This window comes from Epinephelus lanceolatus, chromosome 4, assembly GCF_041903045.1.
Source record: "Epinephelus lanceolatus isolate andai-2023 chromosome 4, ASM4190304v1, whole genome shotgun sequence".
NCBI classification, from domain to species: domain Eukaryota; kingdom Metazoa; phylum Chordata; class Actinopteri; order Perciformes; family Serranidae; genus Epinephelus; species Epinephelus lanceolatus.
Genome location: NC_135737.1, coordinates 19,237,036 through 19,308,100, shown reverse-complemented (window position 1 = coordinate 19,308,100; position 71,065 = coordinate 19,237,036). Strand labels below are relative to the sequence as shown.

The 71,065-nt window shown below is 41.8% G+C and overlaps 2 protein-coding genes, 1 long non-coding RNA gene and 5 pseudogenes across 4 annotated transcripts; 1 reads left to right on the top strand and 7 right to left on the bottom strand.

The window, feature by feature from the left end:
* Nucleotides 1-3,070: 3,070 nt before the first annotated feature.
* Nucleotides 3,071-6,954, bottom strand: LOC144462734 (uncharacterized). The gene is made up of 3 exons (XR_013490954.1): nucleotides 6,735-6,954; nucleotides 6,533-6,604; nucleotides 3,071-3,216 (listed from the first exon to the last, which is right to left on the bottom strand). It is a non-coding gene; the product is annotated as an uncharacterized LOC144462734 (long non-coding RNA).
* A 4,319-nt stretch (nucleotides 6,955-11,273) lies between these two features.
* Nucleotides 11,274-12,203, bottom strand: LOC117259175 (odorant receptor 131-2-like). Its single transcript, XM_033630428.2, has one exon. It carries the CDS (start codon nucleotides 12,201-12,203, stop codon nucleotides 11,274-11,276), a length of 930 nt encoding a protein of 309 aa, XP_033486319.2.
* A 3,604-nt stretch (nucleotides 12,204-15,807) lies between these two features.
* On the bottom strand, nucleotides 15,808-16,737 carry LOC117259174 (odorant receptor 131-2 pseudogene; annotated as a pseudogene).
* Nucleotides 16,738-24,691: 7,954 nt separating this feature from the next.
* Nucleotides 24,692-27,074, top strand: LOC117259362 (diablo IAP-binding mitochondrial protein-like). 2 transcript variants are annotated; one of them, XM_033630646.2, is made up of 6 exons: nucleotides 24,692-25,023; nucleotides 25,207-25,339; nucleotides 25,429-25,554; nucleotides 25,811-25,921; nucleotides 26,033-26,129; nucleotides 26,411-27,074. In XM_033630646.2, exons 1-6 carry the CDS (start codon nucleotides 24,887-24,889, stop codon nucleotides 26,614-26,616), a joined length of 810 nt encoding a protein of 269 aa, XP_033486537.2. In that variant the 5' UTR covers nucleotides 24,692-24,886; the 3' UTR covers nucleotides 26,617-27,074. The 2 variants fall into 2 exon arrangements, with proteins under 2 accessions (XP_033486537.2, XP_033486538.2); XM_033630647.2 differs by having other exon boundaries at nucleotides 24,696-25,023; nucleotides 25,210-25,339.
* Nucleotides 27,075-30,264: 3,190 nt separating this feature from the next.
* On the bottom strand, nucleotides 30,265-31,251 carry LOC117259173 (odorant receptor 131-2 pseudogene; annotated as a pseudogene).
* A 9,220-nt stretch (nucleotides 31,252-40,471) lies between these two features.
* Nucleotides 40,472-41,404, bottom strand: LOC144462670 (odorant receptor 131-2 pseudogene; annotated as a pseudogene).
* An 11,637-nt stretch (nucleotides 41,405-53,041) lies between these two features.
* Nucleotides 53,042-53,974, bottom strand: LOC144462669 (odorant receptor 131-2 pseudogene; annotated as a pseudogene).
* A 14,750-nt stretch (nucleotides 53,975-68,724) lies between these two features.
* LOC144462668 (odorant receptor 131-2 pseudogene) lies at nucleotides 68,725-69,657 on the bottom strand (annotated as a pseudogene).
* Between the last annotated feature and the right edge of the window lie 1,408 nt (nucleotides 69,658-71,065).

Genomic DNA, 71,065 nt, shown 5'->3' with positions numbered 1-71,065 from the left:
AATGAAACTTTGCTCACCATTGTCATCACAGTCCGTTCTCATTAGATTGTCAAAGTAGACACTTTTACACATCAGGCTCTTTAAAGTTGAGGTGCCAGGCGAGGAATGCATGATCAGTCCGCAGCAAAAACCTCTGCCCGTAGAGGTCCGTTCGAAAGTGGTGGAGACCCAGGACGACAGCCTGCAGCTCTCGATGGCTGATGCAGTAGTTCCTCTCTGATCAACTGAGGGAGTGGCTGAAGCAGGCAATAACCTACTCACCATGTTCTCCATCCTAGGACAGCACTGTGCTGAGGCCCACATTGCTCACCTCAGTGTCCACAATGAAAGGTCGCTGGAGGTCTGGGTAGGCCAGCCCATGGGCCTCAATGAGCGCTGACCAGACCTGCGTGAAAGAGTGGGCACAGTCTTCCCCCCAGCGGAATGCCTTTGTGTCAGCCAGTGTAGTGGGCTGGCGATGATGTTGAGGTCCTTGACGAACCTCTGATAATAGGAGAATAGGCCCAAGAACCTCTGCAGTTCTCCAACATCAAGAGGCACAAGCCAGTCCCTCACTGCAGCCACCTTTACTGGGTTGGTGGACACTCCTGCTGCACTGACAACATGACCCAAGAAGGATGACTCTCGTTGGAACAGGTGACACTTTTTGAGATGAAGGCGCAGGCCAGCCTGACGGATGGCCTCAAACATGGCCAGCGCGTTGCAAAGGCCAAAGGGTATGACCTTGAACTGCCACAGCCCTATGGCAGTCTTTGAGCGTGCCTCTGGTGCCAACTCCACCTGCCAGTAGGCACAGTGGAGGTCAAGGGAGCTGAACCAGTGAGACCAAACAATGTAGTCAATGGCATCATCAACACCAGGCAGTGGGTAGGAGTCTTTGCATGTGACTTTATAAAGGAAACTATAGTCAACACAGAAGCGTCGTGCCGTTCTTCTGCTTGACCAAAACCAGCGGAGGTACGCAGGGACTAGTGGAGGGTTCAGTGTTGTCTGCCTTCACCATCTCCTTGATCTGTTGTTCTGCCACGGCCCACTTAATGAAAGGTAGGCGGCAAGGGTGCAGGTGAATGGTGTGTGCACTACCAATGTCAGTGTCATACTGTGACAAGTTGGTGTGTGTACAGTCCTTGTCCCTGGCTGCAAAGATGTTAGCAAATAGGTCCAGTAGCTTATGCAGATGGCATCTCTGCTCCACCTCCAGGCCGTCACAGCTCCTGCAGTACAGGTCCTTGATAGCTTGCTTGGTCTCGATGGATGGAAGCTGGGGTTGCTGTGATGGTGTGGAGGCCCTTTTGGCTGCTGGTGGTGGTGTGGGCGACCCCACAGTTGGTTACCATGCAGTAGCAACCACAATGATCTGGTGGATCTGCTGTGTTTGGATGGTGGTGACAAGGTGGAGGGCCCCATGTTTGGTGATGGTTGTGCTACTGTGGACCAACTAGTTGTCAGTGATGGCAGCGAGGCGAGCCTCAGTCCTTCTTCACCTGTGGCATGGAGTGCTATGGCTTCAGAACCCACGTAGAGTGTAGTTCTGGGTACATCCACCACAGCCTTTGGCTTGACCAGCAGGTGAGGCCCAACAATGCAGGGGTCTTGTATGTTGGCTAATCGAAACTTGTGGCCAACAATGTGGTTGGCACCAGTCACTCAAAGAAATCTTTTTCCTAACATTCTGGTGTGTTCGTCAGTGACTGTAGTGATACGGAGCTTGGTGGGCCTCCAATCCTGTGGTCTTGAGCCGTTCATACCAGCAGGGGTTCCAAGGCGGACCAGGGAGATGGCAGGGCATAGGGTGCCATTAAGGTTGAGGTCCACATACAGCCCCTGGGCCCAGCCTAAAAGTCCCAGCTGTGACTTGAAAAGGGGGGAAGAGTTTGTGGTGGGTGGCAGATCCCCCGTTGTGCCACCTCGCGCTAGTATGATGTTGGCATAGGCAGTGGGCTTCTTGGGGCTGGTGCTAGGCAGTGATGTGCAATGTGGCCTGGCTCTCCACACCAAAAACACCCCTCTGCCAGATGTCTCTCCTGGCTCCCAGTCGTGGTCGTCGTGGAGGTGCACTGGTGAATTGGTGGGCCACTTCTTTGTTGTTGCTCCCCTCATAGTCTGGCGTACCCAGTGTCTCATGCTGGGAGGGCAGTCACTGTTGACTAGCTTATGCTTGACCCGCTCTGCTTCAGCAAGGGTCCCAACCAAAGTTTTTGGTCCATGAGGATCTGCAGGACTCACTTTCCAGGGCAAGGGCAACTTACATTGCTGTCTCGACCGCTTACCAGGAGTTAAACTGAGTGGCCAACTGCACTTGAATGAGGTATGTCTTGAGCGGCTCCTCTTCATTTTATGTGGCAGCTTCATCACAGCAGGAGGTCACTAATTGGATGCACAACTTAACCCATGGTGCAATATGTTGTAACATTAACAGTTACCCATGAAAACTTTTGTTAGACGCATGAACATTAATCACAGCAGAATAGATAACGTGAGTAATTTAACGCACATTTAAACACATATTTTAACCCAAAATAGGATGTTTTGTCTAAGTTATGACCTTAAATAATGGCTAAAGTGTTTTTGTAGAACATTGTGATGTCACAGTGAAGCTGACCTTTGACCTTTTGGACATAAACTGTGATCACTTCTGTTACGACTGGCTCTCAAGCCGCAACAAAAAGAGGGAGATGTGCACGCACTGATCAAAATTTAACAAAAGTATTTATTAAATAAAGGCTGAAGAAGGAATGGGGTGTGAGTATCAGTATCAGTAGTGTGTGTAAGGGTGTGAGTGCTGTGAACAATGTATGGTGTGTGTTGTATGTATGACAACATAAGCTAACAAAAGCAAAAAGGGGAACAAAGGTCTGCTGTGGTGGAAAGTCAGAGAGATAGGTGGGTCCATTTATCCTGGTTGCCATTTATCCTGGTTGGCAATCAGGCACCAATTAGTCCTGCAACAGAGAGCACAACCAGTACACAGGAAACAGGGCCACAAGGCCACAAGGCCACAAGGCCGTAACACCCCCCCCCCCCCCCCCCCCCATAAAGTCTAGGTCCCAAAGAGAACCCTGGCGCCCAGTCAGCCACCCCTTAAAACAATTAAATATAAAACATACCAATATTGTAATCACATAATATAATGCTAAAGAAAAAAAAAACCACCTCACCGCTTACGTGGCCACATCAGCCCACCGCCTCTCCACTCCATCCTCAGCAACTGATATCCTGAAGCCAAATTTAAGAGTTAAGAGGGAGAGGAAGAAGAAGAAGGGACACAGCAAAGGTTAAATTAATATACATAACATAAAATTAATGGCAAGGAGCCCGAGACAACGCGTCCGCCACCACATTGTCCCGTCCCCTGATATGGCAAATGTCCAAACTATAGGACTGCAACATCAGTGCCCAACGAATCAGCCGCTGATTTGGACACTGCAAAGAGTTCAGAAAAGTCAGAGGACTGTGGTCTGTGAAGACCACCACAGGTCCAGAGCCAACATACACACTAAAGTGCTGCAAAGCCAAAATCAAAGCCAGCGTTTCTTTTTCTATTACAGAGTAGTTCAGCTGATGTCTATTGAACTTCCGTGAAAAATAGCAGACTGGCTTGTCCACTCCCAAATCATCACACTGCAACAACATTGCTCCAGCACCAACATAACTGGCATCAACCTCAATCTTAAACTCCCTATCCCACTGAGGAGCAGCCAAAACAGGAGCATTACAAATGAGTGCTTTCACATTCTCAAATGCAGTCTGACACTCTGCAGACCAAACATACTTGACCTTGCCCTTCAACAAATTTGTAAGGGGAGCAACCACAGTGGAAAAGTTCCTACAGAAACAGCGAACCCAACTAGTCCCAAAAAACGCATCAGTTCCTTTTTAGTTGCCGGAGGAGCATAACCATCAATTGCTTGGACCTTTGCACGCACAGGACACACCTTGCCTTGCCAAACGGACAAACAGCCTTTCAGTGCGGTCAAGATGAACATCCCACTCATCAGAATAGATAACCACATCGTCAAGGTACACCGAGCAACCTTCCAGGTCTCCAACAACCTTGTTCATCAGGCATTGGAAGGTCGCTGGTGCATTCCTCAAACCAAAAGGCATCACCTGATAAGAAAACAACCCTGTGGGTGTAACAAATGCAGCAATCTCTTGTGCCCTCTCCAACAATGGAACCTGCCAGTAGCCTTTCAGCAGATCGAACTTGCTGACAAATTTAGCTGACCCCACCTGGTCAATGCAGTCTTCCATCCTAGGAAGAGGAAAACAGTCTGGTTTTGTGACATTATTAACTTTACAAAAGTCAGTACAAAATCTGGGTGTGTTGTCTGACTTTGACATAAGCAAGCAAGGTGAAGCCCAACTAGAACCTGATGGCTCTGCAATATCATTCTCCAACATGTATTTAACCTCAGCATCAAGGAACCTACGTTTCTCTGGGTGGACACGATAAAACCCCTGCTTGATAGGCTTAGACACTCCAATGTCTATGTCATGCTCAATTAAATGTGTGCGAGTAGGTGTATCACCAAACAAACATGGAAAACCTTTAATCAAACCAGCTAGTTGGTTGCGTTTGGAAACATCCAAATGGCTGAGCAAACCATCCAAGTTCCTCAGAGACTCCGAATTTTTCAACCGACCATAAAGTATGGCCTCGTCAGGGCCCGACACAACAACAGGGGACGCAGACACTGACAAACAGGCAGGGTGGACATCTAATACCTGCTCCTGAGCAGGTAACTGGCCCGTACGGGCATGATACGGTTTCAACAAGTTAACATGACAGAGCTGAGTGGAGGACCTACGGTTAGGAATAGCAATCACATAGTTCTGATCTGAAACCTTCTTCACCACAGTATATGGACCAGAAAACTTTGCCTGAAATGAAGATGTCACAATAGGCAACAGAGCAAGCACCTAGTCTCCAGGGAGAAAGACACGATTTTCAACCTGCCGATCATAAAGTTTTTTCATCTTGTCCTGTGCAGAAGACAACTTGCCCTTAGTCGCCTCCTGGGCTTTATACAGCCTGTACTTAAAGCCATTAACATACTCCAGAAGGTTTCTAGGTGGTTCAACCTCCCAATTATCCTGCAAAAGTGCCAATGGACCCCGCACCTTATGCCCAAACACCAGGTCATTGGGGCTGAACCCTGTACTCACCTGGACAACCTCCCTAGCAGCCAGTAACAGCCATGGCAAGCCTTCCTCCCAGTCACCCTTCAGCTGAACACAATATGCACGCAACATAGATTTAAGTGTCTGGTGAAACGTTCCAGGACACCTTGGCTCTGAGCATGGTACGCAGATGCCTGATTATGCGCAACTGCTTCAAAATCTGGGAAAACAAATGGGATGAAAAGTTTGACCCTTGGTCTGACTGTATGACTCTGGGAACACCAAAGATGGACATAAACTGTGTTAAAGCACGCACCACAGACCTAGCTGTGATCGTGTGCAGAGGGTACGCAGCAGGGTACCTTGTACTTTGGCACATCACAGTTAACAAGTAACTAGCACCTGACTTAGAAGGAGGCAAGGGCCCCACACAGTCTATTACCAAATGCTCAAAAGGCTGGGTGAAGAGGTAAAAATTGGTGCCTAGAAGCGGGCCTGGAGGCTCCCGACCTTGTCCTCAGCGATGCTTCTCAGTTGTCCTCTGATGTCAGTCTAGTACCTTGGGTTCATCTAATTAATGCTCAAAGAAACACTGGAGACAGGCAGAGTCCGATGCAATCGAGTTTAATGTGTTCACAAGCTTCAACACATACAACTCATGAGTCAAGCCCCGGAGCCAGACTGAAATCTCGCTCTCAGTGTGCTCGCTTTTATGCTGGTGGAGACTGGGTAGAGTCTCCACCTCTTTTTGTTAATCCTTCCCACTCAGATCCAAATCTGTTGGTGGCAACCTTTTTCTCTTTGTCCAATCATGAACAGGCCCGTTTTTAATGGTGTAATCACTTTCACTTTGAGCCTGGAATTTCCCAAATTTCCCACCCTTAGCTTTGGATTTGCTTTCACTTTATTTTTTAAAAAAACATGTGAATCTTAGGGACTTTCTTTATGCAGCCCCTTGTGCTCTTATGCAATGTGAACCTTTAAATGTGCATCAGGTAATACAAACATTTGAATGTGTGTGTGTTATCATTATACAGAACATGATAGGTTATATGTGTGCTCTTCAGTGTGTGAATACAATGTGAGCTCATAACTTTGTATTGTGAACACTTTGACATGTATAACAATGCTTTAACCCATATAGATGCATCTCGATCAGTTTTATAAGAACTTATACATAAAACATGGTTATCTGATGGTTATGTGGCTTTTGTTTCTTAATCAACTTATGCAGTATAACACTTTTACTTGATTAAGGATTAACTCTTACACTACATGGGCTATAGCTGGTATTGGAAACAATAGCACAGGCTTCAAGCTCTGGTTCGGTTTGCTGGTAAGCTGGCACGTATGGCATGACTTTATGTATGCTGACACATCTCTTTTCAAACGTGGCCAAAAGAAATACCTCAAAATACGGTCGTACGTCTTCCTGACGCCCAAATGACCGGACTCATCATGGGAAACCTGCAACACCAAACTGCGAAACTTAGAAGGCACAACAACTTGGTAAAGAGGATCACCAACAAAGTCTTCCCGCTGAGGTACCCACTTTCTCATCAATACATCATTCTCAACGAAATAACACTGAGCGTGGTTTTTCATCTCACCAACAGGAAGAGCCATCTCCAGCAAAGCCCCCAGGGACTCATCAGCCTGCTGCTCCTTCACCAACTCACTGTGGGAAACAGACCAGGGAACATCAGGACATATCACATCATTGTGCTCTGGAGTATCAACTTTCACAGTGGACTTTGACTGTGCACGCGTCACAGCGCACATGGCAAACACATCAGGGAACTCTGCCTCACTTTTGTCAGGGCCACTGCTAACCAGGGGCTCTGGTGCCACGATAGCAGGAGGTGGACCATCAGCCCACACCCGACTCCTGCAAATATCATTACCCAAAATCATCGTGACCGCATCCAAGGGCAGAGCCGGATGCACACCAACTGTCACTTCCCCCTGAAACAGATCACAGGACAACATCATTTTATGCAGTGGTACATTAAGAACCCTTAACCCCATACCAAGTACAGGAATGAGGGGCCCAATGTACGTGTCATCTGAAAATGGTAAGGCTGATGCTAAAATGAACAAATCAAAAGCAGCAGTGTCGCGCAATATTTTTATTCGCACTTTCTCATCGCTACCTACCAAAGACACAGAAGCTTCACTCATGAAAGGCTCAAAAGACTTTAGCTCTGCACATGACACATGTAGCTGTGCCTCACAACCTGACCACTGTTCAGTAACAGGTGCAACAAACATAGCTGGCCTGGGGCTAGCACTAGGTCCAGTCTGCTTAGACCTGGGCTTCAAAGCAAAACAATTACGCCTCCAGTGCCCTCGTTTATGACAATAATCACAAATTTTGTCAGCCCCACCAAAACCACAGTCATTCTTCTGCTGCAGTTCCTCTTGTCTCCCTGAACTAGCAGACCAAGCACCTCCAGCCCAGGAGTTGTCCCTATGCCCGCTGCAACTGTGAGCAACAGAACCATCCCCACCATGCACAAGAACATAATTGTCAGCCAAAGAAGCGGCCTCAGCTGCCGTCTTGACCTTCTGCTCACTGATATAAGTTGCTATACGCGCCGGCACAGAGTTTTTAAACTGCTCCAGAATAATTAAATCACGGAGAGCCTCACAAGAATCAACCTCCGCTGCACTACACCAGCAATCAAAATGAGCGGACAAATCACGAGCAAACTCTAAATGACACTTGTCACCTTTCTTCCAACTCCTAAACCGCTGGTGGTATGCCTCGAGCACCAGCTCATATGCCTTGAGAACAGCAGCTTTCACTGAAACATGACTTGTACTTTCCCTGTTACTCAAAGAAGAATAAGCCTCCTGAGCTCTGCTGGTCAACACACACTGCAGCATCAGTGTGCGCGTGGAGTCAGACCACCCGCGAGCATCAGCCAAGCGCTCAAACATCACAAAAAAGATGTCTGGATCTCTTTCATTAAATTTAGGAACAAGCCTCAATTCACTCAAAACATTAGCTGAACTCCTCAAAGCCTCAAGTGACACAGAGGGATCACCAGACAATGAATCAGCTGTCATCTTTCCTTCATCAATCAACCGCAGTTTCTGTCTCTGCAGTTCAATCCTGGCAAACTCAGTCTCCTGCTTTATCTTCTCCAAAGACAACATCCTCTCTGTTTCCAACTTCATCAATTCCTTCTGCTGCTCGAAGGACAAACTAGCACCAGGACCCCGTATAGGCGGAGACGGGCCCCCATCAACCACAGAAGCAGCTGCAGCAGCCTCCTCTGAACCCAACACTTTCATTTTAAACAAGTGAACCTTCATTTTCGCCTTCACTGTCTCCTTAACGCATTTATCACCAACATCCAGCTCATAGTAGTCGGCTATCTTGACCAAGTGGTCCTTTGTACACCCGTCTAACCACTGCTCAGACGGCTCCTTTAGAAACGCATTTACAACTTCATCCATTTTTAACACTTGGGTAACAGCTGGAAAACAAAAAGGAATGCAATATGTTAAACCCACCTGTGCGCCCTGGAGGACTAATCAGCCTCCACACGGAGTTTCCCCGCTAACTAACTACCTAACCAAAAAGCTTGCTACCTAACTCCCCCCTAGTCTTCATGAGGCGTAGCGGCGGGTACTTATGCACTAGAGCCCGCTGGCCCAAGAGAAGCGACCAGAAAACTGGCAACGACCCAAAAGCCACGGACAGTGCTCCCGAGCAAATTTAGGGAAAAGGGAAAAGGAAGCTCTCAACCGCTGTACCCCAATGCTAACAACCCCCACCGACGAAACCCAAAGGGGAGATGCTGCTTAACCTACCAGGGAAAACTCCGACAGGTTATGCACACACAAACAGATTAACACTCACCTTTCTATGCTTCCAACAACCCATGGATTAAAGAGAACAGCTTACCAACCACTACGGGTTACACCCTACAAATGCTCGACCAGACTAAATTTAGCCAAAATAACACTAACAAACAAATTTCAAAAAACCCAAAAAATGCCTGGCCTTTACTTCAATTTAGGCGAGTCCCCATTTTGTTACGACCGGCTCTCAAGCCGCAACAAAAAGAGGGAGATGCGCACGCACTGATCAAAATTTAACAAAAGTATTTATTAAATAAAGGCTGAAGAAGGAATGGGGTGTGAGTATCAGTATCAGTAGTGTGTGTAAGGGTGTGAGTGCTGTGAACAATGTATGGTGTGTGTTGTATGTATGACAACATAAGCTAACAAAAGCAAAAAGGGGAACAAAGGTCTGCTGTGGTGGAAAGTCAGAGAGAGAGGCTGGCGCCCGGGTAGGTGGGTCCATTTATCCTGGTTGGCAATCAGGCACCAATTAGTCCTGCAACAGAGAGCACAACCAGTACACAGGAAACAGGGCCACAAGGCCACAAGGCTGTAACACTTCATAATTTTATTGAAATTGACATTTGTGTGAAATCTTGTCAAAATCAGCATATGAATTCTTGAGTTATGACCAAAAACATGTTTTGTGAGGTCACAGTGGCCTTGATCTTTGTGCTTTGACTATGAAAAGCAAATCCGTTAATCCTGAGTCCAGGGGGATGTTTGTGGCAAATTTAAGAAAAATCCCTCAAGTCATTTCATGAGATATCACATTCACGAGAATGGGATGGACGAGGTCACAGTGACTTGACCTTTGACACCAAAATCTTTGTAGTTCATCACTGAATCTAAGTGTATGTTTGTGCCAGATTTAAGGAAATTCCATGAAGGCCCTCTTGAGATAACGTTTTTAAGACAATGAGATGAATGCAAGGTCACTGTGACTTTGACCTTTGACCACCAAAATCTATTCAGTTCATTGTTGAGTCCAAGTGGACTCATTCCAAATATAAACATTCCCTCAAGGTGTTCATGATATAGTGTTCAAAAGAATGGGACAGACAGACGAATGGTTGGAAAACACAAAAAGATAACGCCTCTTGCTGTCGCTGCATTAGCATTCGGAAAGATAGTGCTCACTGCCCACCCTCTGGTGAGTTTACATTATCCTGGCTGCTCTGCACTGTGCTCCAGCTAGGTCGGACAGGAGCTAGCTAGCAATGCTGCTTATTCGCGGTTTCCACTGGTAATGCCAGTCTCCGCTGATGAAGCTCCACTGAGTATGCGACTTCAATTAAAGCCACACAAAACCCCTTCAGCATTGTAAACTATGTTTGCACCACTAGCCAAGTTAAAACTGCTAACAGAGCTAACATAGTTAACAATGCTTATGGGCAACATGGGGGAAACTGAAGGGAGGGCACTCTTTTATACTTTAGTAAAAACAAACAGAAACAAAATGAAACTCAGGAAAACCCTCTAAGTTAGTCTTGTTAGTCGTCTAGTTAATTAGTCCACCATTCCAGCAATCACTAAATCTGGTTTGGTGAAAATAAGACAATGAATGAAAATACATATGAATTTGAACTTTCTTTTGCAGATGTTCTGTAAAAACATATATAATTTGCACTCAATGTGAATGGAAACCTGCATAGCTTATGTGTTAAGATCACTCCACTGATGAAGCACTGCGCTGTATTTTTTGTCGGAAAATGCTGTGGTCTTATTAGAACATTGGAGAATATAATAGTAACAAACATGATTAAGAAGAAAAACAGGCCAAACATTATTGTTACAGAGCTGGTATCTTTAATAGTGTGTGTGTTTTTGGAAATCTTGACCATGGTGTGAGTCAAATAACTAGATAAGGGGTGGAAACTGACAAACCATAAAAGGGGTTTAAAAAGCAAAACACATAGTATAAGCCAAAATCACAGTGTACATAAAATGTAAGTATTTATTAGTAAAACAGTTGAACTTTTAGTACGTATAACATATCCATTTATAACAGGGTTATTTGCTACACAGATCTATAATAAGCTGCATTTAGGTGGCAAAGACCTGTTAAATCCAGTCATGTAAAATACGCAAATGCAAGAATTGAAAAAAGTGTTCAATTTAAGCTGTAGTTTAAGTTGGTCATAACTCTAGCTTAATGGTTTGTTGACATTGTATTCATCACAGCAGTAAAATCACAATCATGCTCATTACAAGAAATAAGAAATGTAACCTAATATTAACAGAAACAAAACAATTTAAATCTTGAACATGTAGAAACTGGATTGAAGCCATTCTCAGTACTTTTTGTTATACAAGCCAAAGAAAGCATACTTTTTCAGTTCAAGAAAATACTTTTCATCTCTGAGGCCATAAATGAGAGGACTGAGACATCGTGGAGCGAGACTAAACATTATGTAGTTAAAGTACCTGACATTGATAAATAACCTGAAATTAATCTGAAGAACAGCAGCTTCTATGAATGGACACCACAGACGGATGAGACAGAGCAGCAGCTGGAAAGCATGAAGAATTACTGTTCTGAGCCCTTTCCATGTTGACTTTCTATTCTCTCCTGATGCAGTTTTGGCCACTTTCATTATTTTAAAATAGCAGAATACAATAGTAATACACATAATCAAGAAGTAAATCTGATGTACAGCTGACCTAATATGATCATGCCATCTGAACAAAATGAATATCTCCACAGAGCATAGACATAGACTGTGTTGTTCATATAAGCTAAGAGAGGCTGATGCAAAGAAGTTGGAGAGGACAACAATACAGGGTACAGAGCTGAGGCTGTGAATGATGAGGATACAGTTTATAGCACTGCGTGTGGAGCACAACTCTCCATGGCGCAGGGGCATGCATATGGCCACATAGCGCTCCAGGGTCATTGCTGTCAGAGTAACTGGTGTGACCATAAGGTACAGAAGTACCAGAACAGTGATGATGATGCATAACCAAACATGCATGGTAATTTGAAAAAAGGTCAAGATAAGAAGGACATCAGACATTAATAATATAAAGCTATCAGACAGTAGTGTGACAACATATAAGATGTAACGTGTCGTTGTGTATAAGAACTCCTTTTTAAAAAAGGTTGCAATGAGCAAAAGGTTGATGCAAAGAAAAATCACCACCAGGAGCTGCACAATAATGACCCGGTAATTGATCTGCTGCTGTAAAGACTCACCACCAATCAATGAGCTGTTATCAGCCATATCTGTTTTCTAAGTAAACACACAAGTTTTTAAGGCACTGATATAAGTTAGATCAAATGTCATTTTGTAATTCATCTGTCAATAGAAAATTTGATTTTTACAAATGATAAAAACTCAATGTCAAGCTTCTAAGAAAGATGCTGGTTTAAATACAGCAGGTCACCATACCCTCCATGGTGTTCAAACAACAAATGTCTTCTGTGGAGCTCACTGCAGCCTTCTGAGAGAGGGCTGTGCACTGTGAATTTAAAGACACAGTCCAAAAATAACAGCAAATGAAACTTTACTCACCAGTGTCATCACAGCCCGTTTTCATTAGATTGTCAAAGTAGACACTTTTACACGCCCCTCGGTGTGTGAGACACTAAGGCCACTTTCTGGCATTTGTGAGCCACGCCGGTCTTTCAGCTAACTCCAGTATAATTCCATTTGTGTCAATATTTCATGCTCAAAGCAACAGACATAATATAAAGAGTAAGAAAGTCTGTATAGGGCAGGTGGGAGCAGTGTGGATGGGTTAAAGTGACACAGACCTGCAGCCAGGAGACCACTGTTGGTGTCACGTTTGAGCCCAAAAGTCAGTGCTGTTTTAATATGGAGTCAATGCTTTTTTAACTTACGTCTGTGTGTACCGAAGTCGTGACATATTTAGGACACATTTTGTACTTACTTTAACCCAAAATAGGATGTTTTTTTCTGAGTTATGGACTTAAAAATTGGCCACAAAAGTGTTTTTGCAGAACATTATTATGTCACAGTGAAGCTGACCTTTGACCTTTTGGATATAAAATGTGATTACTTCATAATTTTATTAAATTTGACATTTGTGAAATTGTGTCATAATCAGTGTTTGAATTCTTGAGTTATGACCAAAAGCATGTTTTGTGAGGTCACAGTGGCCTTGACCTTTGAGCTTGGACTACGAAATGCCAATCAGTTCATCCTTGAAACCAAGGGGATGTGTTTGGTAAATCTAAGGAAATTCCTTCTTCTCATTCTTGAGATATCACATTCATGAGAATGAGATGGACAAGGTCACAGTGACCTTGACCTTTGACACCAAAATCTTTTTAGTTATTATGGAATCCAAGTGGATGTTTGTGCCAAATTTGAGAAAATTCCATGAAGGCCCTCTTTTGACCACCATAATCTATTCAGTTCATCACTGAGTCGTAGTGGACGTTTGTTCCAAATATGAAGAAACTCCCTCAAGGCATTCTTGAGATATCGAGTTCACAAGAATGGGACAGACGGACAGACGGATGCATGGACAACCCGTAAACATAATGCCCACTGCCCACCCTACAGTCCCCACTGCAAGGCTCCTGACTGCGACCTTTTTTAAAAAAAAAATTTGCGACCATTTTTGGAGTCAGTGTGAGTATGTTTTATAACTACTCACTCATGTGCGACCCGCAAATTTTGCAGGTGTTGTTTTTTTCAATGCTGTAAAACGAGGGAGCGAGTCCGCCAGTGTAGGCTAATGTGTGTGAGAGGAGGAACGTCCATGACTGAGTAATTAGTTAACTGTGAGGATCACATCATCAACACTCATCAGTAGACTTGTTCAAGATGAACTGCAACAAGCAACAAGCTGCGGTCAAGTCAGAGGCTGAATCCAAATGTCCACCCACTACCCTTGCAGACTTCAGTTGTATGTAGTGTGATGTCCTTACTGTCATCACGTAAAGTCTGCAAGGGCAGAGACTGCAAGCAGTTGATAGACAGCCCTCGAGATCTTTTTACTCGTAGCCGTGGAAACGTTCAACTATTGCTGCTGTCATATTAATATATATGTCATACAAGTTGATGAATAGTGCCTACTCATCTGTTCTTGCAGATAACAAGATAATTCCCATGTAGAGCCTTTTTCTGTTACTAAACAAAAATGTATTAATACATCTTTGTATAACAGGCTACACGTGTTCAAAACACAAATGTTTGTAAATAAGGACAGGACTATAAATTGGGCATTACTTACATTAAAAGACCTTCTTTTGTTGTTTTTCGGCCAATTTTCAAGCCTATTAGACTACACAGCTTGATAGGCCGCAATAATAAAGTGCATTTTCAGTCCCTCTACAGCCTATACTTATACATATCTCTGTATCATGATGTGGTTGAATATTATTTCTGGCCTACACAATTCAAGTAACATTTTAATAGGCCTAACTATCAATAACTTTTTTTACACATTCATGAGTTGGTTTTTTGAGTTTAGTGAGTTATTATATCAGAGAAGTCTGCTGAAGTCTGCACCCCAAGCGGACTCTCTGGAAGTCTGCAGAAAGTCCACTTTAAGTCTCCTTGTGGACAGGATGAGTTGTAGCTTTGGACAGCCTTAAGCACCCCCAGACTTCCCGTGAATGCACATACGAAGTCTGCGAGTCTGCAAGTGCAGTGAAGTCATTTGGATTCAGTCGGACAGTTTCCCAACAGTGTACAGCAGCCTTCAGTCTGCACAGGAAGTCAAAGAAACACGATATGATGATGATGTCTGGAATGATGTCGGTTCATTAAAATATTGTCAGACTCCTATATTAGTTTGTTCTCAGTCTCCAGATGTTAATGTTATGACAGACTAATTTATTAAAATGCTTTACAAGCTTTCTGTAATTTATGTTCATGGTTCAACCTCCATTTTACATGAACTCTCATGTAAATCAGCAGAGCAGCTGAGCAGACCTGTCACCTCAACTACGGAGGCCAAATAAATTGTGTCTGTATCTCTGGTAGTGCATACTGTGCACTACATTCAGTGAGTTTAATAGAAAGAGGAGCATCTGTAGTTTTGACATTATTAAAAATCATACCATCTGGATTTCTAAATACCCTGGTATACCATAATACAGTCACACCATCTACGCCTAATCCTTAGTCTTCATGTGCTCAACTTTTTATATTTATATTAAGACAATGGATGAAAACACACATTAATTTGAATTTTCTTTTGCAGATGTTCTGTAAAAGCAGTTATAATTTGCACTGCATGTGAAAGGAAACCTGCATGGCTTATGTGTTAAGATCACTCCACTGATGAAGCACTGCGCTGTATTTTTGTGGGAAAATGCTGTGGTCTTATTAGAACATTGAAGAATATAATAGCAACAAACATGATTGAGAAGAAAAACAGGCCAAACATTATTGTTACAGAGCTGGTTTCTTTTATAGTATTGTCAGTTAACTAGATGAGTGGTGGAAACTGAGAAACCATAAAATAGATTTAAAAGGCAAAATACAACTTATATAGTATAAGCCTAGATCACAGTGGATAGATAAACAGTTGTCCTTTTAGTACATGTAACATATTAATTTATGACAGGGTTATTTGCTACACAGATCTATAATAAACTGCATTTAGGGAGCAAAGACCTGTTAAATCCAGTCATGTAAAATATGCAAATGCACAAAAGAACAGAAAAAAAGTGTTCAGTTTAAGCTGTAATTTAAATTGGTCATACCTCAGGGTTAATGGCTTGTTGACATTGTATTCATCACAGCAGTAAAATCACAGTCATTCTCATAACAAGAAATAAGAAATGTAGCCTAATATTAACAGAAACAAAATAATTTAAATCTTAAGTACGTAGAAACTAGATTAAAGCTATTCACGGTATGTTTTGTTATACAAGCCAAAGAAAGCATACTTTTTCAGTTCAAGAAAAAACTTTTCATCCCTGAGGCCATAAATGAGAGGACTGAGACATCGTGGAGCAAGAGTAAACATTATGTAGTTAAAGTACCTGACATTGTTAAATAACCTGAAATTAATCTGAGGTACAGCAGCTTCTATGAATGGACACCACAGACGGATGAGACAGAGCAGCAGCTGGAAAGCATGAAGAATTACTGTTCTGAGCCCTTTCCATGTTGACTTTTTATTCTCTCCTGATGCAGTTTTGGCCACTTTCAATATTTGAACATAGGAGAATACAATAGTAATACACATAATCAAGAAGTAAAACTGATGTACAGCTGACCTAATATGATCCTGCCATCTGAACAAAATGAATATCTCCACAGTGCATACACTGTGTTGTTCATACAAGCTAAGAGAGGCTGATGCAAAGAAGTTGGAGAGGACAACAATACAGGGTACAGAGCTGAGGCCGTGAATGATGAGGATACAGTGTATAGCACTGCGTGTGGAGCACAACTCTCCATGGCGCAGGGGCATGCATATGGCCACATAGCGCTCCAGGGTCATTGCTGTCAGAGTAACTGGTGTGATCATAAGATACAGAAGAATCACAACAGAAATGATGATGCATAACCAAACATGCATGGTAATTTGAAAAAAGGTAAAATTGAAAAGGACATCAGACATTAATAATACAAAGCTATCAGACAGTAGTGTGACAGCATATAAGATGTAACGTGTAGTTGTGTAGAAGAACTCCTTTTTAAAAAAGTTCACAATGAGCAAAAGGTTGATGCAAAGAAAAATCACCACAAGGAGCTGCACAATAACGACCCGGTAACTGTTCTGCAGCTGCCAAGATGTACTACTAATCAGTGAGTTGTTATCAGCCATATCTGTTTTCTAAGTAAACATACAAGCTTTTAAGGTACTGACATGAGTCAGATCAAGTGTCATTTTGTAATTCATCTGTCAATAGAAAATTAGAATTTACAAATTATTGAAGCCCATTGTCAAGCTTCTAAGAAAGATGCTGGTTTAAATACAGCAGTTTACCATACCCTCCATGGTGTTCAAACAACAAATGTCTTCTGTGGAGCTCACTGCAGCCTTCTGAGAGAGGGCTGTGCACTGTGAATTTAAAGATTACACAGTCCAAAAATAACAGCAAATGAAACTTTGCTCACCAGTGTCATCACAGTCCATTCTAATTAGTTTGTGAAGTACCAACACGTTTACACGCCACTCGGTGCATGATACAGACACTGAAGCCACCTTTTGGCATCTCTATGAGCCAATTTGTGTCAATATTTGATGCTAAAAGCAACTTACATCGCGTAAAAATCGAGAAAGTTCGTACAGGGCAGGTGGAAGGGGTGGTGGATGGGTCAAATAAACACAGACTTTCTCCAACCGCTTTTGGTGTGCTGTATGAAACCAAAAGTCATTGCTGTTTAACACAAAATCTGTCCTTTGATAACAAAACATTACATAATCTACGGCCATCCAAGACATACTTAATTCAGTCACGTGACATATTTACCACACATTTGATACTTTTCTACCTTTAAACCAAAAACATGATGTTTTTTTCCAAAACTTAACATTTGTTACCTAAACCTAACCACAGCCAGCTTAAAACACGTGTTACAAGTTTCACCCAGGAAACAGCTGTTTCATTAGAGGGGGCTTTCAGTGTCACATGCCAAGGGCTGTGCAGCTTTGGTATTTAAAGACCTTGGATAAGAGCACTTTGGTCATTATATATATTTCACTATATATTTGATGTAGTAAAATACTCCAACCACAACCACACCGTCTACAGTATAATGGCAGATATTTATCCATTATAAATACATAATGTTTCAGGCTGTTGTCATGCACTTTTCGTACATATACCTCTAAAACATAATGCACCACTATTTGTATTTAATAGGCCAGTAATTCATGTATAACACACATTATTGGGAAGGCTGCAATCGTGACTGGTGCACTGACAGGAGTAAAGAAGTAGCGTAAGGAATGATAGTCTGCGTAAGGAGGTAGGTTGGAGTGGTGGATGTATTACAAAACACAAGACTTTTCCCCAGGAGACCAGTGTTAGGGACCATGTGAAACCAAATGAACTCTGAGTTCTCTATTGTATAGAGACTATCTTGACACCGAACTACATGATCCATATGTATGGTGAATGTCCCCACTTGACAGATGATGTAGATGATTATTTAATACATACCAGCTGAGTATATAAGGCACAGGTGTGCATGACCACTCTGATTTTCAGATCTCCACTGGCCAGTCAAGGTCTGTGTTAAGCAAGAGAAAGTAAAAAGAAAAGAAGAGGAATGCAATGACGAGACAGACAGACTTCTATCCACTTCCCAGGAGCAGATGGTGTTTACTTCCTCTCAGGATTGAATTCAATTCAGTTCAATTCAAACAACTTTATTAATCCCACAAGGGACAATTAGTTATGAGCAGCAGGTTGTTGTGATACATGTAGCCTACATGGCACACAATAAATAATAAGTACATCAGACATCAGACAACATCATACACACACACACACCAGGAACTTAGTGTGGAATAATGAGAAAGAGCCTATGATAGCCTAAAAAAAAAGAAAAAAAAAGGCTTCTTATGAACACACACAAACATTCCTTCAAGGAATTAAGAAAAAAAAAAAGAAGAATACAACCCTATGAAGAGTTTAAAAGTCTGAGTGCAGAGGGGATGAATGATTTTGAGAAGCGGTTTGTTTTACACACAGGTAGGACATAACGGCGTCCTGAAGGCAACAGAGAGAATTCACCTGCAAGAACATGAGTCGGGGAGGCTAAAATGCACTCTGCTTTTCGGAGGATTTGCTGGTCGCAGAAGGAACTTAAGTCTCTTAATTTCACTCTGATAATCTTAGAGCAGGACTTAACAATACCGGTCAGGCTGTTTCTGTCTTTAACTGAAAGACAATGAAACCAGCAAATAAAAGAAAAACACACAAGGCTCTCAATACATGCTTGATAAAATCAACAGAGTATAACAAGCCTGACAGAGAAAGAGTTTAGTTTCCTGAGAAGATGAATTCTCTGTTGCCCTCACTTCACAATAAAATCCGTGTTCACATCAAATTTGAGATGGTCGTCAAAAAAGGTCCCCAAGTATTTGTATGATGAAACAATTTCGACATTTTTGTTATGTATGATGCACTCAGTAGGAGTGTCCTTCTTATGTCTAAAATCAATAATCAATTCCTTGGTTTTGGATACATTTAAATCCAAAAAGTTACAGTCACACCAGGAAATAAAATCAATTAGGGTGCTCTCATGGTTTGATTCTGAACCATAGAGGAGGGACAACAGTGCATTGTCATCTGAAAACTCAATCAGATAGCTATCCTCCTGCCTGCTTCTGCATTCATCAGTGTATATGATATAAAATAAGGGCGAAAGGACGCACCCTTGGGGTGAACCCGTGGAAGTGGTTACAGAGTCAGAGAGACAGCCATTAACAGAGACTCTTTGCTCTCTGCCAGTTAAGAAATCTAAAATCCATGACACAAGCTGGTGAGACAGTTTAAATTTAGACACTAGCCTCTCTATTAAGAGATGTGGCTGCATTGTGTTGAATGCTGAAGAAAAATCAGCGAATAGGAGCCTAGCATGGGCTTGTGGCTTCTCTAAGTGTTTGTAGAGGTGATTAAGTATGAAAAGCTTTGCTTCCTCTACACCTCTCCCTGCCTGATAGGCAAATTGTAATGGATCAAGTCCCTCTATAGAAGACATGACCAGGCCTTTAACGATTTTCTCAAAGATTTTCATTATTAATGACATTAATACAACTGGTCTGAAATCATTGAGCTGTTTAGGGTTAGGTGTTTTTGGGATGGGAATCACAGTAGAAGATTTCCACATGCCAAGAATTTGGTTACGATCAAGTGACATTTGAAAGACATGCTGGAGGACACTGCAGAGTTGATCAGCACAATATCGAAGTGTACGCCCACAAATGAGGTCTGGACCAGGGGCCTTCCTTATATTGACCCGTTTTAAAAGATCTCTAACATGATCCTGCTCAATGATAATGTTAGAATCAGAGATAAAGGACTCTGAGGAGGGAAATGTTATCAGAAAAGTCATGCGTTTCAAAGCGAGAAAAAAAACTATTAAAAACATTCAGAGGGTCAGTCATGTTTATTCCCTCAATTTTGATAGGATTCCTATCACTTCCACTACTTCCCTGAGAGATGGAGGACATTGACTTTATTCCTTTCCAAGCTGCCCGAAGATCTCCACTGGTGTATTTGTGTTCCACCTTATCCCTATCTTTTAGCTTTCCTTATCTCACTCCTTATCTCACTTGTTAATTTCTTTCTTTTCCTGAGTGCTCCCTGTATAAAAGATGTGTTTCTTCATGTTTATGACATTTTTTAGTTCCTTGGTGACCCACGGTTTGTTGTTAGGAAATATGGTAATTTCCTTACAGGGGATATTAGAGTCCATACAAAAAGATATATAAGAGGAAACAGTTAATGTCAATTCATTTAAATCCACACATGAAGTATAAAAGACATCCCAGTCTGTCAAATCGAAGGTGACAATGGTGTTCTCTGTCCAGCATCTTACTGTTTTTACTGTATGCACTTGCTTCTTACAGATGGGTTTGTAGATTGGCATCAGCAAGACACTGCTGTGGTAAGACGCTCCAAAGGGAGGCATGGGCAGGGACCTGAAAGCACAAGGCACTGAGCCATAACAAAAGTCATTTGTGGAGTTTTTCAAAGTTGTTGCACAGGAGACATATTGCTCATACGTCTTCAGAGTCCTGTGTATCTGGCATTGATTAAAGTCTCCTAGAATAAATTTATGTGCGTCGGTTGAGATAGCATCGAATCTGTAAGTTACCTCCGCGATCAGCTGTGTGGCTGCCAAGATGCTGGCCCGAGGGTGTATGTAAATGATTGTGAAGAAGAGCTGGGGAAACTCCCTTGGCAGATAAAAGGACCAAAGTGAAATGGATAAGAGCTCAAGGTCGGGGGTGCATATTTCGTCCCGAACTGTGACGTTATTACAGTACCTCTCATTTATATAAAAACATACTCCACCTCTGCAGGTTTTGTTCATTATGATAGGCGACCGGTCCATCCGAACAGGGTGCCCAAAGCGGCTGATGCGTAGATCCTCATTGCTGTCCGAGGCTTTCAGCTACGTCTCTGTAAAAGCCAGCAAACATGTGTCTCTAAAATCACGCTTACATCTAGTGTAAGCCTCTAGTTCGTCCATTTTATTCCGGATGGATGGACTATACTCTTAGAGAGGAGTATAGTCAGGAGCGGAGGAAGCCGGCGTCGGTTATCCAGCCCATATTTCCTCAGTCTGCATTGGACACCTCCTCTCTTCCTTCTCTTCCTCCGGTGCTTTTTGGACGATATTCCACCTGTTGCTGCCAAGATATCATTTCATAGCGAGTGGAGAACGGGCGGAATTGCGTTGCCTGTTATCAGTGATCGCAGGTCAAGCAGTATCTCCCAGCTGTAGGTGATCCTGTAGCCAGCCACGCTGCCGTCAACGGGTCCATGTCATTGGTTCGACAGCCCATTGGTTTGACATCCCATTAGTCCGACTGTCCGCGGTGCTGAACGGCTCACGGCGGGCGTATGGTGCGCCGCGACCGGCTTGAGGCGGAGCAGGCTCACGGCTTATGTGTTTGCCACTTTCTTTTTCATTTTAACCCACACCATGATCTTTTCCTGACCCTAACCAAGTGGTTTTTGTGCCTAAACCTAACCAGACCTTAACCACAGGGCGTCATGATGATTTCGGAACGGACTTCGGAACAATGAGTTTAATATGGTCGGAACAATGGGATGTCGAACCAATGGGCTGTCGAACCAATGGGCAGTTCCCGCCATCAACATCTAGTCCCCAGGCAAATTGCTGTTTGTAGTTTGTTTTTTTTTGACACTCTGGCCATGACCAAGCACACTTGACGCATACTGTGTGGCATGGCCCAGTTGTTCCCAGTGGATCAGGTCATAGCAGCTCTACTTTTGACCCCAAAATACATCCCGGATATAGCAGGCACCTCCAGTAGGAACTCTAAGATAATAGATGGTTTGTTGGCCAATGAAGCTGCCTGTGGAGCTGCCGGCGATGTTCGGGCAACAGGCTGGTGCCTTGCTGCAACGAGCTCACGCTTGGCGTTGCGCTCGAAAGGTGTCCGGTACATTTGGCTGCCACTTGGGGGCGCATAGGTTATTGACCACTAAAGCTGAATGCCCTCAGCCACCTCCTGAGAACCTGGGCTCCAGGCGATAGTAGTAGAAGAACTACAAGTCAGCGTGGTGGCAGGGCACTGGACCAAGGTTCCTGGCGGCCGCTGCCTTCCACCTAATTCCTTCCTCCCAGCCTGCTGCAGCATTGCATCAGCCCGTCACATGGTCGGGGTAGCTGTGGGCACATACCCCTGGGTTGTCTCAACCATGAACCTGAACCATCCGGGGGTGATGACAGAGATCTGGCTTAGCTTTGGGACAGGATCTGTTTGCCTGTAGGGAGTTCACCCACTGCTCCCTGTTCTTCTCCTTGGGGAGGAACAACCCCCCACTTTGTTGGTAGTGGCATCTACAGAGAGTGTGGGGGAGATGCAAGTCCTATCAGTCCACAAAGGGCTTTGCAGGTCTAGGTCGGATGATGGCCTGGCCTTTCTCCTGAAGGTTCTCTCAGATTTACAACTCAATCAGATGATTGAGCTTTGTCTCTTCTTTTGCCCACATGCGGTGGAGAAGAGGAGCGAAGACTCTGCCCTGTTAGAGCGCTAGAATTGAACATTAGGGCCACACAGGCCCACAGGATTATGGATCAACTCTTTGTGTACTTTAAACAGGAGTGTCTGGATAGTCAAAAGCTAGACTGTCCCACTGGATCACAGAGGTCATCCAGCAGTCATACAAGTGGGCAAGTGCACTAGTGCCACCTGGATTGCACACACACTCTACCTGTGAAAAAGACAAAGGAAGGAGGGCAGCGGCGTTCAAAAAGGTAAAAAATGTTAAAAACTGCAGGTGCTCTTTGGTCCTCGGCCAGGAAGCCTAATGAGGAAGGAGAAGACAAAGCTTTATTAAATAGGCTAGTTCATGTAGAACAGATAAAAATTACCAAAATCTTTCGGCCTGAGTCGGCCTTCATCAGGGCAAATAGGGTAAGACAAGTCACAGGGCATGTATATATACATAGGTGAAGATTTCATTAACTGGATCAGCCACACCTGTGGCACCAGTCGAGCCCAGGAAACCCCATAGAATAAATCCTGAAGAAAGGATGAGCAAAAGCAAAGTAATAAAACCAGTAGACAAAAAGGCGTACATAACATAATGTCATTCATGGAGTGCTAATTTGTGAGATATCATATGAACCTCTGTATGAGGATACGTTGATCATTTGCATCATTCATTATTCATTCTGATATTTAACTAAACACTTTCCCCACCAGAGTATTATTTTTAAGTTACCAGCCACCACCAGCATTTTTGATCACATTCACTAATCTTTCAAGACCCACAAAATAATTTGTTCTATGAATAAATAAACAGTATATACATGAAACTAGAGAAAAGACCTTCTGTTTTTAAACACAAAAAAACATTTTATTCTATCTTATTACACTTCTTTTTTATCAACACTTGAATGTATAATACACTTTCCTAATTTCCTTAAATCAGTGTGAAATGTATAAATGAAAATAATAAAATAATAACGAAAATAATATTCTTTTTGAGGTATAGCAGAACACGTTCAGTGATCGTTCAGTGTTCTGTTGTCTCTCTCCCCTATGTGATCCTTTTGTCCATGTGTCACTGTAACCACCATAGAGATCATGTTCCGTCCCACCAAACTTGTTTACTTCTTTGCCCAAATCGGATTCAGAATGTTGGATCAAATCAGGAGTCATCAGAGTCTGAGTCCATCAACATCACCATGGCTTGCGCAACTGTGAACTTTTCTGTCGCGGCTGGCCTTTTTGTGTGGTGTAAAAGCTGCTACATTTCTGTCAACAACATCCTCCTCCGGTTTCCAGCAAAACTTTTTCTTCATATGTTTTTGGATACAGCAATGCTGTTCTATTTCACAAGATGTGTAACAGCACCCCTTATCTTATAACAGTGACAACACGGATTGTCGGAATAGCTTGTAAATGGCGGGAAGGGGTGGGGCCTTAAATGATGGAAACTCTCGTCAATGGCGGGGGAAGTGTTCATAATAAATGGAGCTCAAAGTGTTGCATTTCGTGTAGACAATCCACCTTGCTGTGCAAGCATGTCAGTTTCTATACCATGAAGTGGCTCCAGCCATTTTTATGCCTGTGATGGAGACAATAACCATACTGTTACCAAATACCATTATTATTTTTGATTTGTAACAGCTTGAATTAATCATATGTGGCTTGTAAAACATGCCAGAGCCACTTTTAATTTAATATATGATCAAACTTAAAACACATCAATGATAAGACAAGTTCTAACTCCAACCATTCAAACAAGACAGTCTGTTTTCATGTTAAGGCCTACAAAAAGCCTTAATTGGTCTAAAAGTTTGTTTGTTTTTTAAACAGAACTTTCACCAGTCATTTTTCTCTTCACACACACTCATGCACACAACAGAGAGAAAGAGTGAGACAGACAGAGAGAGGGAGAGGGAGAGAGAGAGACAACAGAAACCTGCACGCAATTCCGGTCTCTGTGGGTTTTTGCAGATAAAGCCAAGTACGCACATTTGCAGGCAGAGTCAACAGATCAATGCCTTTTACGCAATGAAATGCTGCTGGGGTCTTACAAATACCTGCGGGACTTGACAGTTGGTCAACGTCGAGCAGACTGAACAACAGCAAGCTTCGAACAAGAACATTTCTCTGATTTAACAAAGACAAGTGAGAGTGCAGCAGATTCGTTTGACTTGAAGAAAACAAAGAAGAAGCAGTCAGCAACTAACTATTCATACCTCCTATTAAGTACATTCTTCAAGTGCAGCAGATCTAAATATTCTGCAAAATGCAAGCGGTTAGTCAGTGTTCAGCGTGTGCCAGCCGAGCTGCCGCAGGACTTCTGCGAAATCAGACAGACTTTTCACTGCTGCGGACCACCAGGAGTGTCCTCAGGACAGGAGCAGCCTGTATGCGTTTCTCAAGGTAGGTTATGAATAATAATCAATGCCACACAGTATGTAGTTTTAACACAACCTAAATCTCTGCCACCAAGTGCTGCCTATTGAAGCTTTGCAACAAACTATGACATTATAATTCACAGCACTGCAGAACTTTGAGCTGAAATCCCTGATAACCTGCTTATATTCTCTGCTCCTTTCTCTACAGCAGTTCTGAGAATGTCCCATTCAGCAGCAAGAAGCCTGGAGTCCATAAAATGGGGGAACGGACAGAAACTGTGCACATGAGCATTGCACCTTTAAGTGTTGGCCATGGGCTTTATGCTTCCCCTTTCACACAGGTGGGTTAGTCTCTTTGGAAAAAGTTTGTTCTTGTTCTTTATATTTTGTACATGGAGAAATTAAATGAAGGATTTGTCCCTGTTTTTAGGAAATGGAAAACCTATCTCATGACTCCCTGATCAGAAGAGCAGCCTCACTGGTTACAGACAGTTCATGTACTTTCCTGTCCCAGACTTCCTTGGCTCTCATAGATGCCCTTACAGACTACTCAAAGGTAGGTTGTGATCTAATGTATCACATTTTATCCATAGTTTATGATTGTCAACCTCAGTCTGACAGTTTGATTAATCATTGGAAAGAAAAATATTTTCACGCTGCATTAAACAGAAGCATGAAAAAGCACATCATCACAAGATTCCAGAGAGTGTCAGTGTTTTTTGCATTTGATAAGATGTTTGCACAGAGACTTTCATTTTGGAAATTGCCCTGTATTGTCTCTGAGTGTCTGCGCTCCCTCTGTTTGCGAACAGGCTGTGCACACTCGCATTGCTGTCCAAAGACGGTATATAGCCTCAGTGGGAAAACTGACCCCAGCAGAGAAGGATTCATTCCTGGAGCTGATCAATAACCGACGTGCAGAGGTTAGTTTGTGTTGTTGAAAACAAATGTGAATGTACTCTAACCTTGTTTTTTTCCTGTGACAGTCAGTCTCATTAGATTCATTATATTATCCCATGTCTTTGTCTTAACAGGTTAGTGGAAGACTATGTGAATGCAAACGTTTTGAGTCAGCCTGGATCGATGCTGTCAACTTGTGTAAAATGGCAGCTGAGGTAGCACACAATTCAGGTAGGTCAAATGTCTGCATGTGTGCAGCTGTATCTCTTAAGGCTTGATGGGATTTTAAAATGCTGTTGTATTTAAAATGAAGAAGGGATTAAAATCCTACTTTTCTGCTGCCTGTGTTACACTTTGGAAAGTGTGCAGATCCGATAGTGTCACTCAGTATAGCTTTAGTTAAAACAAAATGGATTTAGTTGACGGGTGCTGTCTTAACTGTTGTTACTTCAACTCTTGAACTTTCTCAGCAGCTTGACAAAATGCATCTTTGCATCTGCGTGTGTTTCCAGGAGCCGAGGAGGCGTCTATCACAGTGAAGACAAACGTTCAGGTGGCCGAGGCGCAGGTGGGGGAGGCTCGGAAACTGTCAGCGGATGCAGAGAAGAAGTTGGCTGAGACTAAAGTAGAAGAGATCCAAAGAATGGCAGAATATACTGCCTTTCTAGAGAACAGTGAGGAGCTTGAGGTGCAGGAGGCTTATCTACGAGAGGACTAAGACAAATAGAGATATTGGAGAACCAGCAAAAAAAAATAAGATAAAGAAATAATTAAGCACATGTTTCACCTGTGAAAGCTTTGAGACTTCTAGGTTTGATTTCCCTTTTATGTCTCCTTTTTTAATCCATAAAATGTTTACATATTTGCATTTACATGAAGAATATCAAAATTTGAAAAGGGGATGAAATACATTACCCACAATTTATAAATCTGTAATGTTGCATAAATCATTATTTAAGACTATTTATTTGATTAGTGACTGTCAGCTACTTTTGGAGCTTCTGGAAAATGATTGTCAAATCTCCAGTATATATTGTATGGCAGTGGGGCTTATCCAGCACTTTGTTGTGGCAAAGGCATTTTTTATAAACATTGCATAAACATTTGCATGATTGGGTTTTCACCGTTCACATATTTGCAAAAAATAAAATCAATCTTTGAGTATTTGATTAAAAATATGTGTTCATGGGTCCTTGTTTGCTGCCATACTGGCACTTCACAACAAGTAGGGTTTGAAGCCATATCTTCTTTGCCTTCAAGAGGTTTCCAACTTCTATGATGGCAGCATTATCAGCAGATTTTTAACTGTATATAAAGCATGATCTACGACAAGCTGTGCAGTTATAAAAAAAAATAACACACAATACAGATACTAATCATCATGAAGAGCCCATGAATACCAAGAAATACATTTTTTAAAAAAATCACCATTCAGCCTCAGATAAAGTGTAATCCAAGCAAGAGTGTCAATTTATTCATTAACCAATCAACAGCCTGCAGTGTTTCTAGCTCCACCTTTTATTATTGTATCAGTGTGCTTAACAGGTAGGGGTGACAGAAAACAGTACGGAATCGAACAGTTCTGTTTGTACCATCTGCAACTTTTGACAATGAAACACAAGAATAACTGCTTTTATAGTGTAACGAACTGAACTGAACCTGACTGATTGGTGGAAACAAGGCCTTAGACAGGTCTTGGAAAGGTCGCTGCTATGGGACTTTGAATGTCAGTAATAAACTCTATTTGTTTTTATTGGCTCCCTTACATGACAAACCCTTTAATGATGATTCAGTCCTCAAGCACTTCAGAAAATGTCTAAAGATTTCAAACCCTTTATGTGTAATGGGAATATTCTATTTTCTCGCTTGGAGAAAAAAATTCCTGTGCACCCCTGCTCTGCTCTAAATTCTATTCTATTTGTTTGATTTGGAAATGTCGTGCATCCTCGTTCCATGGATGATCAGCAAGGTGAGGACATTGCTGGTGAAGAGAATATACTGAGAGCTGAATGGAGCAGTGACATGGCTATTACCATCTGTTAACAACCCGGCCTACGTTAAGAGTACTGTCTGTGGTGGAAACACAAACTAAAGGCCTGTACCATGAGGCAGGATTTGGAGTAAGTGAGGTAACTTAAGGGTTAACTCTCAGGTTATGTTCAGAGTAGCGTATAACACCCTGACCAAAGACCAATAAGATCACTGAGGAAAAAAAGTATCCCAACATGGACCAAAGTCCAACGTGACAGGTAGTCTCTGTTTTTATAGGTCAGTAGAATCATTTCATTGTTCTAGAGCTCTATATCCACTGGATTTAAAACAGAGCTTCTAACAAATGGAGAGATTGTTTACAACTATACACACATTTTTAGCGATATTTTAACCTACGCAAAGTCTTTTTTAGTCTGCAGTGACAGTGTGGCTATTTTTACATTCTGATTCCATCACTGCAGCTCAAAATAACATGACACACCTGTGTGATAAGAAGAAGGAGGAAAAGATAATATATTATTAGAAAAATAAATCCACACTGTTAACTGCCTCTGGTTATTATAAATGCAACATTTTGGTCAGATAGATCTCATCAGTCATTAACTAGGCTACTATTCCACCCTTTACTTCAGTAGCAATTCACAAATTTCATCCCCTGGACATTATTTATGATGTAAGGACACAACACGAACAAACACCCCGACCACAGACATGAATAAAAAGAAGGGTTTTTTTTATGTGCCTAAGTCAGTGTAAATGTGGCCTTAATATGTTCAGTTTGATTCTGCTGGCACAGTATTGGCAGCGACCTATTGCAGGTGATTTAATGTCTAAATGGAGTGCTCTAAAGTTACCTCAGTAGTTGCGCTCCTCCAGATTTGTTAGTTATTACAAGAAGAGATATTAAAGCGAGCTCCAGTGAGATTCAGAACCAAAGGCTGAGAAGTGTGAGGTTTTTTTCTGTTTTTTTGGACGGTTATGTGCCAAACTATTTCTTGGCCTGACACAGTAACTTCCCTGAGTGGCCACTGGTCACCTGGCTATTGCTTGGATAGGATCCAGTTTGTTAGCCATTTTTTTAGTACCAGATGTCTTTAATATTAAGGTTAAATATTATAATAACAACTTATTGTATATATTCTATGGAGGAGGTCTTATTCAGTATTTATCGAGTGTTATTGAAGCATAAAAAAGAACAATAGAAAATGGATGGATTGATTTTATTTCTAAAGTTTACAAGTGGTATCAGTTTTTACACAACTTAAATGTTTTTCTATTCACATAATGTATAGCATAGTCGAGCCTCTAAATGCTCAGCATTGCAAATGCAAACGTCTGTTTAAGTTCGTCCACATCCCAGATAGAGCTGTCACTTTGTCTACAATTTAAACCAATGTGCAAGGCATATAACACAATGCGATGAATTTGAAGGATGCCCACTGCTGGATCGAGGCAGACTTCTTCAAATGATCTGTTGTGATTTGTAAATTATGAATTTGGCTAGAAGCAGTTTGAATATTTAGTTTTTCCCATGTTGAGGAACTTCAGGCAACACTGATCTTCCCCAACATGGCAAAAAAGTTAACATCCTTTTTTTTATCTTTGCAGAGGACATGGAAAAATACAAAAGCAGCCCTATTTCGTATTGCAGCATGTCGCATACACCCTATAGCACACTATAGATAAAAGGACCATTACAAGTATGTTGGGTTGCATTGCTGAAGTGTACAGCATTGTGAAATCCAGACCCAGCACGTTTTCCTGAAGACTTTTTTTTCATGTACAAAATTATGGCACAAGACAGAGATAAAGACTGGCACCCTCTCATCAGACATGACAACACTTGAGGGAGGTTTGTCTGATTGACGGTTTGTCTGTCAACCTTAGACCCAAAGCTCTCTTGAGAACTTTTTAATATTTCCACACAACTAATACAGAGCCATTAATTTGGATGTGCTGAATGATGTGCATAAAGTATACTGATAATATTTATTTCACAACTGCTTTCCTGTGGGGGTTTTTTTTCAGTACATTGTCCCAAAGTCTGATAAAGCTGACAAAATTATGCAGCAATGTACAACCTTGACCTGTTATAGTATATAACATACTAAAACCCACAATGCTGCTCAAGGACCCTCATGAAAATGGCATAGTCACCAACATTTAGTGAACTACAAATAGTGATAAGCAGCATTTCAATAGCAATAATGCAGAGGGTGATGCATATCTCAGGTGAATGTGTAGTTTAAATGTTCATACAAACTTGATTTTCTGAAATAATGGCCTTTGCACATTGTCACTGAATGTTGCTGTGGATGTTTATTGTAGCATTAACAATCATTATCAAAACTGGGTCAGACATGTCAGACTAAGGTTAACATGATGGTCCACAGTGATTAACAAGTGCATGGGGAAGGTTGATGATCAGGTCATGGCATACTTTTTTTTGACAGTGATATCTGAAAGGCCCACAGTATTTTAATGCAAGAAAGAAGTTTTCATCCCTGAGGCCATAAATGAGAGGACTCAGACATCTCGGAGCAAGATTAAATGTTATGTAAATAAAGTACCTGACATGAATGTATAACATAAAATCAATCTTAAGTACAGCAGCTTCTATGAATGGACACCACAGCTGGATGAGACAGAGCAGCAGCTGGAAAGCATGAAGAATTACTGTTCTGAGCCCTTTCCATGTTGACTTTTTATTCTCTCCTGATGCAGTTTTGGCCACTTTCATTATTTTAGTGTAGGAGAAAATGATGGTGACAGACATGATTAAGAAGTAGCACTGAAAAACAGCAAATTTAACATGATCCTGCCATTGGAGAAAGACAAAAATATTCATGGAGCATAACCTGGACTGGGTTAACAAGTTTTGGGAGGCTGATGCAAAGAAGATGGAGAGAACAATAATACAGGGTACAGAGCTGAGGCCGTGAATGATGAGGATACAGTTTATAGCACTGCGTGTGGAGCACAACTCTCCATGGCGCAGGGGCATGCAAATTGCTACATAGCGCTCCAGGGTCATTACTGTCAAAGTAACTGGTGTGACAAAAGTGTACAGAGACAAAAGAATATAGATAATGATACAGAGGCCAATTTGCATTGTGAAATTAAAACAGGTCAAGATGAGCAGGATATCAGACATGATTAATATAAAGCTATCAGACAGTAGTGTAACAGCAAATAAGATGTAGCACATGCTTGTGTAGAAGACGTCCTTTGAAAAGAAGGTCACAATGAGCAACAGGTTGATGCAAAGAAAAATCACCACCACAATTTGCACAATAATGACCTGCTCATTGAACTGTTGAAACCAGGACTTACCACCGGGCATTGAGTTGTTATCTGCCATGTGTATATATATATATATATATATATATATACATAAAAATATTTTACACAAAAAGATCCTAAATCCCATCTCATTAAGACCTAAGTCCAATGTCAAGTTCCTTTTAAGTCATAAGATGTTGGTCATTTAACAAACCCTCCCTGCAGTAATCTGGCAGTGTGTCACACATTTTCAAAGACAAATGTCTTCTGCGGAGCTCTGTGCAGTCTTTTGACTGCTAGTATCTCTATTTGGCAATCTATTGTTAGTTCAATCAGGAGACAGAAGAATGCCGTTTATGTTTAATACAGAATAGGAGTGTACAGATAAACAGATGATATGAGTTGATTAAGATTTAACAGAAGTCTGTGGCGCTTGGATACCAGAGGGTGATATTTTGTGACTGAGGGACAGCTGAGTGGCAAGATAAGTCCCCCAAAATGAATGGGCACATGAAGGAAGACAGCCTGAAAATACCCCCAAAGAATGTTTTTACTCACCAAGCTGAAGTGAACATGATTAATCAAACAGAACTGGTATGATCTGCTAAGAGATGAAGCACAATAATGAGCAAGACACGGAAATAGCTGAGGTTAAGTGACAAATCACTGGTGAACCATGAATGAACGCAGAAAAATGAAATGGGCCTTGAGATGGCAAATTATAACAATTAACTGTTGTTTTATATTTTTTAATATTAGGTTTAGCCAGCGATGACCTGGAAACTTAAGCCTGGAAAGGCTATGAGGTAGCGATGCTTTGCTTGCAATGAATAAACTTAAGCCACCCTTATGTGATGACAGTAATAATTTGAATGCTTTAGCCTGCACAGGTTCTGAGGCAGCAATCCCTTGCTTGCAAAAAATATGCAATCACCAATGGTCAGCATGACCGGAACAACTAAATTACCCTCAAACAATGTTTACTTACCAAGCTGAAGTGAACAAGCCATGATTAATCAAACAAAGTTAGTATGATCTGCTAAGAGATAAAATACAGACATGAGTAAGACAGAGAAATAGCTGAGGTCAAATGATTAAATCAGAGGTGTACCATTAATGGACAGACACAGAATTCACGTTGTGATGGCTTTTTTTTTTTTTTTAAATAATGAAGCTTAGCCAGCAATGAACTGGATGGTTAAGCCTGCGAAGGCTATGAGGCTCAATGCCATGTATACGATGAATTTGCTCAAACCAAATATTATGCTTTAACCTGCAATGGCTAATGGGCAGTGATGACTAGAGATAACATATGCTGATATGGCTTTAGATATTTTTGAGCTTCAGTAGCTATGTTTCCATCCAAAAGTGATTAGAATCATTGAGAAATGTGCATTAAAAGAAATATAAATCCTGTGTGTTTCCATTAAATGTACGGACTTTGGTGAAAACTACAAACTCACGCAAGTTTTCCGCAGAACCGGAAACAAAAGTAAAGTAAACAAGTCTCGCATTCTTCTTCTTCTTCTAACTCAAGTTATTTAGCACCATTCGGAACCAAAGTTGTTTTTCAGGGTAATTAGGTGTCAACTGCAAAACAAAAAGTCCAATACTTTCCAAAGCAGTGAACATGAGGAAATTAGCAAAATGAAATCCGATGATGCAGAATGTGTTAAAAAAATTTAGCAATAGCAATAATGACGATGAAGCAATTGGCAAGATGCTGCAATATCTGAATAAAAATGACAGCTGTCCAAGGCCCAGAATGAGGCCCAGAAGCACTGGACTCTTAAGGTCAAGTATTGAAGGGTTGCACCCAGTGTATTGATTCACAGCCGCCTACTTGTGCACTTTACTCTAGACTTGTAAACCACTACTGGTAATAACAAAAAGAAGAGCTTATAATCTTTATGAAAATATTTATTGCATAACAGGAACCATATTTCACATATGCACATTAAACAATTACAAAAATAAAACAAAAAATAAAGCACCCCTACATCTCTGTTTCTTTGAATTCTCTCCATTTCCATTTAGGCAAAGTGGCTATTCCTATTTCACATATACCCAATACAATAAAGCCACATAGTAGTACAATAATGTGAATAGCTGTTGTCTGTCATCTGTTCAAGGAATCATTTTCTGAGGAGTAAACTATACCGTCTGGTTTTCATTCTGGCAAAGTGGTCAATCACTTGACTGTGACTCAACTTAGATAGTTCCTCTCTCTCAACTGACAAGATGGCAAGATGGTGAAGCCTATCTTGCCCCATTGTGCTTCTCAGCCAAGTGTGGAGCCGTCTCAACACACTGAACGTCCGTTCACAAGTGCAGCTGGACACTGGGATGGTCAGAGAGATTTGAATGACCTGTGTCAAGGTTGGGAACATGACTTGATCCAGCAAGCTGAAAACACATTGCATGTCTATGATTGGAAGGCTTTCTTGCTTTCTGGCCAGATAGTTTTTGGCCACTAACACCTCCTCAGGTTTTAGATCAACACTGTAATGGTCTGCCAGACCTCTGAGGTCCTCCTCACAGAGAAAGTTGTCAGATCCTGGATTACAGACCTGAACACCTCTTAGAACTTGGCTGTTAAGAGATGAAAAACGCTTATCCATCACAGCAACCATCCTGTCAAGGCAAGGTAGATACAAGTTTGTTTACAACTTCTCTGCACTCACTGCCCCACAACTAGAGTCCACTACATAGTCCTCCATGCGTTTCTGCTTCTGCCTTTGTCTGGTAACAGCACATGACTCTGGGATCTGGTTGGCTGCACAGAAGGCCTTTGCTCTATCATACAGCTCGGCAGCCTTCTCATCTGTGCGCATGTCTTTAAGAGTGGCACACACAGCGCATTTGTACCCTTCAGCTTTGGCCAGGTCTACTGTTTGACTTTGCAGATATTTGTGCAGGTTCTCGGTCACAGACAAAAAAGTCTTGAACATCATCAACAGATACACTGTGGAGAACCTAGCAAGTTTTACATGGAGACCTACTGCCGTAGGGTTGTTGATGCTGGATAGGCACTGAAGCACTGCAGGGAGATTGTCTATCATGGCATTGACGGACCGCAACTGGCATGACCAGCGTGTCTTAGAGAGTTGCACAAGTTCAGATGGCTGTAAGCCTAGCTGCTTTTGAGTCTCTTTGAATTTGTGATGGTTAACAAGAGAGACAGAGAAGAATGTGTACACACTCTGTAACAGGTCAAATAAATCCCTGGCCTCTGGTACGGCTTGGCAGGTGAAACACAGGACTAGATTAAGTTGATGTGCATAGCAGTGCACATAAATGGGCCATCGGATGATTCTCTCTGAACTTGGTTTGGACCCCTCCAACTGTCCCACTCATGATCGATGCACCGTCGTAAGCCTGCGCAACCACCTTCACATGATCTATGCCATTAAATCTCAGCTGTTCTTCAATTGTAGCGGTAACAGACTCTGCATCAAATCCTTTCAGTTCTGTCATGGCCAGCAAACGCTCCTTCACACTTCCTTCAGTTACATAATGGACACATACAGCTAGCTGCTCAGTGCTGCCATCTCTAGCTTCATCTGCCATGACTGAAAACATTCCTGCCTCTTTTATTTCGCGAGCGATAGTTGCTGCTATCTCTTGAGCGCAGCACTGAATGATCTCATTTTGGATGAAGGTGATAGATACAGTATGTACTGTGTGATGGAGCTGAATAGGACTGCAGAAAAAGATCAAACTCTTTCAGGAGATTAATACACTCAAGAAAGTTTCCCTGATTGTCGCTGGAGATGCCCTCATCATGGCCACGGAATGGGATGTTCTGTTTACCCAAGAACTCTGTAACTGCCACCACCCGGCTGACGTACTCCCGTCTCTCTTTGATTTCTTTCTCATTTGCAGAGTCTAACTGTTCAACGATACTACCATGAGCAGCACTGGCTTTATAGCCGTGCTAGGAAAGCATGCTTTTCTTATGGGCAGGTGATTTCTCATGCTCTCTACAAAGATCCAGAGCTTTTTTCCAATTCTGTAGGCCAGTGTTTACAAAGGTGTCATGCTTCACATGTTTACCAAATATCCTACAAAAAAACAAAAGGCTGCATTTTTAGATTTGGAGTATTCCAACCATGTAAAGCTTCCAAACCAGTTAGTGTTAAAGGATCGCTTCTTTACACCAAAGTTGCGCTGGAGATATTGTGACAACTTTACTTGGTTTGGGTGGGAATCCTTTCCCCCAGATCACTTACTTTTCCCTCAACATTGTGGACACTGTTTCTTCCCTTGCCCCCAGTCTGATGTTCTCTGCCACTGTGGCAGCTGCTTCCTCAGTCTCGTCTCTGGGGTGTGATCTCTCCTGCCTGCCTCTTGCTGCCCTTCCTCCTCTCTCTCTCTGTTTCCCCTGACTCAGCCAGCTCAATCTCTCCTGCACTCTGCTTCTCCTGTCTGGTGCAACATACAAAAAATTGAATATGATCAACTGTCGCCTCAGATAACCATTAGGACTTTAACATTTATCACATCTGCAAGTGGGGTAGTTTAGCTAACTAGCTTGTCAGCCAGGTCTCACCTCTCAGTGTCACCTCTGAGGCTTATCTCTCTCTGAGGCCCATCAACCTCCATCTCTCCTCCTCTGCACTCTGCTGCACTTTGTCTGAAGCAACATATGAAAATATTACTGTCCATTACTGTACAAATATTACTGTACATAGCTCGTTGCAGCAGGAGTTTCAACGACTGTCGTTGACACACCATTGGAGCACTAACGAACCAGTGACATCATTGGTCTTGTGAAGACCTCCCCAGAGGTTAAATACCTGGGTGCTTCCACACCAGTTTGTCAGACTAGTTCCAGCCTAATTTTCAAAATAAAATACACAGTGTTCACGGTGGATCATATTTCCCTGCACTACACCTTAAAAACTACATAATGGGCAGAGGCAGGCCTGAAGTCAACAGGTCAGAGGTTTTCAGACGTCATTTCACCCCGTGAACACCATGGACGAGGAGATATTAATCATGGCAGTGCACCGAGATGTCTTCCGGCGGAGCTGCACCGCACCGCACAGCAAATGCAGCCGGTGGGTATTGGAGGACAGCGGAGCAAGCAGCGGATAACCAGCGCTGCCGTTCCGCAACGGACACGCATCCAGTGGAAATCCGGCGTTACGCATGGTTGTGGCGGAGCGGCTCGTATGGGTACCTGTCTGTAGGCTCTCCACCTGTCAGTGAAACAAACATGAAAGACGTGCAGTCTAACTGACAAGGAGCTGTCATTACGAGTGACTGTTACGCACGGTTGTGGTGGAGCGGCTCGTATGGGTGCCTGTCTGTAGGCTCTCCACCTGTCAGTGAGACAAACACGGAAGACGTGCAGACGAGGAGCGGTCATTACGAGCGACTATTAGGCACGGTTGTGAGGTGCGCAGCGGCAGATCGCACAGCACACTGTTTATAAACCAGTTTACCAGTTTAATTGCAGGAAATGTTTAGTTTTACTTTTAGTTTAGTTAGTATAGACATTCACTCTGCCTGTTGCAGAGATAGAGAGAAGATGAAAGCGTCAAATTGCGGTAAAAGATGCTGTATAAAAGACAGGCTACAACTATTTTTCCTTGTCCCCCCCTGGAATTATTCTCTAAAATTTTACTGTTTATTGTCACCCCCAACTATGAAATGGGATTTTCGCCCCTGACAGTTTACTTATCTATCCACATGGATGTAGATTGTCAATTTCCATCCATGTGGATAGATAAGTAAACTGTGCGCACAGTTTACTTATCTATCCATGTGGACAGATAAGTAAACTGCACACAGTTTACTTATCTGTCCACATGGATGTAAATTGACAATCTGTACCCACAGTTTAAAATCCATCCCCATGGACTGTAAAACCGTGCACAGAGTTTATTTAATTTTTTCTCACCGGAACCTAGGGGGGCTCCGTAGAAAAAGTTGCTTGTTTTGGGCTTGTTTTCACAGGCCTGGTTGCTTATTTGTCTCACGAGATCTGGCAACACTGACCAGAACCAGCTAACGTTATGCCACCGTTAATGCACTTCACACTGAGAGTCAACTCACTGGAAATTGCCCTCGGGTCTGACTGACAGCTCGTCACCACTTCGGCCTACCCATCCTTATTACATTAGCTACTTCTAACAAAAGTCACTATTTTTACACCTAATGTTAATTCTGTTGTCTTGATACAACAAATCACGTTAGCTAACGTTAGCTAACTTAACGTTAACGTTGGCTAGCCAGGGTAGAGTTGCCACCCGTCCTGTTTTTCCCAGAATTGTTCTCTTTTTTCATCTGCTGTCCCGGGGAAAAAAAAAGTCTCTCCCGGGACACAATTTGTCCCGTTTTTTGGGGAAAATGCAGCAGCAGCAGGCCAAGGAGTCCGTCCAGAATCAGTGCAACAGGCTCAAGAACATCTGTGTCAGAGAGACAACAAAAAGGTAAGAGGAGCTGTGGGAAGTCCAGAACATTTCACTTCGTATATTTGCACATCCAATCATGTTTTAATTTGTATTTTTTCCATTTATATTTAACCCTATGGGCCCTAACAACGTATAGTGCGTCCAAATTCACACCTGTTCTTCTCTATGGTTTTTCTCCGCGACCATGTGTCATAGCGAGAAGCCACGCATATCACATGAAACAGCGGAATCGTAGCTTTCCGAATGTTTTCACAGCGAAAAAAAAATGATAAAGTTACACTAAAATTATGTATAACAGATCTTTCATACAGCTCTGTACACACATTACTCTTGGATGGATTACTCACGAATGCAGGGTCGCACAGAAATGCCACGCATATCACATGAAAGCGCAGGACCACACACATCATTGTGCTGTCATCCCATCACGCTATAAATACAGATCAAGTGTCTACCAAATAAAATCCTGACGAATTTCTTTACAACCCATTATACAGATCTTGTTATCAGTCACTTAATATAGTGAGGAATATCGTATCTTACCACGTCTTAGGCTGGCGTGTGTTTCTCCCTGTCTATCCACATTTGTAGTCCGGCTTTCAAGATGCAAATATCTCCATATTGTCCAGTTGACACTTCATCAAACTTTTTATGACAAAACCAGCCACTTCACCTTTGCGCACCCAGACAACTGAGGCCTAATTATGCATGCATGACAGGGCCGTAGTCACCATATACATTGAGGGGGACACGTGCCCCCCCCCAATGCCCAAATATTTTTTTACTGCAATCCAAGTGGCAAATATTATCTTGGAGGACATCACTGCACTTGGTTGACTATTTTTCTGTTATCTTAGATGTAAATATTACATGTTTCTTTCAGATAAAACACATTTTTGACTTGTGAATGAGTCAATGGAATTTCTTGCAATAATGAAAAAATACTGGCAATCATGTCCGCCTGGCACAAACCACATGTTTTGGACAGCTGTGAAGTGACAGAATGTCCCACCATCATGGTTCTTATATTGCCAGATTCCAGAGAGTCTCCCCTCTTCATATATGGCAGAATATGTCAACTTCCAACTTGCTATGGTGAGATACATGTAAAAATGTAAGAATTTAGTAACACAGATTTATTATTTTTCATCGATATAAAATTTATATAAAATACAGGCACATTGTGTCATGCGGATTACTGTTAATTTATTATGCTGATCTGTTCTGTACGACATCTATTGCACGTCTGTCCATCCTGGAAGAGGGATCCCTCCTCAGTTGCTCTTCCTGAGGTTTCTACCGTTTTTTTTTTTTTTTCCCTGTTAAAGGGGTTTTTTTGGGGAGTTTTTCCTTATCCGCTGCGAGGGTCATAAGGACAGAGGGATGTCGTATGCTGTAAAGCCCTGTGAGGCAAATTGTGATTTGTGATATTGGGCTTTATAAATAAAATTGATTGATTGATTGTTTGATTGAATGGAATGATGGCAAATCTGGTCTCCTATGTCCGAATTTCATGTTCATTGGTCAGTCTGACCTGGTAATAATGGCCGAGCCCTCTGACTCAAACATTTGGTCGAGTGTCGAGTTTTTCACAAATCCAAGGTGGCAACCCTAAGCCAGGGGCTTACCTCTCTCATTTGTCCTTGCTGCTTTATCCCAGCTGCGAGCAAAGAACTTTCTGATATCCATCTACAGGAGTAATAATGTTTAAGTCAAATCGAAATCAAAATAATACCATAAGTATTCAGCAAGTCGTTATGGGCTAACGTTACTTCAAAACCTAGCTCTTACCTTTAGTCACGCAGCTGCTTGGCAGCGCCTCTCAAAGTCTCTATATGCCCAGAAAACACCATATACTACGGGTCGATGCATGAATTAATTACCATTAATTACCATAGCCATGTGCACACTGCGAAGTGAATTTTTTACTGGTGAAATTTTTACTGGGGCACTGCAGATCAATACTGGGGCACATGCCCCAGTAAAATCTGTCTGGCGACGCCGATGGCACACGCACACACAGTGACAGGACATACTGTTAGTATCGCACAGCTAATGTACCTCACGGTTATTAACTGGTATAATGTCAGTCAAGCTGTTTCGTGTGATTTTGTTAAGACCAATTGACAGCGGCTGCTTGAACTGACCATTTGCTGGGAGTAGAGTCCTCGGGCTCAGCGTCTGTGTAACAGCACCAACAAAAGTTTTTTTTATAACTGGTGGGGCATCAGATAAGCATGGACATCAGCTGAGCAGGCCCAGGACATGTTAATACCAGGTGTAAACGGGGCCTACAGCCTTGCTAGTAGCTCTTTGAGGCTCTACTCAGGCACAGCGTCGCTTTCAGCTAAATGTTAATGAAGTAGGCCTATAGGCTACAAGAGGTTGCTTCAAATGTCAGAGCATTTGAAAGATCCTACCAGTGCAGTATTGCCTGCCTGGTAGAGGATGTAAAAGCACTTTCTGGTCTTTAACCTTCATGGTAGAGGGTACAGTTTTAGAACACAGCTCAAATCAACAGACTCATGGAGCCAGAGGCTGCTCTATGTATTAAACAGGCACACAACCAAAGTAAGCTGCATAAGAACATTCATTTTCAAGACATTTAAACTATAAATTGTATGTTTTGTAACCGCTTGTAACAGGATTGGTGTTTTGTTTGTTGCTGATCTGAAGTCATATCAAATTAAAATCAATCAAGGGATGAAACAGACAAGGTTGCATGGGTCACTTTAATGTTAGTAAAATTACAGGGAATGGGATTGAATATTCATCAGTACAATATGATCACACATGTACACATGCACAGAGAATGACATCCAGATAAACATATTTAAATATGTTATATAGTGTAACATCATAACAATAATTCATCAATCAAATAAATGATGATTGTTTCGTAAACAAGCCACAGAGAGCATAGCATTTAAGTGCATGAAAAAACTTTTCATCCCTGACACCATAAATGAGAGGATTCAGACATCTCGGAGCAAGAATAAAAGCAATGTAATTAAAGTACCTGACATCAATGTATAACCTGAAATTAATCTGAAGTACAGCAGCTTCTATGAATGGACACCACAGCTGGATGAGACAGAGCAGCAGCTGGAAAGCATGAAGAATTACTGTTCTGAGCCCTTTCCATGTTGACTTTTTATTCTCTCCTGATGCCGTTTTGGCCACTTTCATTATTTTAACATAAGAGAAAACAATAGCAATACACATAATCAAGAAGTAAAACTGACTTATAGCTGCCCTAAGATGACCCTGCCACTTGTGGGAGATGAACACTTCCACAGAGCACAGTCTGCTCTTGGTATAGAGGCTGTGGGTCGTAAATGCAAAGAAAATAGAGAGGAAAACAATACAGGGTACACAGCTGAGGCCATGAATTACCAGGATACAGTGCAGAGCTCTGTGTGTGGAGCACAACTGTCCATGGCGCAGGGGCATGCAAATTGCCACATAGCGCTCCAGAGTCATTGCTGTCAGAGTAACTGGTGTGACAAAAGTGCACAGAGACAAAACAATATACATAATAAGACACAACCACATTTTTATGGTATACTGAAAATAGGACATAATGAGCAGGATATCAGTCATGACTAAAAACAGACAATCAGACAGTAGTGCTGTAGCAAATAAGATGTAGCGCACAGTTGTGTAGAAGAAATCTTTCATAAAGAAAGTTGTGATCATCAAAAAGTTGATGAAAAGAAAAACTGACACAAAAACTTGAACTAAAATGACCCGATCACTGATCGTGTACACTGAGGATTCACTGCCATTAACTGAGTTATTGGCTGCCATATATTTCTCTGTTTAAAGAAAAAAAGAAAAGCTTTTCAAGGGTTTTAGACAGGGCCCAAATTCATGTATTGTAGCTCTAAAGACAGATCCAAAATGAAAGAACTTTAATGTGACTAAACTGTGTCTGTTAATGTAATCTAAAATACTGTATTTGTATAAGTTAGATGCACAGTTTTTTTTGTTGCACAAAGATCAAAATATTTATTTTTTAACAACCTCACAGCTGCAACTGGTAGAATTTTAGCTGATTAAACCAAAAACAATAGACGTAAGTTTAATATCACTTGTACCCACAATAAATTTGATAGAAACACACACACAAAACAAGCATATGCAATACCTCACATTACCAAACCATCCCTGCAGTTACAACTGTGGCACACAGTTCTATAGATGAATGGCTTCTGCTGACCTCCCTCTGTGAGAGGTCTGTGTATGAAGACTTTATAGGGGCAACGATGACAAATCACAGCATCATCAGTTATTTTCATTTTCAAATATTGCAACCAGTGTGTAAGAAAGTTTGTGTATTGTATGTCATGTGGGTCAGCGTTAGCTTAAACCTGCATTAACTGATTTTTCTTTGACCAACTCAGGGAAAGCTTTGAACACAACACTGATAGATTGAGTCAACTTTTAAGTTGATGTAGTGAACTTGTTAGCCAACAGTTGCTAATTTAATCATTCATCAGGTACGAAGCAACATAATCATTCATTTGATGAATGACAGTCCATATATTGACTCTCTTTTAGCTCTTTTTTAGTCTCCACCAACTCCTAAGGGAAATATCTGTCCCTTTTTAGCTGCTAAATGCTCCACTGTGTTCACCAGCTAGTCTCTAACTGTGTCTGTCTGCTGTTTGGTGCTGAGCAGTAGAGTGTGGATACCCAACTCAAGCCTTTACAAGCAATATTTGGGTCGGGTTCAGCCTATTAATGATGGACCCACTGTCTTCATTGGGCTACTTTTTGATCGGTGCTTGGGTTTTTTATTGATGTGACAATATTTGAACACAACGCATAGCTTTGTTCAGGTGGTAAATGTTCATCTAATTTAACATTAGCTAGCCAGAAGAGGACGCTCTCTGTCGTCACCCTCTAGCTAGCAGCAGCAGCATCAGCAGCGAACGGAACATTAGGTGGATAGTGCTTTTGCCATCCATTGTGGATACTATCCTACTAAATCTACAATTAAATCCAAAATGAACACCAACAACACACTACAGACATCCCAACTAAGCAACGAGAATATGAAAATCCAAAACTAAAAAAAAAAAAAAAAAATTACCTCAAAACCTTATGAACATATATCCATTTCAGACACCTCCATAACACTCCCAACCACAAAATGGGAAAATGACTTGGCTCTCTCTCCCAACCCCAACTTCTGGATACAAATCAATAACAACAGCTTCTCTCTGACCACTAACACAAATTTACAACTTATACAATATAAAAACCATCCACAGAACCCACATCACTCAGAGTAAAATGTTTAAAATGGGACTGGCTGACACAGAAACCTGCTCACAATGCACACTGGGTAGCACAGATAATTATATGCATGCCACTTGGGTCTGTCGACCAGTTCACTCCTTCTGGACAGCAGTCACAACAATAGCATGGTAAGGACAAACTTCAGTACATCAACTGTGCCTGGCTTGGCTCAGGTTGAGTCATAAACAGTGTTGGGTAAGGGTTACTTTAAAAGTAATCAAAGTACGTTACTGCATTACTTTCTAAAAAGGTAACCAGTTACTTTACTGCGTTACTCCCTGAGTAAAGTAACTCAATTACTTTAAAAGTACTTCCAACGTTATTCCCTGAGAAAAGTAACTCAAGCACTTTTGAGTATTCTACATTTCCTATTGGGCAATGGACCACAGGGCACTAAGCCTACATTTTTTGTCTCCAAAATTAAAGTTATGGACCACACTCTTCACTAAGATCCAATTCTCCCATCACAGCCGTCACTTTGACCAGTAGAAACACAGAACCATCTGCTGCCGTAGACAACTGTATGACAACAACACCCCAGCGTTTTTAATATTTCCTCTAGGGATGTTACCACACAGAGTAAAAGGGGGAAATGATGGTGTGAAACAGCAGAGGCACTTTGTCAACCCGCTGAGTTAACGTTACTGTCATTAGCATCAAGCTAGCAAACAATGGTACATCCTCACGGTCAGACATAAAGTAATAACATTAACTAGGCTGACCAAACGTCCTCTTTTGCCCGGACATGTCCACTTTTCACGTCCCATCCGGGGTGTCCGGGGTTTTTTTTATAAACTGGTGATAATGTCCAGTTTTCCGTGTGTTTGTGTGTGTGTGTTAGAATGCGGCACGGGCAGCATATTTCTGTCCGAACCCGAACCGAGCCCGACATTATTTAATGACCAATCAGCACATAAATGTATCTCTATATTGACTGTCCCGTCACATGTGTTGTCATATCAAAGGGGATTGGCACCGTTTGGCACATTTGGCACGCGTAATGGAAACCCAACCTGATTTGATTAACACAGCTGCAAACTAATGAGTTCACATCCCTCTCAGCCAACCACAAACAGCCACAGCATCAGATAGGGAGTATATATTCAGCATCTGTCATTTTAGAAAAGTTAAAAGAAAAGAAACAGAGTGAGACTGCGAGAGAGAAAGAGAGAGCGCGCACGCACGAGAGAAACGCAACATTGATTTATAATTGTGGTGACCTCGTCCCAGGCTACCTTTGCATCATCAGCCCGTGGAGGTCTGTTCCGTATATTTGGACACTGTGAGCTTGGACCTCCCGGACCAAAACATCAGTTTCCGCCTGGGAGAAGTTTGGCCGTCTGATGCTACTGCTCTCTTCTGCCATGGCGAATTGAGTAAACTCTGATTATGCCTTTGTGCGGTGCATTTAAGGGCGAGGAGAGGGGCTCATTTGATTGGTGTGATGTGTGTAAAACCCACTGCACGCCTTCTCTCCTCCCTCTTTCCGACTTGCGCAGGTAGGAGGGACGGAGGTGGGAAAGAGGAGTAGCTGCGCCAGGTGTACAGTGTGCCAAACTTGCAAAATCCGCCTGGCCACACCCAGTTGGCAGCTGCGCTGCACCCCCGCCTCGCCCGGTCTGCGGAACTAGAGCCCAAAGACAAAACCAAGAATCCAAGTCAAGATCAAGCCCAGCTACACACTGCATGACACACTTAGCATAAAATGTGGAACATGCTAAACCATCGACACTCCTCAGATTAGGCTGACGAAACGTCCTCTTTTGCCCGGACATGTCCACTTTTCACGTCCTGTCTGGAGCGTCCGGGGGGTGTTTATAAATCGATGATAATGTCCGGTTTTCTACTTGGACTCAGTGATGAACTGATTAGAATTTATTGGGCAAAAACAACTAGTCAAGATATAATAATGAAGATATGACAATTTATATCCAAAAGGTCAAAGGTCAACTTCACTGTGACATCATAATGTTCTGCAAACATTTTCCTGGGCGTAATTTAACATGTTAACTCAGGAACAGAAGGGAAGACATTTGGTCAGACACTGAATTGGTGACACTAATCTTGGGTGTCCAACTTGAAACTGTGCTGACTGTATAGATCTGTGCTGCCAGGCTGAAGATGTGTGACGCATCCATGTTTCCCCCCAAAATACACTTAATATCTTTTATTAAATTCCTTCAAAGGCTTCACTGCTTATATCGTCTCAGTGTGAACAGACATGGACATAAGCTGCAACTTAGCTAACAACTGTGAGGTTGTAAATCTGGTTTAGTGCAACAGATTGTTTCTCAACTAGTGTTCATTAATCATTAAGTTGAGGATACAAATTGAGTTCAAATAGTGTTTAACAGGACAATCAACAATAAATAGCAATAATAGCTGATAGTTTTATTATCTAAACCAGCCATTTAGACATGAAAGCAAAAGTCAGTTGACCTGAAGTGCTGATTTGGAGAAACTTTGCACAACTTCACAGGATCATTTGTCTATGTGACAGTTGGTTTGCAAAGTTTGCACTGTTGTTGTCTGGTCTGTTCACATAGTCACTAGCAGCAGCTAACACTGAGGCGTCTTGGGGGAATATGATGGTGACACTCTGCAGACATGGTTTGTTTTTCTCCATGTGGATTTAGACTCCAAACAGAGCAGTGATGCTAATGAGCCGATCATCACTATTCTCTTCAGGCAAATAAACTCCTGTGAAACTCATTAAGAGTTCATCGCTTCATTAATTATTTAAACTATCCTCTGTTGTTTTGGCTCTGAGTGGAGATGGATGACTCAACAGGTAAAAAAAGTTTTTCATACTTGGAAAACTATTGACTTGTCTTGCAGTTTCTGTAAGGATTCAATATTGGTATCAAAAACTATCATCAACATGCTTGTATTAGATTAGATTTGATTATTTTTGACACTGTGTGATCAAATTGTATTTAAATGTCCAGTTAAATTAACAACTTTGCAACCATCACCAGAGCTGCACATTATAGAATCAAGCACATCAGCATGATGAGATGCTCACAATAAAGAGATGCTAGCATGTTGATATAAGGTTTACCATCTTAGTCAGTAAATAGCAGAAGCAGATTGGATCAAGGGTTACACATGCTTCAAACAAATGTGATACACTATATAAAGCTTAATAATTATAAGCTTAATAATTGTTTTGGTATGGCTGTGTCTATGCAGACATGTTGTACCAAGATGTTGTCAGATTTGTGTTGTATTAAACATGACTTCAAATAAGATCAACTGGGGCTCATCTAGTTTATTTATTATTCATCAAAATTAGGATTGACAAGAGTTTTTCCACATCAGTAAGGGGGAGAAATGTTTTTACAATTCATCCCTTGGAAACCGTGAATGTCCGTACTACATGTAATGGCTATTTATACAATTGCTGTTAAAGCAACACAATGGAGGATTGTGCTTTTTACCTCACAGGGTCCCCCCACAGACGAAAAACGGTATTGTCTGTTACAACTGTTGCAAAAATCTTTTGGAGTGTGCATTTGTTGACAAGCCAACAATACCAAAGTAAGTGTGATAAAACCTCTGCCAGCCAAGCCAATACTTTATCAATACATGTGATCAGCATATATAAAGCCATATTTCAATCTGCTCTGTCCGCAGTCTCTCATTCACCGCTATTATGATTTACGATCGCGGTCAACAAAAGCACATCTCGCTTGCTTTGCTAACCGCAAACTGTTAAAGACAAACTAAAATGAAAGCTGTCTGTATGTAGGCTAACACTTTATCTTAAAATGTACCTGAGGCAGCCGACCTACAGACAGTGAGTCTCCTAAGTATAGGGTAACAGCAGTAACAGCGCCAGGTCACCATTGGTCGGGCATCCCTCCTCCTCTTTCAGCTCTCGCCAGCGTGTGAAAGCCGGGCCAATATTAATCCTTGTTCAAACTCTTGTTTTATCACTCTCCTGTTTTCTTTTCTTTGTCTCCTTGGACAACACCTTCACCTTCTTCCTTTTCTTTATCGCTTCAGCCATGACAACCGCGTCTAACTTCATTCACCTCTGTTTGGTTACGCTACTCTAAAGAGAGAAAGGGGATATGACGTATGCCGTAAAGCAGCCAAATTTTGTAGTCTTTTTTGTGTCTGGGTTCCTACCTGAACCCTGAAAGTGCATAGTGCCAGTGCAACTGAAACAGACGCTCTCAAGCAATGACGGATGTGTCATCCAACCTATTGTGAGTTGATGTACCCTCACAAGGATCTTGGATATATATTTTGAGGGCTCAAAAACTCAGTTGTGTTGCTTTAAGATATTTTAATAAATGCCAAAAATGTCAACCTGCTGGTGGCCCTGCAGGATTTTTCAGGGGATAACCAAAGACAGTAGGATTACTCCTGAAGAGCATGTGTTGTTCGTACATGCAATTATGAACCAAAAAGTGTCAATCTGTAACAGGTGGTGTTTGGACCCAATAGCAGCACAACAGAGACCAGAAACAGTTAGTAATAATGTGTATTGTTATTATTTCGTAGGTACAGAGCAGGGACACAAAACAACACACGGTTCAGTTCTACACTCCAGGAAAATCTCTTCTCAAAGTTCTTGGCAGCCCAGCTGGTTTGGCAGGCTAATCCAGGCCAAGAGGTAGGTAGTTGAGCAGGGGTGCTAGCTCAACAACAAACAGTTCAATTCAGCAGTAAGCAACAGCACCGTGGAGGAGCAGGTAGGTTTGTAGTTTAGGAGGCAGGAAATCCGGAAGCAGGTAAATACACAGTCCAAACAGACAAACTAGAAGGAAGCATGCAGAAGGTAGGTCAAGGCCAGGCGGAAGGTTGAGAAGACAGCAGGTGAGTACTCACAGGATGCACACACGATGGCGAGTGTGGTGACATGGTGAAAACCTCTGGACCACAGGAGACCCCAGGTAAGCTGAGTGGAACACTCACTGTAGCGCCGTCATCGTTGTCGGGTGAAAATGCCAAGCAGCCACAGGCAAACAGGAACCAAGGACACAGAAGCAGGTCTCTTGGTTGGAAACAGAAATCTGAGGCGCTTACTGAGAATCAGAGGAAGAAGGCAGGTCAGAGGCAGGCAGGGTCGGTGCAGTGTTCTTACTTCAACACAAAACACAGTGAACTCTTCTGAAGATTCGCCATCTGTGTTATTTCTCGCGCTTACAGAGCTCAACATTAACCAGAACCACAACAACCCAAATCTTATTCCTTCACCTCCCAGAGGTGAGGTATACTACATCCCTCCCTTCTCAGATGCTAACTCACTTGAATTTCCCTTGGGGATGAATACATTTCTTTCTTTTCTATTCTAATATCTCAGCAATATAAACATGTCTAACTATGAAACTCCATTCACACATTCTGCTGTTGATAACACATTCAACTTTCAATATGCAACATTTGTAAGTCCTCACTTGTCATAGTCTCTATATACAGACTCTACATTCAGTGAATGTAGAGTCTGTAGGCAAACCCCGGAGATCTTGCCTCCGGAAGAAGAGCAGAAGAGCCCTGGTTTCCGGTTGTAGGTTGTTTGTAGTCCGTGTGATATTGACCGATCACATTTGAACCGGCAGCAGTTGTTGCCAGGTTAAACGGTCTGTGCGGTGAACTAACGAGGCGGAACAGAATGGGCATCACTGCAAACCCTGAATCCATCGCAATGGTTCAGCATATTTACTTATATATAAACAGAAGTCGGAAACAGAAATTCACCTCCTCCACCCAAATCAAACCAGAATGCCAAAAAATCAGGGGTCTGCCTCCAAAGGCTGTATCGCCGTCTGCCGGAAGTCAGACGCCGAATACAGCTGATGGGTTCCGAGAATGCACTTGTCATAACTGACACTAAATACAGGTATTTACTGCAAACGTGTAGTGAATAACCATTTATGCTCAAACAGGAATTTAACCAAACTTTTCCTTCACAAAGCACTGCTTTTCTTTTCTTTTCTTTTCTTTTCTTTTCTTTTCTGAGACACATGACCTGAATGGTGAGGGGTGGACTACCCTGCCATTAAAGGGAAATTTCGGTTTATTTCAACCTGTCTCCTATCGTCCTAAATTTGTTTCAAGTGACTAGTGACATAAAAATAATAGCATGTTAGCCGTTAGCCTAGATACAGCCGGGGAGCATAGTAGCGTCAGACCTGTTAAAACGTAAGTGAACGGACATACTTCAAGTGACCTTGAACAGACCTTGAAAATAAGGCTGATACCGGTCCCATTCCTTGCAACAGAGGCATTCCTCTTCTGTGGGCACTGGGGCACAGCATTCACAGGTATACCACCAATCTCCAGAGCTACGCAGCCTTGCAGCAGCCATTCCTCCCCTCTCGTCCTCTACCTGTTGCGCCTCTCTCTCTCTCCTCCTCCGTTCTTCAGTTTCACGAAGCTCTTCGTCAATGTATTCTGGCTCAAATAAATAAGGGCGGCCATAAAACTCTGCAAAATCAAATTCCTCCTCCACAAAGTCGAAGTCTGGCAAAAAGTCACCATTGTTCTATAAATCTTTCATAAAATAAATTAATTAATTTTTCAGGCTACTGTCCGGTTCTGCCTTCCACCTGTTGCTGCTTGTTCTCTCTTGTTTTCATACCGTGCCTGTTGATTTCAGGCACGGTATGAGATAGCTGCTTGTTCTCGCGATATTTCGGCCGTGCTTTGGAAAGCAGAGCTAAATGGTAAACAGAAGAGCTTCGTGAAATTGAAGAATGGAGGAGGCGAGAGAGAGAGAGGCGCAACAGGTAGAGGACAAGAGAGGAGGAATGGCTGCTGCAAGGCTGCGTAGCTCTGGAGATTGGTGGTGTACCTGTGAATGCTGTGCCCCAGTGCCCACAGAAGAGGAATGCCTCTGTAGAAAGGAATGGAACCGGTTGTAGCCTTATTTTCAAGGTCTGGTTGTGACCGAGGACGAGACACCTCCACCTGGAGTAACGTTAGTATCCAGCTGGGCTTTATCTAGAGCTCGTGAGATATATTTTGGCGGCGCTTTGGAAAGCAGAGCTAGATGGTAAACAAACATGGCAGCACACCGGTAAGGTAAGACAATATGTTTACATGTCGTTTTCTATATGTTCTTTGACATTTATCCTGAGGATATGAGGCGGTCTTTGTGGAAAAAAAAGCTTGTGTAGTGGACTAACTTTACACTTGAAGTATGCCTGTTCACTTACGTTTTAATAGGTCTGACGCTACTGTGTGCCCCAGCTGTATCTAGGCTAATGGCTAATATGCTAACTATTATTTTTATGTCACTAGTCACTGGAAACAAATTTAGGATGATAGGAGAGAGGTTGAAATAAACCGAAATTTCCCTTTAAGACAACGCCGTAGATCATTCTGCTCCATTATAGCAAATGTCTAAGTGACATAGTCTGTTAGATGGGCTGGCCTTCGCCTCTTTGAGGTTGAGCTCCCTGCTGGGGAATTTTATCTGTGGCCTGCATTTCAACAGGTTGGGTGTGTGACCTCTCTCCATCTTTGCCAGTTGGGACTGTCCCTTGCTCTTGTTGAATCCACAGTTTCACAAATGACACATGACATAAAATCTTCCTGCCATCCTTTACAAGATGGACTGAATTTCCTTTCCTGCATACAATAGTGTATGGGTCTCGTTCAAATGGCATCAAAAGTTTGTTTAATTTTACTGACGGAGGAGGACTTTGTCTGTTGCTCCTCTGACTCTGTCTGCATCAACGCGTCCCTTCTCCTTTCTTGCAGCATCAGCCTGGCAAACTGCAATATCTTGATAGGATGCAACTGACTGTTTGCTGACAGTTAGGGAGGTTTAGTTCTGATTTTGCGGTTATATAGCAGTTCTGATAGACTGTGGCCAGTGACACAGTGTGGGGTGCTACAGTAGGCCATAAGGAAAACATCAAGCTCAGTGCACCAGTCTTCACCTTCAGACTGAGCTGCACATATGGCCTTACAAAGGGTCCTGTTCTGTCTTTCAGCTTCACCATTTGCCTGAGGCCAGTATGGTGAGACATGGCAGTGTGTGATGCCATTTTCTTTGAGATATGTTTTGTTAATGTCAGTGCACTCTAGGATGCCATGAGTTGTAAATGAGTGTCTCAAACATTTTATTATGTGCGTTGATGTGTGGTTCCTGAGAATATCTGCAGTCACCCACCTTGAATAATAGTCAGTAGTAGTAGGTGGTCTCCTGTCTGCCATGGCTTGGCTGGGAGCTCTAGAAGGGTCATCCTGTGAAGAAGAGCTGTTGAGTTGGCTGGTTTATTAAAGTTATTTAGCACCTTTCGGAACCAAAGTTGTTTTTCAGGGTAATTAGGTGTTAATTGCAAAACAAAAAGTCCAATACTTTCCGAAGCAGTGAACATGAGGAAATTAGCAAAATGAAATCCGATGATGCAGAATGTATTTAGCAATAGCAATAATGACGATGAAGCAATTGGCAAGATGCTGCAATATCTGAATAAAAATGACAGCTGTCCAAGGCCCAGAATGAGGCCCAGAAGCACTTGACTCTTAAGGTCAAGTATTCAGCAGAACATGTTTTTCAGAAACTGAGCAATCTTAAATGGTCTCACTCTGGGGAGAAGTCTTAGAACAGAGTGGCAGACATTGTGATAGAAAACATTTTGGTTGGAAAAAGGATGTCGGCAGAACAAAGTGTGGTGGAACACCAAGTGAGATAAACATACAAGCAACTTCTAGGAAATCACACAAAGCACACACACATGGAAAGTTAGTTATGATGTTTATCTGAGGAAGGGTATAAGAGTGCTTTGTAAACTGCTTTAATGGGTTTTCTCATTGTGCGGTGTGAAGCATACGCTTTGTCTACAATAAAGTCCAGCAAGGCTGCAGATCGAGCCTTTGTCATTGAGTCTTCCTTCAATAACCACACATTAACCAAAGCATTGTTTAAACGTAAGTATCTGCTACATAATAACATGCAAATGTAACATATCCATAGCTTGCAGAAATGTACATGGCCAACATTTTATTTTCTGGCCAGTGGGTTGAAATGAACACATTAATCATTTCAGGTTGCGAATACCAAATGCCTTGTTGTTTTTAACCAGTGGGAAGTTTGTCATGTCATCAGCACACTTACAGCCTTCAGTATTTCAAATGAGTAAAGTCCAAGCGGCAACCTGCAAGGCTGAGGAATAACGCTGAGGAAGTGCCCAAACTGCAGTACATCAAATGGCCACTTGAGGGTGGCTCCAAAGCAGAGTAAATCCCCATAGACACCCATGCTAATGTGCCCAACTTTACAGCAGAAATGAACATGGTTACAGTCCACAAACCAATGGGTGATGTCACAATAGCTATATCCTTTAATTATACTGTCTATGGTAAAATCTTTTTTAATTGAAGGGTTGCACCCAGTGTATTGATTCACCAGCTGACAACGGCTGCTTGAGAACTGACCATTCGCTGGGAGTAGAGTCCTCAGGCTCAGCGTCTCTGTGACAGCACCAACAAAAGTTTTTTTGTTTTTTAACTGGTGGGGCATCAGATAAGCATGGACATCAGCTGAGTAAGCCCAGGACATGTTAATACCAGGTGTAAACGGGGCCTACAGCCTTGCTAGTAGCTCTTTGAGGCTCTACTCAGGCACAGCGTCGCTTTCAGCTAAATGTTAATGAAGTAGGCCTATAGGCTACAAGAGGTTGCTTCAAATGCCAGAGCATTTGAAAGATCCTACCAGTGCAGTATTGCCTGCCTGGTAGAGGATGTAAAAGCACTTTCTGGTCTTTAACCTTCATGGTAGAGGGTACAGTTTTAGAACACAGCTCAAATCAACAGACTCATGGAGCCAGAGGCTGCTCTATGTATTAAACAGGCACACAACCAAAGTAGGCTGCATAAGAACATTCATTTTCAAGACATTTAAACTATAAATTGTATGTTTTGTAACCGCTTGTAACAGGATTGGTGTTTTGTTTGTTGCTGATCTGAAGTCATATCAAATTAAAATCAATCAAGGGATGAAACAGACAAGGTTGTATGGGTCACTTTAATGTTAGTAAAATTACAGGGAATGGGATTGAATACTCATCAGTACAATATGATCACACATGTAGACATGCACAGAGAATGACATCCAGATAAACATATTTAAATATGTTATATAATATATAGTGTAACATCATAACAATAATTCATCAATCAAATAAATGATGATTGTTTCTTAAACAAGCCACAGAGAGCATAGCATTTAAGTGCATGAAAAAACTTTTCATCCCTGACACCATAAATGAGAGGATTCAGACATCTCGGAGCAAGAATAAAAGCAATGTAATTAAAGTACCTGACATTAATGTATAACCTGAAATTAATCTGAAGTACGGCAGCGTCTATGAATGGACACCACAGCTGGATGAGACAGAGCAGCAGCTGGAAAGCATGAAGAATTACTGTTCTGAGCCCTTTCCATGTTGACTTTTTATTCTCTCCTGATGCCGTTTTTGCCACTTTCATTATTTTAACATAGGAGAAAACAATAGCAATACACATAATCAAGAAGTAAAACTGACTTATAGCTGCCCTAAGATGACCCTGCCACTTGTGGGAGATGAACACTTCCACGGAGCACAGTCTGCTCTTGGTATAGAGGCTGTGGGTCGTAAATGCAAAGAAAATAGAGAGGTAAACAATACAGGGTACACAGCTGAGGCCATGAATTACCAGGATACAGTGCAGAGCTCTGTGTGTGGAGCACAACTGTCCATGGCGCAGGGGCATGCATATGGCCACATAGCGCTCCAGAGTCATTGCTGTCAGAGTAACTGGTGTGACAAAATTGCACAGAGACAAAACAATATACATAATAAGACACAACCACATTTTTATGGTATACCGAAAATAGGACATAATGAGCAGGGTATCAGTCATGACTAAAAACAGACAATCAGACAGTAGTGCTGTAGCAAATAAGATGTAGCGCACGGTTGTGTAGAAGAAATCTTTCATAAAGAAAGTTGTGATCATCAAAAAGTTGATGAAAAGAAAAACTGACACAAAAACTTGAACTAAAATGACCCGATCACTGATCGTGTACACTGAGGATTCACTGCCATTAACTGAGTTATTGGCTGCCATATATTTCTCTGTTTAAAAAAAAAAAGAAAAGCTTTTCAAGGGTTTTAGACAGGGCCCAAATTCATGTATTGTAGCTCTAAAGACAGATCCAAAATGAAAGAACTTTAATGTGACTAAACTGTGTCTGTTAATGTAATCTAAAATACTGTATTTGTATAAGTTAGATGCACAGTTTTTTTTCGTTGCACAAAGATCAAAATATTTATTTTTTAACAACCTCACAGCTGCAACTGGTAGAATTTTAGCTGATTAAACCAAAAACAATAGACGTAAGTTTAATATCACTTGTACCCACAAAAAATTTGATAGAAACACACACACAAAACAAGCATATGCAATACCTCACATTACCAAACCATCCCTGCAGTTACAACTGTTGCACACAGTTCTATAGATGAATGGCTTCTGCTGAGCTCCCTCTGAGAGAGGTCTGTGTATGGAGACTTTATAGGGGCAACGATGACAAATCACAGCATCATCAGTTATTTTCATTTTCAAATATTGCAACCAGTGTGTAAGAAAGTTATTATTGTATTATTGTATTGTATGTCATGTGGGTCAACGTTAAATGCTTAAACCTGCATTAACTGATTTTTCTTTGACCAATTCAGGGAAAGCTTTGAACACAACACTGATAGATTGAGTCAACTTTTAAGTTGATGTAGTGAACTTGTTACCCAACAGTTGCTAATTTAAACATTCAGCAGGTACGAAGTAACATAATCATTCATTTGATGAATGACAGTCCATATATTGACTCTCTTTTAGCTCTTTTTTAGTCTCCACCAACTCCTAAGGGAAATATCTGTCCCTTTTTAGCTGCTAAATGCTCCACTGTGTTCACCAGCTAGTCTCTAACTGTGTCTGTCTGCTGTTTGGTGCTGAGCAGTAGAGTGTGGATACCCAACTCAAGCCTTTACAAGCAATATTTGGGTCGGGTTCAGCCTATTAATGATGGACCCACTGTCTGCATTGGGCTACTTTTTGTTCGGTGCTTGGGTTTTTTATTGATGTGACAATATTTGAACACAACACATAGCTTTTTTCAGGTGGTAAATGTTCATGTAAGTTAACATTAGCTAGCCAGAAGAGGACGCTCTCTGTCATCACCCTCTAGCTAGCAGCAGCAGCATCAGCAGCGAACGGAACTTTAGGTGGATAGTGCTTTTGCCATCCATTGTGGATACTATCCTACTAAATCTACAATTAAATCCAAAATGAACACCAACAACACACTACAGACATCCCAACTAAGCAACGAGAATATGAAAATCCAAAACTAAAAAAAAAACAAAAAATAGTCACCTCAAAACCTTATGAACATATATCCATTTCAGACACCTCCATAACACTCCCAACCACAAAATGGGAAAATGACTTGGCTCTCTCTCCCAACCCCAACTTCTGGATACAAATCAATAACAACAGCTTCTCTCTGACCACTAACAGAAATTTACAACTTATACAATATAAAAACCATCCACAGAACCCACATCACTCGGAGTAAAATGTTTAAAATGGGACTGGCTGACACAGAAACCTGCTCACAATGCACACTGGGTAGCACAGATAATTATATGCATGCCACTTGGGTCTGTCGACCAGTTCACTCCTTCTGGACAGCAGTCACAACAACAGCATGATAAGGACACACTTCAGTACATCAACTGTGCCTGGCTTGGCTCAGGTTGAGTCATAAACAGTGTTGGGTAAGGGTTACTTTAAAAGTAATCAAAGTACGTTACTGCATTACTTTCTAAAAAAGTAACCAGTTACTGCGTTACTCCCTGAGTAAAGTAACTCAATTACTTTAAAAGTACTTCAAACGTTACTCCCTGAGAAAAGTAACTCAAGCACTTTTAAAGTACTTTTGAGTATTCTACATTTCCTGTTGGGCAATGGACCACAGGGCGCTAAGCCTGCATTTTTTGTCTCCAAAATTAAAGTTATGGAACACTTGCCCTTCACTGAGATCCAATTCTCCCATCACAGCCATCACTTTGACCAGTAGAAACACAGAACGATCTGCTGCCGTAGACAACAGTATGACAACAACATCCCAGCGTTTTTAATATTTCCTCTAGGGATGTTACCACACAGAGTAAAAGGGGGAAATGATGGTGTGAAACAGCAGAGGCACTTTGTCAACCCGCTGAGTTAACATTACTGTTATTAGCATCAAGCTAGCAAACAATGGTACATCCTCACGGTAGGACATAAAGTAATAACATTAACAAATAGCGGCGGGGCTTTTACTCACCACAACTGCAGAGGCTCCCAGCTTCATTTGAAACAAACTACATTATAGACGGTCCGTTATTTATTAATCCCTCCGTATCTTTATATTTTTACTTTTTATCCGCTCCCGTTGTCTTCATAAAGTTAACATATCGTACCATCATTTCAAAATCAACACTTGTTTCAAATTAAAAGCCCCTTATAACCTTGGCTGAGAGAACCCTCCATTCTGTAAATAGGCTTTTATTCTGAAACATTTGTCAGATCTTCCTGTGGAAGATACAGTAGCTTGACGGTTTATATATGGCGCTTCAAATGTAGCTCCTGCCATCTGCTGACGCTTTTAGGTGACTACAACAACATGTCGGCTGGCACATGAACAGACACACAGCGACTCAAATAATAGTCAAAGTAATAAAAACAGGACAAGAATAATCCGATGACATCGCACATGCCGTGAAAGACGACCGGGGATCATTGGTGAGTACCAGCATGTAGTGTGTACCAGGCATAATGCAAATCTTGAGTCTGAAATATGTCTGTCAGCGAGTCCTACTCCACCTATTTAGACTCTATGTAGAGAACGGCATCATTTCTCCGACCACGTAGTGAGCCACAAGCTGATAGGCCGATGACTGATAGGTTTAACATTATCTCCATTATTAGAACCAAACGACAGCCATTGCTGTTTCGGGGCTGAAGGACCAGCGTTCTAAAAGTGACGGAAGTAACTGATGTCTTTTTTGAAAATGTACTTAAGTATTTGATTACTCAAACAGCAAACTAATGTGTTAGGTTACTTGTTACTGCAAAAAGTAATCAAAGTACTGTAATGCTGTTACTTTGTAACACGTTATACCCAACTCTGGTCATAAAACATACAGTGTCTGTTGGGTCCATGTTGGGATTGATTGCTACTTGGCCTGAGCCACGCTCTACTGATCAGGTAGTGTGCAGTGGGTTTTAGAGCTTTATCACTGAAAACAACTGTCTGTTGCAGCCACTGTGAGAGTGAAACAAAAGAGTAAAGTTACAGGCCCAAAAGTGAAACAGTGACCTAAACTTTCTAGAAATCTCTGTAAAGCCATGGGGCAGTGTTGTAATTACGACCACCTAAACTGAGACCAGGTCATGACCAAGACCAGAGTTTGTTGAGACAGAGGGCTCTAGTTTCCCGGCGCAGCGCAGGGTGGCGAACCCCACGCAGAGCTAGTTTCGAGCAGCACAACCCGAGGTGAGGTGTGCTGAGAAGGGTGTGGCAGCGCAGCAGGGGGAGGTGTCGACAGAGCCAGCTTGGCGCAGTGACAGTTTCGTGCCAAAAGGCTTCGCCGAAGGTGCGCTAAAAGCTCGCCAGCTGAAGCCAGGTCGACTCTCAGCACAGGCAGAGCGCAGCCGGTGTAAGCCGAAGTTTGGCTGACCAGCAGACAGTGCGCACACGTCACCAAAACCTCACAGGCAGGTTTCCAGAATGTCAGGCACATTAACAATGCAATAAATACCCAAAAAAAACACTATTCCCGTCACACGTGATGTCAGATCAAAGGGGATTGGCACCGTTTAGCACGTTTGGCACGCGTAATGGAAACTAATGGACTAAGAGTCTCATCCTACTCTCCAATGTGCTATGTGTGAGCACAGTCCTGCGTGTTCTTTAATGAAGCAATAGGAGAAGATGTTCGGTCTCAGTTAATGTAGTTTATTAAGCAGTAAAGGAATACAATTACAGAGCTCTGGGTCTCAACTTCACGTCCCTGACGAACAACAAAGGTGTGTCAGTTCACGAAGTCTGACCTCCTGTCCTTTCCCTGACCCAGTATATTTGAGCATAACAGAGTGTCATTGTGCACGCAAGGCGTTGTCCTCTTCTCATTGGCAGTTCCACTTCCTCCTTCACTACACCACGCCCCTGCCTCGTGTTAATCTGACTCCTTCCCGCTGGCGGTGGGGGCGTGGTTCCTGTTTTGAAAGACAAGAACAACACAACTCCCTACACGTGCTGTACCTTACTATCTGTATATCACTTTCTATTCTTTTTACCATATATGAAACTAATTATCTAAGCATTGCGGTATGTGCTCCTCAGACTTCATGTCTCTTCCTCTCCTGTACTTCTCCACTTCTGCAAAGCAAACACATTCAGATCAGCTGAAATCATCTCAGTATTCTCATTGTTCACACATCTAAAACTTATATAGTGAAACACAACTTATAGTAAAACACATAACATCATTCTATTCCCAACAAAACCCAACCTGATTTGATTGACACAGCTGCAAACTAATGAGTTCACATCCCTCTCAGCCAACCACAAACAGCCACAGCATCAGATAGGGAGTATATATTCAGCATCTGTCATCTTAGAAAAGTTAAAAGAAAAGAAACAGAGTGAGACTGCAAGAGAGAAAGAGAGAGCGCGCACGCACGAGAGAAAGGCAACATTGATTTACAATTGTGGTGATTTCATCCCAGGCTACCTTTGCATCATCAGCCCGTGGAGGTCTGCTCGCAGTTCCGTTTATTCGGACAGTGCGAGCTTGGACCTCCCGGACCAAAACATCAGTTTCCTCCTGGGAGAAGTTTGGTCATCTGACGCTGCTGCTCTCTTCTGCCATGGCGAATTGAGTAAACTCTGATTATGCCTTCAAGCGGCGCATTTAAGGGCGAGGAGAGGGGCTCATTTGATTGGTGTGATGTGTGTAAAACCCACTCCATGCCTTCTCTCCTCCCTCTTTCCGACTTGCGCAGGTAGGAGGGATGGAGGTGGGACAGATGAGTAGCTGCGCCAGGCGCACAGTCTGCCAAACTTGCAAAATCCGCCTGGCCACACCCAGTTGGCAGCTGCGCTGCACCCCCGCCTCACCCAGTCTGCGGAACTAGAGCCCAAAGACAAAACCAAGAATCCAAGTCAAGATCAAGCCCAGCTACACACTGCATGACACACTTAGCATAAAATGTGGAACATGCTAAACCATCGACACTCCTCAGATTAGGCTGACGAAACGTCCTCTTTTGCCCGGACATGTCCACTTTTCACGTCCTGTCCAGAGCGTCCGGGGGGTGTTTATAAATTGATGATAATGTCCGGTTTTCCTTGTGTGTGTGTGTGTGTGTGTGTGTGTGTGTGTGTGTTTGTGTGTGTGCGCGCGCGTAATCCCCGAGAGGCTGCCTTATCGGCGAACACTCACAACGAGGAAGCAGCAGACACCCGCGGCGCAGCATTATTCTAAGCTTCCAAGATGCCAAAACGCAAGTGCGGCTTCATAGATGAACTGCAGAAAAGATTCCCAACTTACCGTGCCGACCAAGTTGGGATATATGGGAGGTTGAGTGCACCGTATGCACATATGATTCTGTGTCTAGGTGCCGAGGAGCTCAAAGATGGATTTTCTAATACAGAAGAGGTATTATTCAGAACATTATTTCATATTATTTATTTATTTATTTGTCCAGTAAGTAGGTAACTTGAAAAGATAGCTATTATTTTACAAGTTGATTGTTCTAATACAGAAGAGACATTATTTCTATCATTATTTCATTCCAGAGATTTTACATTTATTTTACATTTATATTTATTTTTGTACAATTGAAACTTGTAAAAAGATTATTATTTTAGGCATAATAAAATCAAGTTGAGTAATCTCTGAGAAGCCTATGTAAATTTCTGTCTTTGAGAGATATTAGGCTATTTTGTAATATAACTGAATTTTCTATTCATACATATAAACTTTAAGTACATTAAAATTATAAGGCATCTTTGAGTAAACTGCAAGTATCATTTAAGTAGGCTATCTCGTGGCCGGGGCGAGTGTCCTCTTTTTTTGAAAATCAAAATATGGTCACCCTACCTCAAATAATCTGGAAGATCCACATTCCCATAAAAATACCCACTGGAAAAAAAAACTTAGATACCTCTTAACTGACCTTTTTTATGCCTCCCTGCTGGCAATAGCTGGAGGCACTATGTTGTTTATCTATCCAGTCCATTCTTGTGAATGCGATTGTGAGCACATGGGAATTTCGTTAAATTTGGCACAAACATCCACTTGGACTCAACAATGAGCTGATTAGATTTTAAGTGGTCAAAGGTCAAAAGTCAAGGTATGATATCCTCTGTCTCATTCTCTTATATAATACATAATATTCATACATAATAATTCCAGAACACCTTAAAGGAATTTCTTTAAATTTGGTAAGAGAAAATGTCCATTTGGAGTCAAGGATGAACTGATTAGATTTTGGTAGTCAAATGTCAAGGTCACTATGACCTTGCATTGGTCTCATTCTTGTGAGTGCGATATCTTAAGAGGATTTAAGAAATTTCCTCAGTTTTTTTTCAGATGTTTATTTGGACTCAGTGATGAACTGATTATAATTTATTGGGCAAAAACAACTAGTCAAGATATAATAATGAAGATATGACAATTTATATCCAAAAGGTCAAAGGTCAACTTCACTGTGACATGATAATGTTCTGCAGAAACATTTTCCTGGGCGTAATTTAACATGTTAACTCAGGAACAGAAGGGGAGACATTTGGTCAGACACTGAATTGGTGACACTAATCTTGGGTGTCCAATTTGAAACTGTGCTGACTAGATCTGTGCTGCCAGGCTGAAGCTGTGTGACGCATCCATGTTTCCCCCCCCAAAAAACACTTAATATCTTTTATTAAATTCCTTCAAAGGCTTCACTGCTTATATCGTCTCAGTGTGAACAGACATGGACATAAGCTGCAACTTAGCTAACAACTGTGAGGTTGTAAATCTGGTTTAGTGCAACAGATTGTTTCTCAACTAGTGTTCATTAATCATTAAGTTGAGGATACAAATTGAGTTCAAATAGTGTTTAACAGGACAATCAACAATAAATAGCAATAATAGCTGATAGTTTTATTATCTAAACCAGCCATTTAGACATGAAAGCAAAAGTCAGTTGACCTGAAGTGCTGATTTGGAGAAACTTTGCACAACTTCACAGGATCATTTGTCTATGTGACAGTTTGTTTTGCAAAGTTTGCACTGTTGTTGTCTGGTCTGTTCACATAATCACTACCAGCAACTCAGAAACTCATTAAGAGTTTATCGCTTCATTAATTATTAACTATCCTCTGTTGTTTTGGCTCTGAGTGGAGATGGATGACTCAACAAGTAAAAAAAGTTTTTCATACTTGGAAAACTATTGACTTGTCTTGCAGTTTCTGTAAGGATTCAATATTGGTATCAAAAACTATCATCAACATGCTTGTAATAGATTAGATTAGATTACTTTTTACACTGTATGATCAAATTGCATTTAAATGTCCAGTTAAATGAACAACTTTGCAACCATCACCAGAGCTGCACATTATAGAATCAAGCACATCAGCATGATGAGATGCTCACAATGAAGATGCTAGCATGTTGATATAAGGTTTACCATCTTAGTCAGTAAATAGCTGAAGCAGATTGGATCAAGGGTTACACATGCTTCAAACAAATGTGATACACTATATAAAGCTTAATAATTATAAGCTTAATAATTGTTTTGGTATGGCTGTGTCTGTGCAGACATGTTGTACCAAGATGTTGTCAGATTTGTGTTGTATTAAACATGACTTCAAATAAGATCAACTGGGGCTCATCTAGTTTATTTATTATTCATCAAAATTAGGATTGACAAGAGTTTTTCCACATCAGTAAGGGGGAGAAATGTTTTTACAATTCATTCCTTGGAAACCGTGAATGTCCGTACTACATGTAATGGCTATTTATTCAATAGCTGTTAAAGCAACACAATGGAGGATTGTGCTTTTTACCTCACGGGGTCCCCCCACAGACGAAAAACGGTATTGTCTGTTACAACTGTTGCAAAATCTTTTGGAGTGTGCATTTGTTGACAAGCCAACAATACCAAAGTAAGTGCGATAAAACCTTTGCCACCCAAGCCAATACTTTATCAAGACATGTAATCAGCATATATAAAACCATATTTCAATCTGCTCTGTCCGCAGTCTCTCATTCACCGCTATTATGATTTACGATCGCGGTTGACACAAGCACATCTCGCTTGCAGTGCTAACAGCAAACTGTTAAAGATTAAAAAATAAAAATAAAATGAAAGCTGTCTGTATGTAGGCTAACACTTTATCTTAAAATGTACCTGAGGCAGCCGACCTACAGACAGTGAGTCTCCTAAGTATAGGGTAACAGCAGTAACAGCGCCAGGTCACCATTGGTCGGGCATCCCTCCTTCTCTTTCAGCTCTCGCCAGCGTGTGAAAGCCGGGCCAATATTAATCCTTGTTCAAGCTCTTGTTTTATCACTCTCCTGTTTTCTTTTCTTTGTCTCCTTGGACAACACCTTCACCTTCTTCCTTTTCTTTATCGCTTCAGCCATGACAACCGCGTCTAACTTCATTCACCTCTGTTTGGTTACGGTACTCTAAAGAGAGGAAGGGGATATGACGTATGCCGTAAAGCAGCCAAATTTTGTAGTCTTTTTTGTGTCTGGGTTCCTACCTGAACCCTGAAAGTGCATAGTGCCAGTGCAACTGAAACAGACGCTCTCAAGCAATGACGGATGTGTCTCAAACTCAACTGAGTTTTTGAGCCCTCAAAATATATATCCAAGATCCTTGTGAGGGTACATATATTTTGAGGGCTCAAAAACTCAGTTGTGTTGCTTATTGATATTTTAATAAATGACAAAAATGTCAACCTGCTAGTGGCCCTGCAGGATTTTTCAGGGGATAACCAAAGACAGTAGGATTTCTCCTGAAGAGCATGTGTTGTTCATACATGCAATTATGAACCACAAAGTGTCAATCTGTAACAGGTGGTGTTTGGACCCAATAGCAGCACAACAGAGACCAGAAACAGTTAGTAATAATGTGCATTGTTATTATTTAGTAGGTACAGAGCAGGGATACAAAACAACACACAGTTCAGTTCTACACTCCAGGAAAATCTCTTCTCAAAGTTCTTGGCAGCCCAGCTGGTTTGGCAGGCTAATCCAGGCCAAGAGGTAGGCAGGTGAGCAGGGGTGCTAGCTCAACAACAAACAGTTCAATTCAACAGTAAGCAACAGTACCGTGGAGGAGCAGGTAGGTTCGTAGTTTAGGAGGCAGGAAATCTGGAAGCAGGTTAATACACAGTCCAAACAGACAAACTAGAAGGAAGCACGCAGAAGGTAGGTCAAGGCCAGGCGGAAGGTTGAGAAGACAGCAGGTGACTACTCACAGGATGCACACATGATGGAGAGTGTGGTGACATGGTGAAAACCTCTGGACCACAGGAGACCCCAGGTAAGCTGAGTGGAACACTCACTGTAGCGCCGTCATCGTTGTCGGGTGAAAATGCCAAGCAGCCACAGACAAACAGGAACCAAGGACACAGAAGCAGGTCTCTTGGTTGGAAACAGAAATCTGAGGCGCTTACTGAGAATCAGAGGAAGAAGGCAGGTCAGAGGCAGGCAGGATCGGTGCAGTGTTCTTACTTCAACACAAAACACAGTGTACTCTTCTGAGGATTCGCCATCTGTGTTATTTCTCGCGCTTACAGAGCTCAACATTAACCAGAACCACAACAACCCAAATCTTATTCCTTCACCTCCCAGAGGTGAGGTATACTACATCCCTCCCTTCTCAGATGCTAACTCACTTGAATTTCCCTTGGGGATGAATACATTTCTTTCTTTTCTATTCTAATATCTCAGCAATATAAACATGTCTAACTATGAAACTCCATTCACACATTCTGCTGTTGATAACACATTCAACTTTCAATATGCAACATTTGTAAGTCCTCACTTGTCATAGTCTCTATATACAGACTCTACATTCAGTGAATGTAGAGTCTGTAGGCAAACCCCGGAGATCTTGCCTCCGGAAGAAGAGCGGAAGAGCCCTGGTTTCCGGTTGTAGGTTGTTTGTCGTCCGTGTGATATTGACCGATCACGTTTGAGCCGGCAGCAGTTGTTGCCAGGTTAAACGGTCTGTGCGGTGAACTAACGAGGCGGAACAGAATGGGCATCACTGCAAACCCTGAATCCATCGCAATGGTTCAGCATATTTACTTATATATAAACAGAAGTCGGAAACAGAAATTCACCTCCTCCACCCAAATCAAACCAGAATGCCAAAAAATCAGGGGTCTGCCCCCAGAGGCTGTATCGCTGTCTGCCGGAAGTCAGACGCCGAATACAGCTGATGGGTTCCGAGAATGCACTTGTCATAACTGACACTAAATACAGGTATTTACTGCAAACGTGTAGTGAATAACCATTTATGCTCAAACAGGAATTTAACCAAACTTTTCCTTCACAAAGCACTGCTTTTCTTTTCTTTTCTTTTCTTTTCTGAGACACATGACCTGAATGGTGAGGGGTGGACTACCCTGCCATTAAGGGAAATTTCGGTTTATTTCAACCTGTCTCCTATCGTCCTAAATTTGTTTCAAGTGACTAGTGACATAAAAATAATAGTTAGCATGTTAGCCGTTAGCCTAGATACAGCCGGGGAGCATAGTAGCGTCAGACCTGTTAAAACGTAAGTGAACGGACATACTTCAAGTGACCTTGAACAGACCTTGAAAATAAGGCTGCAACCGGTCCCATTCCTTGCAACAGAGGCATTCCTCTTCTGTGGGCACTGGGGCACAGCATTCACAGGTATACCACCAATCTCCAGAGCTACGCAGCCTTGCAGCAGCCATTCCTCCCCTCTCGTCCTCTACCTGTTGTGCCTCTCTCTCTCTCTCTCCTCCTCCGTTCTTCAGTTTCACGAAGCTCTTCGTCAATGTATTCTGGCTCAAATAAATAAGGGCGGCCATCAAACTCTGCAAAATCAAATTCCTCCTCCACAAAGTCGAAGTCTGGCAAAAAGTCACCATTGTTCTATAAATCTTTCATAAAATAATTTAATTAATCTTTCAGGCTACTGTCCGGTTCTGCCTTCCACCTGTTGCTGCTTGTTCTCTCTTGTTCTCATACCGTGCCTGTTGATTTCAGGCACGGTATGAGATTGCTGCTTGTTCTCGCGATATTTCGGCCGTGCTTTGGAAAGCAGAGCTAAATGGTAAACAGAAGAGCTTCGTGAAATTGAAGAACGGAGGAGGCGAGACAGAGAGAGGCGCAACAGGTAGAGGACAAGAGAGGAGGAATGGCTGCTGCAAGGCTGCGTAGCTCTGGAGATTGGTGGTGTACCTGTGAATGCTGTGCCCCAGCGCCCACAGAAGAGGAATGCCTCTGTTGAAAGGAATGGAACCGGTTGTAGCCTTATTTTCAAGGTCTGGTTGTGACCGAGGACGAGACACCTCCACCTGGAGTAACGTTAGTATCCAGCTGGGCTTTATCTAGAGCTTGTGAGATATATTTTGGCGGCGCTTTGGAAAGCAGAGCTAGATGGTAAACAAACATGGCAGCACACCGGTAAGGTAAGACAACATGTTTACATGTCGTTTTCTATATGTTCTTTGACATTTATCCTGAGGATATGAGGCGGTCTTTGTGGAAAAAAAAGCTTGTGTAGTGGACTAACTTTACACTTGAAGTATGCCCGTTCACTTACGTTTTAACAGGTCTGATGCTACTGTGTGCCCCAGCTGTATCTAGGCTAATGGCTAATATGCTAACTATTATTTTTATGTCACTAGTCACTGGAAACAAATTTAGGATGATAGGAGAGAGGTTGAAATAAACCGAAATTTCCCTTTAAGACAACGCCGTAGATCATTCTGCTCCATTATAGCAAATGTCTAAGTGACATAGTCTGTTAGATGGGCTGGCCTTCGCCTGGCTCTTTGAGGTTGAGCTCCCTGCTGGGGAATTTTATCTGTGGCCTGCATTTCAACAGGTTGGGTGTGTGACCTCTCTCCATCTTTGCCAGTTGGGACTGTCCCTTGCTCTTGTTGAATCCACAGTTTCACAAATGACACATGACATAAAATCTTCCTGCCATCCTTTACAAGATGGACTGAATTTCCTTTCCTGCATACAATAGTGTATGGGTCTCGTTCAAATGGCATCAAAAGTTTGTTTAATTTTACTGACGGAGGAGGACTTTGTCTGTTGCTCCTCTGACTCTGTCTGCATCAACGCGTCCCTTCTCCTTTCTTGCAGCATCAGCCTGGCAAACTGCAATATCTTGATAGGATGCAACTGACTGTTTGCTGACAGTTAGGGAGGTTTAGTTCTGATTTTGCGGTTATATAGCAGTTCTGATAGACTGTGGCCACAGTGTGGGGTGCTACAGTAGGCCATAAGGAAAACATCAAGCTCAGTGCACCAGTCTTCACCTTCAGACTGAGCTGCACATATGGCCTTACAAAGGGTCCTGTTCTGTCTTTCAGCTTCACCATTTGCCTGAGGCCAGTATGGTGAGACATGGCAGTGTGTGATGCCATTTTCTTTGAGATATGTTTTGTTAATGTCAGTGCACTCTAGGATGCCATGAGTTGTAAATGAGTGTCTCAAACATTTTATTATGTGCGTTGATGTGTGGTTCCTGAGAATATCTGCAGTCACCCACCTTGAATAATAGTCAGTAGTAGTAGGTGGTCTCCTGTCTGCCATGGCTTGGCTGGGAGCTCTAGAAGGGTCATCCTGTGAAGAAGAGCTGTTGAGTTGGCTGGTTTATTAAAGTTATTTAGCACCTTTCTGAACCAAAGTTGTTTTTCAGGGTAATTAGGTGTTAATTGCAAAACAAAAAGTCCAATACTTTCCGAAGCAGTGAACATGAGGAAATTAGCAAAATGAAATCCGATGATGCAGAATGTATTTAGCAATAGCAATAATGACGATGAAGCAATTGGCAAGATGCTGCAATATCTGAATAAAAATGACAGCTGTCCAAGGCCCAGAATGAGGCCCAGAAGCACTTGACTCTTAAGGTCAAGTATTCAGCAGAACATGTTTTTCAGAAACTGAGCAATCTTAAATGGTCTCACTCTGGGGAGAAGTCTTAGAACAGAGTGGCAGACATTGTGATAGAAAACATTTTGGTTGGAAAAAGGATGTCGGCAGAACAAAGTGTGGTGGAACACCAAGTGAGATAAACATACAAGCAACTTCTAGGAAATCACACAAAGCACACACACATGGAAAGTTAGTTATGATGTTTATCTGAGGAAGGGTATAAGAGTGCTTTGTAAACTGCTTTAATGGGTTTTCTCATTGTGCGGTGTGAAGCATACGCTTTGTCTACAATAAAGTCCAGCAAGGCTGCAGATCGAGCCTTTGTCATTGAGTCTTCCTTCAATAACCACACATTAACCAAAGCATTGTTTAAACGTAAGTATCTGCTACATAATAACATGCAAATGTAACATATCCATAGCTTGCAGAAATGTACATGGCCAACATTTTATTTTCTGGCCAGTGGGTTGAAATGAACACATTAATCATTTCAGGTTGCAAATACCAAATGCCTTGTTGTTTTTAACCAGTGGGAAGTTTGTCATGTCATCAGCACACTTACAGCCTTCAGTATTTCAAATGAGTAAAGTCCAAGCGGCAACCTGCAAGGCTGAGGAATAACGCTGAGGAAGTGCCCAAACTGCAGTACATCAAATGGCCACTTGAGGGTGGCTCCAAAGCAGAGTAAATCCCCATAGACACCCATGCTAATGTGCCCAACTTTACAGCAGAAATGAACATGGTTACAGTCCACAAACCAATGGGTGATGTCACTATAGCTATATCCTTTAATTATACTGTCTATGGTAAAATCTTTTTTAGTTGAAGGGTTGCACCCAGTGTATTGATTCACCAGCTGACAACGGCTGCTTGAGAACTGACCATTCGCTGGGAGTAGAGTCCTCAGGCTCAGCGTCTCTGTGACAGCACCAACAAAAGTTTTTTTGGTTTTTAACTGGTGGGGCATCAGATAAGCATGGACATCAGCTGAGTAAGCCCAGGACATGTTAATACCAGGTGTAAACAGGGCCTACAGCCTTGCTAGTAGCTCTTTGAGGCTCTACTCAGGCACAGCGTCACTTTGAGCTAAATGTTAATGAAGTAGGCCTATAGGCTACAAGAGGTTGCTTCAAATGCCAGAGCATTTGAAAGATCCTACCAGTGCAGTATTGCCTGCCTGGTAGAGGATGTAAAAGCACTTTCTGGTCTTTAACCTTCATGGTAGAGGGTACAGTTTTAGAACACAGCTCAAATCAACAGACTCATGGAGCCAGAGGCTGCTCTATGTATTAAACAGGCACACAACCAAAGTAGGCTGCATAAGAACATTCATTTTCAAGACATTTAAACTATAAACTGTATGTTTTGTAACCGCTTGTAACAGGATTGGTGTTTTGTTTGTTGCTGATCTGAAGTCATATCAAATTAAAATCAATCAAGGGATGAAACAGACAAGGTTGTATGGGTCACTTTAATGTTAGTAAAATTACAGGGAATGGGATTGAATACTCATCAGTACAATATGATCACACATGTAGACATGCACAGAGAATGACATCCAGATAAACATATTTAAATATGTTATATAATATATAGTGTAACATCATAACAATAATTCATCAATCAAATAAATGATGATTGTTTCTTAAACAAGCCACAGAGAGCATAGCATTTAAGTGCATGAAAAAACTTTTCATCCCTGACACCATAAATGAGAGGATTCAGACATCTCGGAGCAAGAATAAAAGCAATGTAATTAAAGTACCTGACATTAATGTATAACCTGAAATTAATCTGAAGTACAGCAGCTTCTATGAATGGACACCACAGCTGGATGAGACAGAGCAGCAGCTGGAAAGCATGAAGAATTACTGTTCTGAGCCCTTTCCATGTTGACTTTTTATTCTCTCCTGATGCCGTTTTTGCCACTTTCATTATTTTAACATAGGAGAAAACAATAGCAATACACATAATCAAGAAGTAAAACTGACTTATAGCTGCCCTAAGATGACCCTGCCACTTGTGGGAGATGAACACTTCCACGGAGCACAGTCTGCTCTTGGTATAGAGGCTGTGGGTCGTAAATGCAAAGAAAATAGAGAGGTAAACAATACAGGGTACACAGCTGAGGCCATGAATTACCAGGATACAGTGCAGAGCTCTGTGTGTGGAGCACAACTGTCCATGGCGCAGGGGCATGCATATGGCCACATAGCGCTCCAGAGTCATTGCTGTCAGAGTAACTGGTGTGACAAAATTGCACAGAGACAAAACAATATACATAATAAGACACAACCACATTTTTATGGTATACCGAAAATAGGACATAATGAGCAGGGTATCAGTCATGACTAAAAACAGACAATCAGACAGTAGTGCTGTAGCAAATAAGATGTAGCGCATGGTTGTGTAGAAGAAATCTTTCATAAAGAAAGTTGTGATCATCAAAAAGTTGATGAAAAGAAAAACTGACACAAAAACTTGAACTAAAATGACCCGATCACTGATCGTGTACACTGAGGATTCACTGCCATTAACTGAGTTATTGGCTGCCATATATTTCTCTGTTTAAAAAAAAAAAGAAAAGCTTTTCAAGGGTTTTAGACAGGGCCCAAATTCATGTATTGTAGCTCTAAAGACAGATCCAAAATGAAAGAACTTTAATGTGACTAAACTGTGTCTGTTAATGTAATCTAAAATACTGTATTTGTATAAGTTAGATGCACAGTTTTTTTTCGTTGCACAAAGATCAAAATATTTATTTTTTAACAACCTCACAGCTGCAACTGGTAGAATTTTAGCTGATTAAACCAAAAACAATAGGCGTAAGTTTAATATCACTTGTACCCACAAAAAATTTGATAGAAACACACACACAAAACAAGCATATGCAATACCTCACATTACCAAACCATCCCTGCAGTTACAACTGTTGCACACAGTTCTATAGATGAATGGCTTCTGCTGAGCTCCCTCTGAGAGAGGTCTGTGTATGGAGACTTTATAGGGGCAACGATGACAAATCACAGCATCATCAGTTATTTTCATTTTCAAATATTGCAACCAGTGTGTAAGAAAGTTATTATTGTATTATTGTATTGTATGTCATGTGGGTCAACGTTAAATGCTTAAACCTGCATTAACTGATTTTTCTTTGACCAATTCAGGGAAAGCTTTGAACACAACACTGATAGATTGAGTCAACTTTTAAGTTGATGTAGTGAACTTGTTACCCAACAGTTGCTAATTTAAACATTCAGCAGGTACGAAGTAACATAATCATTCATTTGATGAATGACAGTCCATATATTGACTCTCTTTTAGCTCTTTTTTAGTCTCCACCAACTCCTAAGGGAAATATCTGTCCCTTTTTAGCTGCTAAATGCTCCACTGTGTTCACCAGCTAGTCTCTAACTGTGTCTGTCTGCTGTTTGGTGCTGAGCAGTAGAGTGTGGATACCCAACTCAAGCCTTTACAAGCAATATTTGGGTCGGGTTCAGCCTATTAATGATGGACCCACTGTCTGCATTGGGCTACTTTTTGTTCGGTGCTTGGGTTTTTTATTGATGTGACAATATTTGAACACAACACATAGCTTTTTTCAGGTGGTAAATGTTCATGTAAGTTAACATTAGCTAGCCAGAAGAGGACGCTCTCTGTCATCACCCTCTAGCTAGCAGCAGCAGCATCAGCAGCGAACGGAACTTTAGGTGGATAGTGCTTTTGCCATCCATTGTGGATACTATCCTACTAAATCTACAATTAAATCCAAAATGAACACCAACAACACACTACAGACATCCCAACTAAGCAACGAGAATATGAAAATCCAAAACTAAAAAAAAAACAAAAAATAGTCACCTCAAAACCTTATGAACATATATCCATTTCAGACACCTCCATAACACTCCCAACCACAAAATGGGAAAATGACTTGGCTCTCTCTCCCAACCCCAACTTCTGG

Bases quoted from the DNA above. Each gene is read 5' to 3' on its own strand.
- LOC117259175 (XM_033630428.2), bottom strand. From the start codon at position 12,203: ATGGCTGATAACAGCTCATTGATTGGTGGTGAGTCTTTACAGCAGCAG.
- LOC117259362 (XM_033630646.2), top strand. From the start codon at position 24,887: ATGCAAGCGGTTAGTCAGTGTTCAGCGTGTGCCAGCCGAGCTGCCGCA. The intron at 25,024-25,206 runs GTAGGTTATGAA...CTTTCTCTACAG, and splicing joins GCCTGTATGCGTTTCTCAAG to CAGTTCTGAGAATGTCCCAT. The intron at 25,555-25,810 runs GTAGGTTGTGAT...GTTTGCGAACAG, and splicing joins CCCTTACAGACTACTCAAAG to GCTGTGCACACTCGCATTGC.